At 34.1% G+C, this 72,089-nt stretch overlaps 2 protein-coding genes and 3 non-coding genes across 5 annotated transcripts; 1 reads left to right on the top strand and 4 right to left on the bottom strand.

Moving 5' to 3' along the window:
• Positions 1-2,450: 2,450 nt before the first annotated feature.
• LOC127898992 (small nucleolar RNA R71) lies at positions 2,451-2,554 on the bottom strand. The gene has a single exon (XR_008050760.1). It is a non-coding gene; the product is annotated as a small nucleolar RNA R71 (small nucleolar RNA).
• Positions 2,555-24,270: 21,716 nt separating this feature from the next.
• Positions 24,271-28,247, top strand: LOC102615591 (probable serine/threonine-protein kinase WNK4). Its single transcript, XM_006494314.4, has 7 exons — positions 24,271-25,055; positions 25,826-26,091; positions 26,204-26,427; positions 26,524-26,681; positions 26,761-27,067; positions 27,183-27,497; positions 27,618-28,247. The coding sequence occupies exons 1-7, from the start codon at positions 24,963-24,965 to the stop codon at positions 28,058-28,060; spliced, it is 1,806 nt and encodes a 601-aa protein (XP_006494377.1). The 5' UTR covers positions 24,271-24,962; the 3' UTR covers positions 28,061-28,247.
• Positions 28,248-40,764: 12,517 nt separating this feature from the next.
• Positions 40,765-40,868, bottom strand: LOC112496565 (small nucleolar RNA R71). The gene has a single exon (XR_003063111.1). It is a non-coding gene; the product is annotated as a small nucleolar RNA R71 (small nucleolar RNA).
• A 10,904-nt stretch (positions 40,869-51,772) lies between these two features.
• LOC102615891 (transcription repressor OFP4-like) lies at positions 51,773-53,052 on the bottom strand. Its single transcript, XM_006494315.3, has one exon. The coding sequence runs from the start codon at positions 52,938-52,940 to the stop codon at positions 51,930-51,932; it is 1,011 nt and encodes a 336-aa protein (XP_006494378.1). The 5' UTR covers positions 52,941-53,052; the 3' UTR covers positions 51,773-51,929.
• Positions 53,053-61,406: 8,354 nt separating this feature from the next.
• Positions 61,407-61,510, bottom strand: LOC127899002 (small nucleolar RNA R71). Its single transcript, XR_008050770.1, has one exon. It is a non-coding gene; the product is annotated as a small nucleolar RNA R71 (small nucleolar RNA).
• Between the last annotated feature and the right edge of the window lie 10,579 nt (positions 61,511-72,089).

The following is a 72,089-nucleotide window of genomic DNA, read 5'->3' as shown; positions in this document are numbered from 1 at the left end:
CTGCATAATCAGATGCATCACACATGAGCTCAAATGGTAAGCTCCAGTTTGGGGGCTGAATGATGGGTGATGATGTCAATAACTGCTTTAATTTTTCAAATGCCACAAAATGTGAAACATTAAAGATAAAAGGTATATCCTTAGAAAGCAGATTGCATAAGGGTCTAGAAACTTTGCTAAAATCTTTAATGAAACGTCTATAAAAACCAGCATGTCCAAGGAAAAATCTTACTTCTCTGACTGTTTTTGGTGGAGGAAGATTAGAAATGAGATCCACCTTGGCTTTGTCAACTGTTGAGTGTTAGAAAATGTATATTTATAAAGGAGAAAATCGTCATTTTACAGTACAAGTTTTACTAACACCTTTACTTTTATGAATTTAATATTCTTTTAATTTATTTCCGTGTGTTTTATTTTAATTAAGTATTTTACGTATTTTAGGGGCATCATAGTCATTTCACAATAAACGAGAGATCAGATGGCAAAACGGCCATCACATTTGAACTCAGGACGGTCGAAAATCTTAGGAGGAGCATAAAATGAAAAATGGTATTGTTCACATGTACGGTACTATTCACGTGTACGGTACTGTATACGATACTGTTCACGACATTGTTCACATAGACAGACGATGACGGGGCATTGACCGATGATGTGGCATTGACTGATGAGGTGTCACGATCCTATTGGACTAAAATTCTTATGTACTGTTGATGGTGATGTGGCAGTATATCAGTGGACCAAAAATCTCGCGTACAGTACATGCATCACACAGGATTATTTTCAACCAAACCGCGTTACTGTTCAACCCGGGTCAAACCGTGTTACTGTTCATCCACGTGGTCAAACCGCGTACTGTTGACTGATGATGTGGCGCAATCCTGAGCGTCCAAACTGTTTTTAATCCGATGGCCGCGATTTACTCCATGTATCTATAAAAAGGGGGCCTCTCCCCCCTAATTTGATATCTCTGAATCCGTTTTTGGGATTCATTTTCTGTAATTCTTTCTCCATTTTGTATTTTCTACGTATTTTAATAAATTCCCATTTTGCCCTTAGTTCAATTATGAGTGGCTAATTTTCTTTCAAGCTTGGGTTGCAGGTGAAGTCTCAATATGTATCATGGACTTTATTTGGTAAATTTACTTTTTCTTCCCCTCTAATTTTTGTGGATGTTTTGACTTCTCGTCGACAAATAATACTAATCTTGTCTAGTACCGCCTTTGTTTTATCGGCCCCCTAGTACAAGGTTATTATTATTTGGCACGATAAGCCCTTAGCACCATATTGATTAGAGTGTGGTTCATGAGGTGTAGATTCCCCCCTCATGATTTAATTGGCATTAATAAGGATTATTTAGCCCATGATGCATGTTGATACGGATCCAGATACCCAAGTACGTCATTTCAATAGATTTCTCTTCAATTTATTTTCGTCATTTTAATTCCAATTTTAGAATTTATTCTTACCATTTGAATTCCAATTTGAGGATAATCTTAGTCACCTTCACCATAAAATCCAACCACCCATTTACGAAATTAATTCTATACACAATTAAAATCTACCTCCTCGTGGGATCGACACTCATCACTATTAGTCTATACTACAATAGATTCGTGCGCTTGCGAGTTCAACAAAATTTGCACAACAAGTTTGTGGCGCCGTTGCCGGGGAGGTAAGTAATTTTAATTCATAGAATTAATTTTTGTGAATAATTTTTTTTTCTTGTATTTTTTTATAAAAAAAAAGTGAATCCGCATTTAGAGGTTAGTATTTCTTTTCTTTTTCTTTTCAATTTATTTTTCTTTGTAATTTTTTTTATCTTATTAATTTATTCTTAGTTAATTTATTTCACGTATTTTTTTTGTGTATTTTTATAGTAAGGTTTTAACAGCGTGATAAGGTTAGTATTGTAATTTCTCCTTCTTCTTTATTTTTATTTGTTTTGTTCCCATTTATTTTTTGTTCCTTGCATGCATGGTCGTAGGTCATTATTTCCTAATCTTGAACCTATAGACCTTGAATTATAAAAAACACTTCGCACACACAAACACGTTAAAAATAAAATGGATTTACAAGCACCACAGGAGAGGAAATTTAAAGACTATTTTAGTCCCTTAACTAATTTGAGTACATCCTGCATAAGATACCTAAATGTAGCTGCTAGGAGTTTTGAACTAAAACCTAGTGTGCTAAATTGTCTCCCCACATTTTATGGCCTAGAAAATGAGGACCCATATAATCATCTGAATGATTTTCATGCCATTTGTCAAACTTTTAAATATGAAAATTTTTCAGACGATGATGTTAAACTCATATTATTCTCATTTTTTTAAAAGGATAGAGTTCGTTCATGGTTAAATACTTTACTTGCTAATAGCATTGCATCATGAGAACAAATGGTAACTAAATTTTTGAATAAATATTTCCCAGTGCATAAAACCAATGCTATTCGCAGGGAAATTTCAGAGTTTACGCAGAGAGAAGACGAGTAATTTTTCGAAACATGGGAGCGATTCAATGGGCTACTCTTGAAGTATCCACATCATGGGTACGAGAAATGGTACCAATGCCAATACTTTTTGTAAGGATTACTACTAAATGTGCAAGAATAGCTAATGGCAACAAGTGGAGGAGAGCTAATGTCAAAAAGTGTATCAGAGATTTGGGAATTCTTCCAGCGACAAGCAGATAATTCCCAACAACGGAGTCGATCACTCAGGAACACTAGAAGAATTAAAGGAGTAAATGAGGTTCACATTGGCGAGTCAAGTTTAGAAATTAAAGAAGTCAAAGCAATAATTGAAGGCATCTCTCGACAAATAGCATCGTTATCGACTGCTAAATCAACAGAGCAACATGACCCTGACTCATATCCAGATCAAGCCAATGTCATAGGTGTAATGAGAAAGCCATCAAATTACAACCCATACTCCAACACATATAATCCTGGATGGAGAGATCACCCTAATTTTTCATAGTCTCAAGGATTCCAACAGAATGGACCAGTAGCTCCAGCTCCACCAATGCAACAAATTTCTCAAATTCCTCAAGCCTCTCAGCCACCATTTAGACCATTCAATCAGAACCAAAACTACTCTCAACCCAGACCATGTGAGGATGCATTCCAGAATTTCAAGAATGTTACTCACTCCACGATTGAGCAACAGAACCGCACCATTGATGGACTACGAAATGAGTTGAGAGTAGGCTTCAATTCACAAGCCCAATCAGTTTCAAGCCTTGAGAAGATGGTGGGACAACTTGCTTCTTCAGTTCAGACCTTGGCAATGACTGTTGAGAAAGGCAAGTTTCCAAGTCAACCAGTGCCTAATCCTAAAGGAGTACATGAAGCAAGTACTAGTTCACCACAGCAGCATGGAGAGGTCAAAGCAGTCATGACCTTGCGAAAAGGAAAAGAAGTCGACAACAAAGTGGAGATGCCGGTGACAAAAGAAAATCAAATTGTACCTGTGAATGTTGAAGACTCATCACCCGAAGAGAAAAAAGAAACCAACCCATGAGAATACGTTCCTAAAGCTCCATTTCCTTAGAGGTTAGCTAAAGGAAAGAAGGCAAAATCCACAGGTGAGATTCTCAAAATCTTCAAACAAGTAAGTGTTAACATCCCTTTACTTGATGCTATAAGGTAAGTTCCATCTTATGCCAAGTTTCTTAAAGACCTTTGCACTAAAAAGAGAAACATTCACGTTCAAAAGAAGGTATTTTTAACAGAAAACGTTAGTTCTATCCTCCAATACAAAATTCCTCTAAAATACAAAGACCCAGGCTCCCCCACTATCTCATGTAGCATAAGGAACCACACAATTGAGAATGCTTTGTTGGATGTAGGTGCTAGTGTAAATTTGTTACCTTACTCAATATTTTTGAAACTTGGACTTGGAGAATTACACCCAACTCCCCATGTTATTTACTATGCTAGTATGACATTGAATGATGCACAGTTGAACTATTCAACTACTGAAAAAGAAATCCTAGCAGTAGTGTTTACTTTAGAGAAATTTCGATTTTATCTCATTGGTTGTAAAATAATTATATTCACAGATCATGCTGCTTTTAAATATCTTCTCACAAAGAAAGATGCAAAAGCTAGACTAATTCGTTGGGTGTTACTTTTGCAGGAATTTGACTTGGAATTCAAGGATAAGAAAGGCATAGAAAATGTTGTGGCGGACCATCTCTCTCGTCTCCATTTTGACACAATTACAGAGCCATTAATATTGAATGAGTCATTTCCAGATGAACAATTAATGAGTGCGGAAGTATTACCTTGGTATGCTGATATAGTTAATTATCTTGTTACAGGTCAATTTTCAAAGCATTGGACCAAGCAAGGCAAGGCTAAATTCTTTGCGAAAATAAAGAATTTCTTTTGGGATGACCCATATTTGTTCAAGTATTGTGCAGACCAAATTGTTAGATGATGTGTCCCAGAAAGTGAAATTCAGAATATCCTTTCATTCTGCCATGAACAAGCTTGTGGAGGCCATTTCAGTGCTAAGAAAACAGCAACTAAAGTTTTACAATGTGGTTTTTATTGGCCAACTATATTTCGAGATGCTTACACTTTCTGTTCTTCATGTGATAGGTGTCAACGAATGGGGAGCATTACACGAAGGAACATGATGCCACTAAATCCAATTTTAGTGGTTGAGATTTTTTACGTATGGGGTATCGACTTTATGGGACCCTTTCCCCCTTCTTTTGGCCATCAATACATATTGGTTGCTGTTGACTACGTCTCAAAATGGGTAGAAGCAATTCCATGCAGAACCAATTATCACAAGGTGGTGATAGGATTTTTGAAAAGCAACATTGTTTCACGCTTTGGATTCCCTCGAGCAATAATCAGTAATGGTGGTGCCCACTTTTGTAACAAAACCTTCAAGGCTCTTTTGACAAAGTATTCAATCACACACAAAGTGGCGACCCCGTATCATCCGCAAACCAATGGCCAAGTTGAGATCTCCAATCGAGAAATAAAGCACATATTAGAAAAGATTGTGAGGCCAGACAGAAAAGATTGGTCATTAAGACTTGATGATGCATTATGGGCATATAGAACGGCTTTCAAGACCCCGATTGGGATGTCACCCTACAGGCTAGTGTATGGAAAAGCTTGCCACCTACCTGTGGAACTTGAGCAGAACTTGAAGAAATTCGCAATGACGCATACGAAAATGCCAAGATTTACAAGCAACGGATGAAAGTCTTCCATGACAAGCAAATTATGAGAAAATCGTTCACTCCAGGTCAGAAAGTGCTTTTATTCAATTTTCGCTTGCACCTATTCCTAGGTAAGTTACGCTCTCGATGGTCTGGTCCATTTATTGTTCATACTGTTTTTCCACATGGGGCAATTGAAATTAAGGACCCAAAGAACGATGTCATGTTTAAAGTTAATGGTCAAAGATTAAAGCCATATCTAGAGTACCAACCACATGGAGAAGACACCGAAATAAATTTGAGTAACCCACCAAATTTGAATTGATTTTTTTTTCTTGGTGATTTTATTTTTTTTTCTTTCTTTATATTATTCTTTTGCTAATTGAAATTATTTTTGCATAAGTGTGTTTGTTTAACTATTAAGTTTTCTCTTATCATTTTTAATCATGAGTACCTTACTTAGACCGTTCCTCCTAAACATTCTTAAACCACTTCAACGTGTCAAAACTCATCTCATAAGGCAGATTCAATTTTGTAAAACACATCGTATTTGGGCTCTATAACCACCAGAGTTAGTAGCCTATTATGAGGGTTTAGAAAGCCAACTCAGAGACATTGAGAGAAGTGTTTACGACATCCAGTTGGAGCTTGAGGTAAATTCAATAAGAGGACGATTTTAATTTTCTTTGTGTGTTTTAATTTATTTTTCTGTTTGTGTGCTTTAGTTTGTTACCCCGGTGAAGTGGCGGATAACGGTACTCCGTGACAATCAAGTCGCTTACTTCAGTTTCCCATAACAACTGACATTCTGAGGCGAAAGTATGGACAGAAATGAGATTCTAGCGAAGCTTCACAAGCGATTCCCTTCACTTCCTCAGAATGCCCTCCTTACAATCTATAAAGCTCGGTCCGAACGCATGCGATTCCTTATGAAGAATAACATACCTACTGACATCCGTTGGTTAATGGAGGCGAAAGTACGATTGGCAGGTGAGTTACCTCCAAAATTTATTACGTACATGCCTGGTTGTGGTAAAGGAAATTATGCACGAAAACGACGAGCTCAAAGAAATTATGTTGCTTGTCATAAGTGTGCCAAAATGAGATGCGATAAAAACCCATGTTCTTTAGGAATGGTGTCTGATAACAGGGAAGATAAGATTTAATTCATTAGGGATGGCTTGAATAAGGAGTCATTGGATGATATTCTTTTGTCTCTTGAAACGCATCCCAGTGGATATGTGCAATGAGCGATTCTCCAATTGTGGTCATTATTCCAGAAAGAACATGCACGATATAGTCTTGGGAATCTAACTATAAACGACCCTGTTTGCCAGTTTATAAGAAAACTGGATGGGAAGCCCATCCTCGACCTATAGAGGGCGTTCAAGCCGTTTCTGGACGTAAAACCAGAGGAAGATGTGAGCCACATTCGCAACTACCTGTAAATATCCTTTTACTTCACTGTTATTTTATTTCACTGTTGTTTTATTGTTTGCATTATTGTCTTTAATAATTTTATTACTGTTTGCTTTTTCCTTTTTATTGTTTTCTTTTTTACTCGCGAGCCATGTGCTTCACGCGTTATTTGACACTGACATGTTACCTCATTCACAGCTGTGATCCACTGTCACCAAGATTCTTAAATGTGATTTTTTTTTTGTCAAGCACTCACAAATTGTTTTTGAGAAGTATCACAATGGCAGCTACTCCCAATAGACAATTCAAGAACATTTGTGTGCTTTCAGGATTTAACTATGGCAAACATAAAGAGTTTGTGGAGGCGGCCATAGATCTTGGTCGAAGCATAGCAGCGCGAAAATTACACTTGGTGTATGGAGGAGGTAACCGAGGGTTATCAAAAATAGTCTCAGAAACAGCTTTTATCAAAGGAAGTCAAGTGTTAGGCATCATCCCCAGAGTCCTAAAATCATTGGGCAGTTCGTCTGACTCACCAACTGGAGAAGAGTTAGTTGTCTCAGGTATGCAAGAAAGAATAACTGAAATGCTTAATCATGCTGATGCTTTTATTTTCCTTCCAGGAGATCTTGCAACACTAGAGGCACTTATCACACTAGCATCTTGGGCCCATCTACACATCCACCAGAAACTCATCGGTTTCTTAAATGTCAATAACTTTTATGATAGCTTTATCGCATTTCTTAATCATGCAATAAAAAACTATTTCATTCCCTCTAATGCGAAAAAACTCTTTATTTGTGCTCATACTGCTAATGAGCTACTTGGTCTGCTACAAGCTTATAGACCGGAGCCAGACCCCTGGACCTTTGTATTGGAGCATCCAAATAATGATGGTAACAGTAGCTGCAGTAAGAAGTACAAATTAGATTTAACTCTTCGCCTGTAAATATTTTCTTTTGTGTTGCACCACCCAAGTGATGTCTTCTAAACTCTACTTCTTTCCTTTCAAACATTGAGGACAATATTTCGTTCTGGTTGGGGGGAGGGAATAATCGACAATTGTGAAATTTTGGTTAAGTTTTTACTAATTTTTTGTTGTAGAAACTAACTGTTGCTAACTTTTTGTGTTGAAGATGGCTGAATATGGAGTGTAGTGACTCTAGAAACGCATCTTCATCGTTTAAAAAAAATTAAAAAACTAAAAAACTAAAAAAAATTCAGACATTTTCTTTTTCTTTATTATGTTTTGATGTTCATTTTGTCTTCTTTTTAATTTTTCCTTATAAATATATATTTTCAAATTTTTGAGTCGAAGATGACTGAATATGGTGAGTAGTGCCTCTAGAAACATATCTTCTAAGTTAAAAAAAAAAACCATTTTCGTTTTCTACCATTTTAAGTGTAACTTTTTTTTAATTAGTTTTTATGCATCATTTTCACATTTATGCATGCATATTTTCCTTTCATGTTTAGAATAGGTTGGGGGGTAGAATGTTGTTTAAAAAAAAAATTGTGTGATTTGTTTTAATATTGGATGACATGATTAATTTCAAATTTTCGTATTTGTATTATCTTTGGTCTTAAGTGATGTTACATTATGTTTGCTACTCTACATGTTGATGTTGGAGACAAATATGAGTTGCTTGAAGGAATAAACATGTCATAAATAAGTGCCAAGTGAGTTTTTGAGCCTATCATTTTTCTTGGAGAGTAACCCTTTTGCCCATTCTCTATACAGCTTAGCAATTTATTATTGGGAAATTTGTAACCTACCCCCAAATAAATTGATATTTTGCACCGCGTCCCCAACAAATTTGACTTGTTGCACTGCGCACCCAAAAAAATTGACATTTTTGCACCACGCCCCCAATTCCGTTATTTTCTCAGTTAAGTTTAACGGTGGAGGGGTAAAATTGGAAGTTTATTCCTTAAATTAATTTTAATAGGAATTCTCTTTATTGTAATTAAAATAAAAATCTTTAAAAAATTAAAGGAAAAATAATAGTGGTGACAATGTACATGTAACAAGAAATTTTTTTATTACAATTAAAATAAAAATCTTTAAAAAATTAAAGGAAAATAATAGTGGTGATAAATGTACATGTAACAAGAATTTTTTTTATTAAAATTGAAATAAAAATCTTTAAAAAATTAAAGAAAAAATAATAGTGGTGACAATGTACGTGTAACAAGAAATTTTTTTTATTGCAATTGAAATAAAGATCTTTAAAAAAATTAAAGGAAAATAATAGTGGTGACAAATGTACATGTAACAAGAATTTTTTTTATTAAAATTGAAAAAAAATCTTTAAAAAATTAAAGAAAAAATAATAGTGGTGACAATGAACATGTAAGAAGAATTGTTTTTTTTTATTGCAATTGAAACAAAAAACCTTAAAAAATTAAATGAGCTAAAAATTTTGTTTTTTTACATAGAGGGGCATTTTTGTCATTCAATCAAAAGTTAAACGGAGCCGTTAAACTTAACTGAGAAAATAACGGAATTGGGGGCGTGGTGCAAAAATGTCAATTTTTTTGGGTGCGCAGTGCAACAAGTCAAATTTGTTGGGGACGTGGTGCAAAATGTCAATTTATTTGGGGGTAGGTTACAAATTTCCCTTTATTATTTTATACACGATCTCTAGATTTCTTTTGAGTTAACCCTTAAAAAAATGGTAAAATTAAAAAAAAAGAAAAAAGAAGAAGAAAAAAAATGTTTTGCTACATTGGGAGGCCCGTCTAACTAGTAGATATGGATGATTATTTAGAGCCCTAAAAGACGATGGAAATGCCATCTTTGATCCGTTTGAGCCTTTCTAGCCATCCCTTTTATTAAATATTCATTGTTAACCCTTTTGAGGCTTTAAAAAAAAAAAAGCCTTTTCTTTGTCAACTTATCATCTTGACCCACTCCGATTTGGAGTATTACCCGATGTCTTATAAGTTTCATCACCTATTTATGTTTGAGAAAATGTAAATAATTATGTTGTTCAGTGAAGTTATGCCAAATAAAAGCAAAAAAAAAACAAAAAAAAAAGTTATTGTTTCAAAAGAATAAAAATAACAATAATAGGTGAAATTCACCTTGCAACTTCCACAAAAAAAAAATTCTCTGCATTTTTCTCAAATGTTCACTTTATTTTCCTTATTTCCTTTCTTTGTTAGCCATGTCCCTAACCTACGTTACGTCCTAATAAAAGTCCTTCTTGATTTTAGGGAACTATAGTCTAAAGTAGAAGCTAGTTATATGGGTTAAAAAGATGTAGTGATGCATGAAAAAAATAAATAAATAAATTGGGTTGACTAGCATTTTTTATTTGACTTGAGATCATATTATTTCTAAGTTGAGGGCATATTTCTTTCATTTTGGTGAGAGCATGTGATATCACTTCTTGATTATTTTCTCTCAATTACCATTCATTGGAGTGACTATTTTTATTGGGTTTAATTTCTTTGTGAGAGTGTCACTACTTCCAGTGAGATTTTGGGGTTTGACATGTCATTCTTGAAAGTAGCTATAACAAAGTCTACTGGGCCGATTCATGTGGATGGTTGATGTGGGTGTGATGTTGCTTTAGACTGGAGATAATGCTTATACTTTTATTTGATTGCTATCATTAATCTGATTGAATAAACACGAGTGTTTCTAAATAAAATAAAATAAAATAAAATCATTTTGGTTTTGAATTTTGTTTTCGCTTTATTTGCTAGGGACTAGCAATAAGCTGGTTGGGGGGTGTGTTGAGTGTTAGAAAATGTATATTTATAAAGGAGAAAATCATCATTTTACACTACAAGTTTTACTAACACCTTTACTTTTATGAATTTAACCTTCTTTTGATTTAATTCCGTGTGTTTTATTTTAATTAAGTATTTTATGTATTTTAGGGGCATCATAGTCATTTCACAATAAACGAGAGATCAGATGGCAAAACGGACATCACATTTGAACTCAGGACGGTCGAAAATCTTAAGAGGAGCATAAAAGGAAAAATGACATTGTTCACATGTACAGTACTATTCACGTGTACGGTACTGTATACGTTACTGTTCACGACACTGTTCACATAGACGGACGATGACGTGGCATTGACCGATGATGTGGCATTGACTGATGAGATGTCACGATCCTATTAGACTAAAATTGTTATGTACTGTTGATGGTGACGTGGCAGCATATCAGTGGACCAAAAATCTCGCGTATGGTACATGCATCACACAGGATTATTTTCAACCAAACCTCGTTACTATTCAACCCGGGTCAAACCGTGTTACTGTTCATCCACGTGGTCAAACCGCGTACTGTTGACTGATGATGTGGCGCAATCCTGAGCGTCCAAACTGTTTTTAATCCGATGGCCGTGATTTACTCCATGTATCTATAAAAAGGAGGCCTCTCCCCCCTAATTTGATATCTCTGAATCCATTTTTGGGATCCATTTTCTGTAATTCTTTCTCCATTTTGTATTTTCTACGTATTTTAATAAATTCTCATTTTGCCCTTAGTTCAATTATGAGTGGCTAATTTTCTTTCAAGCTTGGGTTGAAGGTGAAGTCTCAACATGTGTCATGGGCTTTATTTGGTAAATTTACTTTCTCTTCCCCTCTAATTTTTGTGGATGTTTTGACTTCTCGTCGACAAATAATACTAATCTTGTCTAGTACCGCCTTGGTTTTACCGGCCCCCTAGTACAAGGTTATTATTATTTGGCACGATAAGCCCTTAGCACCATATTGATTAGAGCGTGGTTCATGAGGTGTGGATTCCCCCCTCATGATTTAATTGGCATTAATAAGGATTATTTAGCCCATGATGCATGTTGATACGGATCCAGATACCCAAATACGTCATTTCAATAGATTTCTCTTCAATTTATTCTCGTCATTTTAATTCCAATTTTAGAATTTATTCTTGTCATTTCAATTCCAATTTTAGGATAATCTTAGTCACCTTCACCATAAAATACAACCACCCATTTACAAAATTAATTCTATACACAATTAAAATCTACCTCCTCGTAGGATCGACACTCGTCACCATTAGTCTATACTACAATAGATTCGTGCGCTTGCGAGTTCAACAAAATTTGCACAACATCAACCTCAATACCTTTGCTTGAAATGATGTGACCGAAAACAATACCTTGTTTTACCATAAAATGACGCTTCTCTCAATTTAAGACTAAGTTCTTCTCGATACATCTCTGCAGAACTAGTGTTAGACAATATAAACATTGATCAAATAAGTCACAAAAAATAGAAAAGTCATCCATAAAGACTTCAAGGAATCATTCAACCATATCAGAAAAAATGTTTAACATGCATCGTTGAAATGTGGTAGGTGCATTACATAATCCAAATGGCATCCTCAAATATGCAAATGTGCCAAAAGGGCAAGTGAAAGTAGTTTTCTCATGATCTTTTGGTGCTATGGGGATCTGATTGTATCCTGACTAGCCATCTAGAAAGCAATAAAATTCATGATCTGCTAATCTATCAAGCATTTGATCGATAAATGGTAAAGGAAAATGGTCTTTACGTGTGACAGAATTCAACTTTCTATAATCAATGCATACACGCCATCCTGTAGTTACTCTAGTGGATATCAATTCATTATTAGCATTGGTAACTACTGTGACTCCTGACTTTTTAGGGACAACTTGTACAGGACTGACTTATGAACTATCAGAAATTGAGTAAATGATACATGCATCTAATAGCTTAAGGATTTCAGTTCTAACAACTTCTTTCATGTTAGGTTTTAACCGACGTTGCATTTCCCTAGTAGGTTTAGCATTTTCATAAAGGTGAATGTAATGCATGCAGTCTACTGGGTTTATACCTTTTATGTCTGCTATGGTCCATCCTAATGCTCTTTTGTGCTCTTTTAAAACATCCAACAACTTACCTTTTTGTTCGTCATTAAGGGATGATGAGATGATTACCGGTAGAGTACTTTCTTCTCCCAAAAATACATATTCCAATGTGTTGGGTAATGGTTTGAGCTCGAATTTCGGTGGTGATTCTGATGATGGGATGAGTTTCTTCTCTAATGGTGCTAGTTGTTCAACTCTTGACTTCCATTTATTAGTGTCCATGGATGGTGCTGAGTCAAGTAGGGCGTTGACCTCATTGGCTGATCTGTCAATATCAAAATCCAAACCAACGTGAATTAAATATGTTTGTAAAGGATCATTACTAAGGTTTGAAAGAAAAGTATTATCAACTATTGTTTCTATTAAATCCATATCAACAATTCCATCATCTGCATTATGAGGTTGTTTGGCAATGTTGAAGATGTTTAACTCCATAGTCATGTTGCCGAAGGACAACTGCATATTTCCGGTCCTGCATTGAATGTGAGCATCCACAGTTGCCAAGAAAGGTCGGCCTAGAATAATGGGGATGTGCTTTCTTGTATCATGTATTGGTTGAGTGTCAATTACAATGAAATCAACAGAAAAATAAAACTTGTCTACCTGGATAAGCACGTCCTTCACAATACCACGAGGTATTTTCCTGGACCGATCTACAAGTTGTAACACCACTGGAGTTTGGTGCAATTGTCCCAGTCCAAGTTTCACGAAAACTGAGTAAGGTAACAGATTTACACTAGCTCCTAAATCCAACAAAGCATTCTCAATTGTGTGGTTCCCTATACTACATGAGATAGTGGGGGAGCCTGGGTCTTTGTATTTTAAAGGAATTTTATGTTGGAGTATAGAACTAACATTTTCTGTTAAAAATGCCTTCTTCTAAACGTGAATGTTTCTCTTTTTAGTCCAAAGGTCTTTAAGAAACTTGGCATAAGATGGAACTTGTTTTATAGCATCAAGTAAAAGGATGTTAACACTTACCTGTTTGAAGATTTCAAGAATCTCACCTGTGGATTTTTCCTTCTTTCCTTTAGCTAACCTCTGAGGAAATGGAGCTTTAGGAACATATTCTCGTGGGTTGGTTTCTTCTTTCTCTTTCGATGGTGAGTCCTTAACATTCACAGGTACAATTTGATTTTCTTTTGTCACCGGCATCTCCATTTTGTTGTCGACTTCTTTTCCTTTTCGTAAGGTCATGACTGCTTTGACTTCTCCATGCTGCTGTGGTGAACTGGTACTTACTTCATGCACTCCTTTAGGATTAGGAACTGGTTGACTTGGAAACTTGCCTTTCTCAACAGTCATTACCAAGGTCTGAATTGAAGAAGCAAGTTGTCCCACCATCTTCTCGAGGCTTGAAACTGATTGGGCTTGTGAGTTGAAGCCTGCTCTCATCTCATTTCGTAGTCCATCAATGATGTAGTTTTGTTGCTCAATCGTAGAGTGAGTAACATTCTTGAAATTCTGGAATGCATCCTCCCATGGTCTGGGTTGAGAGTAATTCTAGTTCTGATTGTATGGTCTAAATGGTAGCTGAGAGGCTTGAGGAATTTGAGGAATTGGTTGCATTGGTGGAGCTGGAGCTGCTGGTCCATTCTGTTGGAATCCTTGAGACCATGAAAAATTGGGGTGGTCTCTCCATCCAGGGTTACATGTGTTGGAGTATGGGTTGTAATTTGATGGTTTTCTCATTACACCTATAGCATTGGCTTGATCTGAGTATGAGTCATGGTCATGTGGTTCTGTTGATTTAGCAGTCGTTAACGATGCTATTTGTCGAGAGAGACCTTCAACTATTTCCTTGACTTCTTTGATTCCCGAAGTTGACTCGCCAATGTGAACCTCATTTACTCCTTTAATTATTTTAGTATTCCTGAGTGACCGACTCCGTTGTTGGGAATTATCCGCTTGTCGCTGGAAGAATTCCCAAATCTCTGATGCACTTTTTGACATTAGCTCTCCTCCACTTGTTGCCATTAGCCATTCTTGCGCATTCGGCAATAATCCCTCCAAAAAGTATTGGCATTGGTGCCATTTCTCGTACCCATGATGTGGACACTTCAAGAGTAGCCCATTGAATCGCTCTCGTGTTTCGAAAAATTGCTCGTCTTCTCTCTGAGAAAACTCTGAAATTTCCCTGCGAATAGCATTGGTTTTATGCACTGGGAAATATTTATTCAAAAATTTTGTTACCATTTGTTCCCATGATGTAATGCAATTAGCAGGCAAACTATTTAACCATGAACGAGCTCTATCCTTTAAAGAAAATGGGAATAATCTAAGTTTAACATCATCGTCTGAAAAATTCTCATATTTAAAAGTTTGACAAACAGTATAAAAATCATTCAGATGATTATATGGGTCCTCATTATCTAGGCTAAAGAATGTTGGGAGACAATTTAGCACACTAGGTTTTAGTTCAAAACTCCTAGCAGCTACATTTGGGTATCTTATGCATGATATGCTCAAATTAGCTGAGGGACTAAAGTAGTCCTTAAATGGCCTCTCATGTGGTGGTGCTTATTGTTACAAATCCATTTTATTTTTAACGTGTTTGTGTGTGCGCAATATTTTTTTCTAATTCAAGGTCTATAGGCTCAAGATTAGGTAATAATGACATTCGACCATGTATGCAAAGAACATAAATAAATGGGAACAAAACAAATAAAAATAAAGAATAAGGAGAAATTACGGTACTAACCTTATCACACTGTTAAAACATTTCTATAAAAACACTAAAATAAATACGTGAAATAAATTAACTAAAAATAAATTAATAAGATAAAACAAAATTACAAAGAAAAATAACTTGAAAATTAAATTACAAAACTTTAAAGAGAAAAAGAAAAGAAATTATTACCTCTAAATGCATATTCACTTTTTTTTCTTTTTTTAATAAAAAAATACAAGAAAACAAATAAAAGAAATTATTCACAAAAATTAATTCTACGAATTAAAATAACTTACCTCCCCGACAACGGCGCCAAAAACTTATTGTGCAGATTTTATTGAACTCTTAAGTGCACGAATCTATTATAGTATAGATCAATGGTGACGAGTGTCGATCCCACGAGGAAGTAGATTTTAATTGTGTGTATAATTAATTTTCTAAATGGGTGGTTGGATTTGTAGTGAAAATGATTTGGATTATCCTAAAATTCAAATTAAAATGGCAAGAATAAATTGAACTGAAAATCTATTAAAATGACATACTTTGGTATCTGGATTCGCATCAACATGCACCATGGGCTAAATATTCCTTAGTAATGCTAATTAAATCATGAGGGGGGAATCAACACCTCATGAACCACACTCTGATCAATATGGTGCTAAGGGCTTATCGTGCTAAATAATAATAACCTTGTACTAGGGAGCCGGTGAAATCAGGGCGGTATCTAGACAATATTATTAGTATTTGTCGATGAGAAGTCAAAACATCCACAAAAACTAGAGGGGAAGAGAAAATAAATTTACCAAATAAAGCCCATGACACATGTTGACACTTCACCTTCAACCCAAGCTTGAAAGAAAATTAGCTACTTATAATTGAACTAAGGGTAAAATGAAAATTTATTAAAATACGTAGAAAATACAAGATTAAGAAGGAATTGGTCCCCTTTTTATAGATACATTGAGTAAATCATGGCCATCGGATTAAAAACAGTTTGGATGCTGAGGATTGCGTCACGTCATCAGTCAACAGTACACGGTTTGACCACGCGGTTTGAACAGTGACACAGTTTGACCACGCAGTTTGAACAGTCAACCGATTTGAACAGTGATGCAGTTTGGTTGAAAATAATCCTATGTATATACATGTACCGTACACGCGATTTTTGGTCCACTGATATGCTACCACGTCACCAATCAACAGTGCATAAGAATTTTCTCCAATGGAATCGTGACACCTCATCAGTCAATGCCACATCATCGGTCAATGCCACGTCATCGATCCATCTATGTGAACAGTGTCGTGAACAGTAATGTAAACAATACTGTACATGTGAATAGTACCGTGTATGTGAACAGTAATATTTTTCCTTTTATGCTCCTCTTAAGGTTTTCGATTGTCCTGAGTTCAAAAGTGATGTCTGTTTTGCTGTCTGATTTCTCGTTCATTGTGAAATGACTATAATGCCCCTAAAATACATAAAATACTTATTTAAAATAAAACACATATAATTAAATCACAAGAAACTTAAATACATAAAAGTAAGGGTGTTAGTAAGATTTGAAATGTAAAATGATGCTTTTCTCGTTTATAAATATACATTTTCTAACACTCAACAACTAGTATCTAATGATTATATTCTAAGTTAACTGGAATAAAAATCTACATACAGTAGAAAATGAAATTATCATCTTTATTATGTTTAAAATCCTTCAATTTAATAAGAACTATATTGAATGGCGTAGTGATACACACCATATCAATGTCCATGAATGGTTACAATTTCATGTCTTGTCACCCATCAATGTACCTATTAAGTTTAGTATAGTCTAATGAATTAAGATCACAATTATCATTATTCCACTGAGCCCTCAAGAATACCTAGTCAATCATTACCTGTAAATCAATGTTATGTTTTATTATAAGATAGTAAATCGATAATTATAAGTTTTGTAAGTTCATTACCCAAAAAAAGTCATCCGTATGCATGCAATATTGATACAAAGCATTAGGATACTACATTTGCTTCTCATTTATTGGGTGAAAGTACTCATGGATATGTTGTAGGGACAAAAAAAAGTATTAAATAACGATTACCTTAATCCTTTAGCCATTCTATTGACGCTCTCCCTAAAAGTATTCAAAAAAATTCTTCAATTGCTAGATGTCACAATCCACTGTGATTCTAGTAGCAAACCATTGCCCAAACTCATTAAATAACGTTGGATCCTCTATTCTTCTAAGTGAATTTAGCTTGAAGGAGGAATCAAGTAGGTAATTTTAAGGACATATGATATCTTATATAGACGTGCAAACTTGCTTAGGCTAGGACGTGCTTCCTTGAAGAGTGCATTGTCATTGATAAGATCCCATATAAACTATACAATGATAGTAAGGTGTGATCATGATGATCTCCAACATCATCAGGGGCTTGTCAACAATAGTATTTATTATCATTAGACACTATATTTAAAGTGTAATGAACATAAAGTGTTAGATGTTTAGCTTGCTTATTGTAACGAGTGTTCTATCGGGGAATCACTATAGGAATGCTATAATGAATTGTTATTATATGAATAAATAAACTTTATGACAAATTTCTAAACTATTTCTATTCTTTCTACTCTGTCTCAGTATCCAACATAATCTTATCAATTGTTTCTTTGATGATAGCAATATAACGATCAATCATCTCCATTCAACAGATAACATAATCATAGTGAAACTTTGCTTTCAATTGTGATGGGCCTACTCAATCCAATAGCAAAGATTTAAAGTCAAAATTAGGTCACTTTCTTAAATCAAAAGTTTAAGCAAATTGAACCATTCTTTTGACAATAATACCCTTGCAACAGTCTTAGGGATGTAAATGAAAAAAGATGGTTAATTTTACTAAATTAACTAATCAATCTAATATTTTAATTTTTTGATTTGGCGGGAATTATTGAAAATTTTGTTAAAATATCTTTAGCAAAAAAATGAATTTTTTAAAATATATTTTAGCGGGAATTGAAATTTGTTTAAATTATTTTGGCACCAAATAAATAATTATTATTTAATTAAATTGGAATTAAATAAAATATAATATTATTTTTTTCATAGGATTTGAATATATTAATACTAGAATATTATTTTTATTTACATAATATATATAAAAGCTAAGATAACTATTTATAATTGTGCAACAAATATAACATAGCATAAATAAATTACACTTAAAATAAATAAAATTTTATACTAAATAAATTGCACCATTTAACAATGGAGCGATGTGGCTTATGTCAGATAATTGTCATGTTGTTTAAATGACATCAAATCACATAGATAAGGACGATGTTTTACTATGGAATTTTTGTAATTAATGTTACCTTAGACTGTTTAAAATTAGATAAATCAATGATACAAAATGTCTGTCATGCTTGAACCATTTCATTTCAATCTATGATAGATCGATGTCTGTCATGCTCTATGAATGATGTCAAATCAATTGTAAAACAACGTGCTGCTTGATAAGATTTTAGAACTAAAAATGCAAGCATGACAAGTATCTATTATTTGTTAATATCAATAGATTATGAGTCACGAATATGACATGAAACCTTGACATATAATTATATATCATGAATATCTCATGCTTGCTTGATAGACTTGTGACTCAATAATATCTATCATAAAATTTCTGTCATTGATTTGTGGTTTTTAATAGTGGTAATAGAAAATTGTTTATGTAAAAACAAAATTCATTGAATATTATGCTTAATATTAATTCAAAATTTTAAAAATTTACTAATAAACTTCAATTATTTATGAAATTAGGGGCATGAATTGATATGTTTGCTTAAACTTTTATGTTATATACTTCTTCTTTAATTTGTGATTTCTTGAAACACTAACATTTTTAGTGTTAATTACATCCTTGAGTTAGCTCACTAAGTTGACTATCTTTTTTTATCGCGTCAATTGCTTAAAAATGATCAAAAACATATATTTACTCATTGTAGGTGTTAATTTTGTTGAAAATACACTATTTCATCATAAATATAAGAGTTAGAATGATATTAAATATTTAAACATGATTTGAGGTAAATAACAATATATATTAGCATTTCTAAGTGCATAGAGTTGTAGATTGGCTCATAACTATATTTACTTAATGTGATTGTGAAGCAAGTCTATGGCAAACTCTAATGAATTTTTATGACATCTGGTGATTGACTTTGCTACCTTTCTTTTTCTTTTTCTTTTTTTAAATAATTGTATCCTATTAATTTAAGAAAATAAACTTATTTAAAATTAATTTTATTTAGAGGACAATATTAGAATTTATGCATTACAATAGATGAGAAATTTGAATCCTTATCCATTGATAAGGAATTCAAATTCTTCAACTTGATGAAAGTTGAACTTAGATGGAAATTAAATTCCATTTAATTTTGTTGCCACCAAACAGTAAAAAATGGAAAAGAAATAAAATTCTTTTTCTCTCCCCACTCCTCGACCCCAACCAAACATGGCCTAAGGACAAAGCTATGGTGGTTTGGTTTAGATGTGTTTGTTTCTCAACTGAATATCGGAAAGTTTATATTCATATCATTTAAATTCAATATTCAAGCAATTTGTTTTTTGATCGGCTGCTCAGGTTTGAATATTGAGAGAAGTAAAAGATCAAATCTTTATGAGAAAAAGAGAGATAATTGTAAATATACACATCTACTTTTTTTTTTTTTTTTGGGAATAAACACACTCCATGCAAATATAAACTATAGAATTTCTACTCAAAGGCAATCCTTTGACGACTTTTGATATATTGTTAGTAAAAATTACATGATAATTTATATAAAAAAAAAACTTACCTCAAACATAATACAAACATTTTTTTAATTCAAAATTTTATATGATAACAAGACATTATGGTAATTGTACCAAAAAAATTAAAAGAAAAAAATGTCAATCTCTCGTAATAATTGAGAGACAGGTCAACGTCGCTTTTTAATTGGTAGAGGAGTCCGAACCACAAAAATTATGAAAGAAATAAAAAGAGGATAAGAATAAAATTAGTGGAGAGAGTGTTCAAAATGTATATGACAATTCATTGAGAACAAAGTTGAAAGGCATATATGGTGTGATTTTCAATTTTTGTCAAAACATCACTTGATCAATTAGTCATTCAAATAATTGGTGTCATTTGCTTCGTTGCCCTCTTCATTTTTGTCTTGTGCACCTCTGCCCTTTTCTCTACTTCCACCAAGTGAACTCCCAAAATATTATTAATCGTTGTATTTATTTATTATTTATTTTTACAAGAAGATTAATATTTTAATGCAATTAATTTGGTTCTTGATGCATACAGGGGTTATGACTATAGAAGTCCACAGATACCGTACCCCTCAATTGGGAATCATAAAATAATTAATTTTTATTAATGTTTTAATCACATGACGATGCCCAAATTATGAGACCATAATTAGACTCATATATAAATTCATACCTCCATGTTTATACAAGTTGTTTATATACTCAATTTCATTATCACCACAAAAACCAAAAAAAATCTATCAACTAACAACTTTTTAAATAATCTATTATATTTCTAATTGTTAATACTAATTATCGAGTTGAGATTGAACCATTTTTCTTATTTCAAATAGGGTGAAAGTACTCTCAAATTCACTTTTAAATGATTTTTTTTTTCCCAAGATACCAATGAATAAGAAGGCCACGACTATGGTGCGTCGTGGATGACGTATATCCCCAATTTTGTTTCGCAGTCAAATGGACGTTCGATACAAATTAATTGAAATCCAACGATTTAAGAAGCCACGCAACAATAGGCGTTTACTTGTTTACTCGGTAAATTGACTGGTAACACTAAACTGCAGACAGACAACTCAGCGACCAAGCTTAGAAGTGACGGGTTGAGCCTGGCGAACAAATAATAGTTTATCAAATGCAACAGTTTGGCTGACAATATTAAATTGCATAACAATTGCAACAACTGGTCAGAAATTAATTAAATTGTGGGAAATTAAGAACATGGTTGCAAATGATTTTATCTTTAAGAAAATCGAAATCGGTAATTTATTTTAAGCTAAAAGGAATAAATTTCATTAACTTGAGAATTGGTTACAGTGATTAATTTCAGTAAAGTTATATCACAATTTTTTTAATGGAGTTTCTTCCATCCAAATTGATCTTCAAAATTAATCAAATTCGGGGAAAAAAAAAATTAAGTGTAGGCTAGAAAAAATGTGGAACAAGTGGTACAAAATTGAGATGCCAACGATGTAGAAGCCGATATTCGTCAAAAACGACAACTCAGTAATGTCAATACATTTCTATGTATTCAATAATGTCAATATTGTATATTTAAGTGAAAAAAATTAATAATTTAAATGCTTTGTGTAAATAAACAAGATAGGACTATTATCAAATACCTATTAAAAGTTTCTTAACATATCAATTTACCATCAAGATTTTATAATAATTACATTTTGTTACTTAATGTTTCGGTTGTTTCATTTTACAAACAAAGACTTAACAATGTTAAAAAATTACTGAGGTCATAAAAGATTTAAAGAATTTCAAACTAAAGTTATTTTCCTATTTCCTTAGTTGTTATCCTAATTTTTCTCTTTTTATCCAAACATCAGATTTACAAGACATTTTTATTTCTTATTTTAATTATTAGAAATTTATTATATTAAATTATTTCTATAATAATATTCTAAGTTTTTTGCCAGAATGAAAATAATTGAAAATTTTTCTTACATCCATAAACAAACTAATTCATGATATTATTTTTCTTTGTACAAATAAATTTGGTTTAATATTAAGCTCAATTATTAAACCGTTTGTTACCAAATTATCTACTTGAAGGAAAATATTTTGAACCCAAGATGATTTGTTTTTCTCCATTTTGTATAACAAGCACCTAGCTAGTATTAAAAGAACGATGTTTGGGAATTTTAGGGAATATGGAGTCAAAAAATGATTTCCGAAACTTGGTTTGAAGGAAGTTTTCACTGACATGAGATATTAAGGCAGTCAAATTCGAGAAGTAGTTGATGGTAATTGGGAACCAAACGCAGAACTTTTAAGCTCAACATGAACAAATACCAATTTTTTTTTTTTGGATGTAGCTTGCTTGCGACTGCACAGCTACCTAAGCCGAATGGAAGGAATTTGCACCAGATACATGACTCAATAATATCTAAATGCCAAGTATATGACTCAACACTTCAAATGCCAAGAGTGTGTCAGAATTTGAAGTGACGTTAACAAAATATCCTTTTATTTAATACAATTTAATATTTTCAAATTGTGTTATAGACTTTTGGACTTATATTCCTTTAGACTTGTCTAGTAGTCAAGAAGTATGGCATTTTCACATAATTAGATTTTATTTAATTTTTTTACTGTAGTATCACTTAATGACAAAAGAGATTGGATATGAAAATCTATATTTTTTAAATTCAAGACTTCTAGGTTTATATTTACTAAAATTTCAGACTTTTTGACTTGTGAATTGCCTAGAGATCCATAAGTTGAGAAGTGCATATTACAATCTGGGAAAAAAAAACTTTAACACTGAACTTATTTATCAATAATGAACATAATAAATTCTATAAAAAAGATATGTTGGCTGTATGTTTAAATATATTTCATCATATACTACAAGAAAAAAATAACTTAATAAAAAACAGCCATTTCTTACAAGTTCAACACTTTTATCTATATAGTAGTAAAGTAAACAAAAATTTTAACTCAAAAACCTAATTTTATGATAAATATTGAAGAAAAATGCAGCATGTTAAAAGGGAATGTGATTTTTAAACTGTTTTAGGATATGTTTGTTGAAGAAATATAGAATTTTGTGTAAAGTTTAATAGAGAAATGTTGAAACTTTTGTAAAGAGATATTGTTCTTGATAAAGATGAAAATAGATAGAATGTCACTAAAATATCATGTATATTATTTTGAAAACGTTGTCATATTTATGGAAAGTTAAAAGTATTTTGTTATGTATATAGAGGCTATTGGATCATAGAAAAAAAGTATTGACACCGAAAAGCCAGTAACCTTTAAGCTATTCTATCTGATCTATTATATTATAGCCGCTGGATTACAAGAGTAAATAGCGGGGTTACTTACCCGGGACAAAGTAGCTGCACCTAAATTACTGTTGTAGACAAAATGTTAATAAATGTTGATCTCATGTTTTTGACATATCTCTTTTATAATTAAATGAGTTAATTATATACAACGCTCTTTGGGGTCTGAGGTGGAGCGAGACTATTGAACCAAAGGAGGTCAACTTGATTTACTTAAAACAATTTGGCTTCTTCTGTTGTATCACTTTTTAATTTGTTTTTGGTTTACAGAAAAATAACCATAAAATAATTTGGATTAAGCCAGGACAATTACATACACTCGTCACCCAATGGTTCCACTATTGCTTAACGAAATATTTTAAGTGTTTTTGGAGCGTTTACCCTCTTTGTATTCACTCTTTATTATGTATATTTATCAACTAATCACGAAAATATTTATGCACATATGTCAAAGAATGAATGGGTGGGAAATGTAATAATGCCAAAACTTTCTCTTGTTTAACAAAAATTATATGCGTTGAGTGGTTCAATAATTGATAAAAAAATTTAATCAAAATATGATACCGTCAAATGATGTGATATTTATCTAATAAAAAAAGAATACTTATTGTATAATCTTAAAATTTTTTATTAATTATAAGTTTTATTTTCCCATTCAGAATATGTTCTCTTCACATACGTCGTATCTTCATATTATCCCAATTATCTCATTTATAAATACAATTTTAATTGTTGAAGAGTTCGAAATGAATTTGTATTTTGCGTCAAAAGCTTATATCACAACATGATGATTATTGTCATGCTTTGACATACTAAAGTGGAATCTTCCTCCTCTCTTCCAGAAAAATAAAATAAAGTAAAATCCGAAAATAAATGTCATTAGATAACACCTTATGGCCTTAGATGCCTACCAAATAATCAACGGCCCCACTTCATCTCATCATCCTCACTCTTATATTTACATTTACTTGCACCGTCTCCATCGTTTTCCTCCTTCAAACAACAAACACAACACAACACAACCTACCATCTTTTTCATGTTGATGGATAAAATTTTTGCTTTCCATTAATAAGGGCTTTATCTTCTAAATACCCAACTTTTCTTTCTAAACTTCCTTTAAAATCTTTGTATCAATCTTCCAAAAAAAAAAGGTGGCAACACATACTATCAAGTCTCCAAAACTATCCTTGCCCTTGCCTTTGTCCTTGCCTATGCCCATATGCCCCACAAATTGATATCATTATTATCATTATCTCTTGCTAGCCTTGTAGTTGTTTTATTGTTATCTCAAAACTTTGTACCAAACTTATATATTTGGAATTAACACTTCAAATATGTATGTGCTCGTGTGTTAAATGTTAGCAACAAATAAGTAGTGCGAGTTCACACGTGCGGTTGTGATTATGGTGGAGATGATGGCATGATTATATCATTTAAGGATTGACTACTCCTCAAGGCTCTTTTGGCTTCTCTTTGGTGTCTTCTCTTATATGAAAATCATGAGGGCAAGCCTAGGATTTATGTGTTAGATGAATCATACATATAGAGTACTCTTTAATTATTTCATCTAATCTATATATATATATATATAGCTTTTTGAGTTTGAATTTTCAAGTTTTCATTATTTATTTCCCCTTGCAAGTCTTAAGATTTTGGCAACTGGGAAACAAAGTTTGTACTTGAAGATAAACAATATGTACAGCAATAAACAACTTGCAGGGGCTGGTGATGAAGCTAAGGCCCATATTGGATACATTGAAACAGATCCTAATGGTCGCTATGGTCTTGTAAGTTTTCATTTTTTGTATACATGTATTCTTATTTTATTATATGATGATTGATGCATGCATAATCTGTAGTGTCTTTGAAATAATTAACATGTACACAGACTAAGACAGAATCTTACAATTCAGGGTTAACTCTTCAAAGGTGCCTAATACGATTGCATTTTTATGTTAATTTATTAATTAGTAGTTTATATGAAATTAGATACTAGCATATCAATGATAGTTTATTGCCTTTATTGCCTTTTTAATTTAGCACACATTAGTTTTTAATTTCAAGTGTTGATCAACATCAATACATCGTCCTAGAAAGTCCTGGATTTTATTGTATTTTGATTCTGGGGAAGCAACTGTCCAACTAATTTATTTATTTTTTCTACTTATTTTTTCGGTTGATGGTATCCTTGATTTATAGTGTCAATGGCCACTGATTGGGTGACACTTGAATGGATTTGGTGTTGGGAAAGTTGACGACAATTATCTAAATGTCTTTCTATGAGGTTTCTTTAAATATTTTCTTGATGATCTTGATTGAGATTGGTTGTTGCATATAAGAATCAGTGAATTAGGATCGACGATACCATGTTATGTGTTAATGACTTGGTGAATTACTGGTTAAAACAATATGATTTGTTGCAATTCTCTGAACAATATTGAGAATTTTTACGAACTTGCGGAGATAGAACAATATGAACATGGTGGGCAATTCTGTTGTTCGTTGCTTGAAGGAACAATACATGACAGCTAATCACATTTACTTAAATGATGAGCAGTTTGAAGAGGTTCTTGGCAAAGGAGCAATGAAAACAGTGTACAAGGCAATTGATGAAGTTCTTGGAGTGGAGGTGGCATGGAACCAAGTAAGGCTTAATGAGTTGATGCGTTCACCAGATGATTTGCAGCGGCTGTACTCAGAAGTTCACCTCCTCAGCACTCTCAAACACGATTCCATCATTCGATTCTACACCTCTTGGATTGATGTAGATCAAAAGACATTCAACTTCATCACTGAAATGTTTACTTCAGGCACTCTCAGAGAGTAATTCTCTTCTACGGTTCCACTTCTCATTGCATCTGTATAATGAATTCAACTTCTTATTTGATCTGATAGATAATAATGCACTGCTGAAAAGGCTTACGGTTTTATGCAGATACAGGAAAAAATATAGGAGGGTAGACATTCGGGCCATTAAGAGTTGGGCGCGGCAAATCTTGCAAGGCCTTGTATATCTGCATAGCCGTGACCCTCCAGTAATTCATAGAGACCTCAAGTGTGATAACATCTTTGTCAATGGCCATCTTGGGCAAGTCAAGATTGGTGACCTAGGTCTTGCAGCGATTCTCCGAGGCTCCAAATCAGCCCACAGTGTCATAGGTACTCACTGCTCTATCATGCATGTGTGCATAAACTTTAATGATACTGCTACATCATCTGATATTAATTTGATACTGGTTTCATAATTATTGCTAGGCACCCCGGAGTTTATGGCGCCAGAGCTGTATGAAGAGGATTATAATGAACTAGTTGATGTCTACTCATTTGGGATGTGTGTTTTAGAGATGTTTACATGTGAATATCCATATAGTGAATGTGCAAATCCAGCACAAATTTACAAGAAAGTCACATCGGTAAAGTGTAGTTCTGATGCTGTAAGAACTATTATCGATGAACTAGCATATGAGCCAATGGCGTTTTTCTCTGTTTCAGGGGAAGCTACCAGGAGCATTTTACAGTATTCAGGACTTGGAAGCACAAAGATTTATTGGAAGATGCTTAGTTAATGCTTCAAAGAGACTATCTGCAAAAGAACTTTTGCTTGATCCATTTTTGGCATCTGATGAAGTTAAATTGTTATCTAAGACCAAGCTAAATCAAAAGCCTTTTTTGAATGAGACAGAATTGGGGAAACTGCAATTGAGTGATGATCCACCAAGGACTGATATGACAATCACTGGGAAACTGAATCCTGAAGATGACACCATCTTTCTGAAAGTTCAAATTGCTGATAAAGATGGCATGAACCCAAATCTTTCTTAAGTTTATGTTTTTGGCACACACTCAGCAAAATTCTTTTAACTTATTAATGGTCTCCAAGTGGTGAAGAAATAATATGCTGTATTTTCTTGCAGGTCCTGGTAGGAATATATATTTTCCCTTCGATATTTTAAATGATACGCCATTGGATGTGGCAAGGGAGATGGTGAAGGAGCTGGAGATAACCGATTGGGAGCCATTTGAGATTGCGAAAATGATTGATGAAGAGATTTCTGTACTAGTACCACACTGGAAGAAACGGGAATGGCCTCACCCTGAAGCTTACCATACATTTAACTACGAAGAAGACGAAGATGGGTATCATCATCCTTTATACTCATTTCCCTCTTGTTCATCATCCCAAGCGTCACTCCCAGGCTTGGTCACATATGACCATGATTGGCTCAAAGGTCAGGGCTCCAACAATTCTTTTCGTTTTCTAAGGTCATCACCTGTATTTTGCTACCGGATACTTCACTCATACATGGCAATGTAGATAGTTATTTACTTGTGGGCCTGCATCTTTGCAGATGATTTTTTTGATGATGCCAGCTCTCAAAGCTCTTCGCACTCAGGAGCATATTCCAGCTTGAATTACTTTTCTGGCGACGAGCACAAGTCAGAGACAAGCCCTGTAAGAAGAGATAAACATCCCATCAGCACAAGGGCTCACAACTCAACAAGATTTTGTCCTGAAGAAAATTCCTACAGACAATGCAAGGTTATGCTTGAGTCACAACGAGATTCTAGTTCTAAAACTAAAAGGGTGATGGATTGCCGCAGATTAACAAGAAACCGATCGTTAGTAGATGTTCGTAGCCAGTTACTACACAGACAACTGGTTGAAGAGGTGCACAAGAGACGGTTGTTCAACACAGTTGGAGCAGTGGAGAATATTGGATTCCAGGCACCTTGTGAGGTTTCGAAAAAGGAATCAAGAAAGAGTTCAAAGCAGAAGAACTTAAAATCGTAGCTCTTATGATACATCAGCACTCAACAAGAGGAAATGTATCATTGTTTCAAGCTGGGATGAAACAAAATTATATCACAAGAACAATTCAAAGTTACAAATAAGCATGCTCACATCAGAGGCATTAAAATCAATTCCAGCCGGTTTAAGAATCTGGCAAGTTTAGCCAATACAGATAGTTTTGATGCAATTGAAATGTGTGTGTATGTCTATATATATATATAAAGGTTCTGTGTGGTGCATAAATAACACCTGTAATGGAATAGGATTATCAACAGTGCGATGTGTTAATTAGAAAGAAGTCACAATGCACAAGCAGCTAGCTCAACCAGAAAGCACATTTTTTTCCAAAATAAATGGAGTTAGAATCTTTGTACAACCCAGGAATCAAATACTCTAAGTCAGTTTGCAAAATTCTAATCAGTAGATAACATTAGCATATATCTACTTAAATTATGATGTGAAATTGAATCCCATTTTCTTTTATTAGTCATATACACCATTATGCATTATTCTCTTTGCTGTCAGCACCAACTCAGCAATGTGAAAGACAGTCATTGCCTTACTGGCTCAAATTACAAGCAAGCAAGGAAACCATCAAGCGTATATGCAGATTGCTCAAAAACATAAATAGTGAGACATTTCTCGGTATCTTCCAATTATTGATGAGAAACTGGGCAAGATATCACAATTTCAGGAGAATTCCTTGTGAATGTGTTCTTCTAATTAATCTTATGAATGCAAACTTGCAAAGGTTGTTATCAAAGGAGACCAATTCAAAATGCACCGACTGTGTTATAGGTTGAATTAACAGACAAGGCCAATTTCATCAGGGAAATTGATTAATCAAATCATGGATTTGGCATTCGACTGCTTTCTAATTAATTTAATTAACAAAACCCTATATATGCCTCCTGGTGCTTTACTGGATGGTTTCTAATCAATTTTCTTTGGCTGGCCACCGAGTTGAATCGTGAGGAAGGTAAAGAGGGCTCAAAACACCAATGCAAATGAAGGTATCAATTATCAAAATCTGAACAGTCCACAGCTACGAAAGTTTAGAGATATGATCTGGTCTACGCATTAACATTATTGTATTTTATAATTTGTGGTCATGGATTATAATCTGGCATTTCATATGTTGTCATGATATCAGAAGAAGTGGAAACAAAATCACTAAAACAAAATGATGCAACAAGCAAGCTGTAGTATTCCAATGCCATAATAGCGAAGAATTGAATTGTGGGGATATTGTGTACTGCATGAAGTGGCCCTATTGCACGTGTGGCATAAAGTTGCGTTATACACATCCTGCTAGAATTATTATGCTTTCTCTCTCTTTTCCAAAATATGTCTTTGTTTTCAATTTATTTTTATATTTCAATTTCACAAGAAATTATTTTTTCTTCCATGGGTCTACATTTTTTTAACAAGTTGAGGGGACAATCAACCTTCCTAATGTTGCTTCGAACTTTAATGTTTATCCCACGAGGAACACAAACAGAGATGGATTTTCTAGATTTTAATTTGAAAGTAACAAGTCATGAAGGCCATATAAGCTTGAAAGGAAACTAATCATTAAGCTTACAAAATCATGAGGTAAGATCCCAGAAAAACTCAGGTTACGTTTGGGATTGCTTTAAATAATCAGATTTTATGTAAATTCTCAAAGAATCGGTTTTGTAAATAAATTTGCATATATATTTGGTAAATTTAAATTAAATAGAATCAATTATCAAATAATTTGTATATATATTATTCGATCTGCAACTGTGATGCTATACCATTTTTTTTGTCTTTATTATGAGAAGCTGTTGCATGAAAAATTAGTGAATCTAATAATTGAAATTAGTTAGTGAATAAGTGAAGTAAACACTGACATCTGTTGAAGGTGGTAAAATTTCATCCGTTAAACAACAGCTTTGTTTTATATTTGGGAAAAAAATTAGGGTTTAACTGATTTCATTTGACAATTGTTGGGGAGATACCGAAATTGAAAGAAGACGATCACAGTTTCTTGGGGAGAAAAGATTTCGATGAACACGAGCTCTCAAATCTCAGCAACTGCAATCCTTATTAAGCAGTGGTAAAAGTTTGGGAATTAGGCATATCTTAAGTATGAGTTCAACAAATTCGCCATCAGTTTCGCAAGGCTGAGACCTCGTATTCAACACCACCATTTCCCTCTTCCCAACCAAACCATCTTTAACAACAAACCATGTTGAATGATTTTTATTTTTATTGCATAATAATTAACATGGATAACACTATTATTTTAAAGCAACAATTAAAAATAAATGAAAAAGAACTAAAAAAACAATAACGATTTTCATCCCAATACCGATGGAAGAGCCAGCAAGGGCGCTAGAAATAAAAATTTGATCCTTTGGTATCATATTACGAACCAGTGGATTCATAATCCTCTGATCTACGAAATGAAGATGACAAAATCAGCAAAGGAGATTTGCTGGTGGCGTAATCTCAACCAAAGTGTGGCAGTGGTCATATGCTTTCGTCTAAGTACGTGACTTATGCCAGACCACCACTTTATCGTAATCGTCGGTCGCCGATGTCACTAATGGAGGTCGCGGTGCACATCATCAACCATTTAACCATCTGTAGCTTTGAGGCCGCTGCCACAGTTTGGGTAGCGAGTGTGCCTCCATCAATTATAAGCAGCCGACTAGGTCAATACCTTTAGATAGGTAGAAGAAAGATAAATCTAATGGCACGGTGGTGTCGCCATATGCATATAGAGCCACTGGCAATGTCGTCGGCACCGTCACCTGTGACGGAATAGTAATCGGTGGCGGTAAAGTTTCATGCTTTTTATCAATTTATGGGGTCCAGCCATGGTAAAGTTTCATGCTTTTTATCAATTTATGGGATTCATACCACAGTTACACAGTAATTTTATCTTAATTTATGACTTTTAATATTTCTCATTTATTTGATTTTATTATGAGGGTACTTTTAAAATTATATAATTTCATTCAAGACACTTTTGGTATTTAACAATATAAAATCATATTATCAAATAATTAAATTTTGAAAAGCTATCAAAACTACTTTTAAGAATCAATACAAACACCAATTTTTTTAATATTTAAAAAATCACTTTTGAAATTAATTTATCGAACATATTTTAGTTGTTAGATTATCAAATAACTACTTATTTGACAATCTAAAGCAATCTCAAATATGCTTTTAATTGTAAGCTGTCTATTTTTTACCCAATCTTCATGTTGTCTTTTTTTTCATCTGGCATAAACTATATTATTATTTGGAAAAATATCCACTGTCCACCTGTTTTTTTTAATTTTTTTAAAAATAGACAATTCTTTTTTTTTTTTTGCTTGAAATCCACCTAAAGTTACATTTTATTTCACTTTTTCACTTCCGTTTGGAATTCGTTAAAAAAACTAACAGAAACTTTAAAAAATGACCATTTTACCCCCCAAAACGAAAATAACAATTTCACCCTAAAAATTACCAAAAATAATCAAATTAAATCTAAATATTTTCCCCATTGGTTAATAAAGAAAGTAAAATTATCATTAAATCTGATTATTTTTAGTATTTTTTAAGGTGAAATTGTAATTTTCGTTTTGGGGGTAAAATGATTATTTTTTAAAGTTTCCGTTAGTTTTCTTAACAAATTCCAAACGGAAGTGGAAAAGTGAAACAAAATATAACTTTAGGTGGATTCCAACAAAAAAAAAAAAATAGAATTGTGTATTTTTAAAAAAGTTGGAAAAAACGGGTGGACGGTGGATATTTCCCCTTATTATTTTTATTTTTTCATTTGGACTTTCTAATTATTCTTTTGAGTAGTACATAAATGTGAGTCAAGTACTTTTTTTTTTTATGTAAAAGTAAAATTCAAACCTAAAAGATCTAGTACTACCCAAAGCGACATAACTAGTTGAGCTGTTGTTATCTATAAATGATTTGGTTAGTGATGGCAATGGGGCAAATTCGAGGTAGGGATTATGATCCCCGTACCCGAACCTGATTTAGAAGCAATCCCCAAACCCGCCCCATACCCAAAAAAAATTTAATTGGGGATAGTTTGGGCATGTCCCCAAAAATCTCCAAATTGAGTGGGGATTAAAACGGGGACCTAATTCTCATTAAATTTTTTTTTACAAAAAATAATACTTTAAAAAAAATATTTTTTGAATATTCGGATTTCTTCTTTAAAAAAGCATATAACTTTGAACATAAAAATTTAGAAATAAAATTACAAATAACTAAATTTGAACAACCTCCAAATAAATTAAAACATAATAATTCTAAATCTTCAACATAATTACAAATGATCAAATTTTTTAAGACAAATCAAAATAATGTTAAGCCTTAAACATAAACTTGTAGTATCTTCTCAATAACCACCACATGGATGCACATTCTAAGATTCTTCATAAACCTATAACGTTTTCAACTAAATACTTGACAAAATAATATAAATTAGAACTATATACCTCTACAGCCTGCACATTTGTTTCAATCTCTGATTCCTCATCAAGAATTTTGGCATAGCTAATTAAAAAAACATAAATAAAAACCAAAATCAAGTTAGTTATTAGTTAAGTCAAATAAATAAAAATATAAAATTAAAATGTAAACCATATACCTCCACAAAGAGTACATATCCAGCTTTGACTACACATCAAAGCCTCCAACATGCTTGGATGAAGTCTATTCCGATATGGGCTTACAAATTGACCACCAGTGCTAAAAGCAGATCCAAAAGAAACAGTGGTAACTAGAATCACCAAAATATCTCTTGCAATTGGAGACAATATATCATAGTTACCACCATTTACCTTCCACCAAGTTAAAACATCAAAATATTCTTCAACGATAAATGGTACGAGGGTTAATTTTAAATACCTCCCTTGAGGTTTGATATAATCACAGTTAGATGGCGAGATTGCATGTATTCTCACTTACCTCTCCTGTCGTTAGTATACATAAGCGTTGACTATTAGTTGACCTATAAAATGACTAAAATACCCTAATGAGAAGTGCAGTTTGGTACCCAAATTTTGGCAACAATAAAGTTAAGGGTAAATTTACAAAAATGGCCTAATTACAAAATTTATGGACCAAAATAGCCTTGTCATTCCAAAACGCTAAAACCGAACCTTCTTTTCTCTCCCAATCTAGTAGCTAGGTCTTAAGTTTTCTGCCAACAATCAACAGTGGTTGGACGAGCATTTGATAGCAAGTTCATCTCCGACAGTACGTAGCTCTACTTTTGGCATTTTGACGATGGTTGTTCTTGTTAATTTCCGCCAATTTTGGCGATCTTGACATTTTAAGTTCTTTTTTGTTTTTCTTGTTCCTAAGATTGATTGATGATAGATCAGTGTATAAGATTGATTGATTATAGATGAGCATTAAGAGTGATTGTCTATAAATATTAAAAATTGTTTAACGAAATTGGGATTTAGTAAATGGTACGTGAGGTGCTCAATAAAATGCCTCTTAGGCTTTTTTTTGTCTCGTTTTAGGTAGATTAAGGTGTTGAAGGTGCATCCATGCGAAGCCATGTTTGGTAAGTGTTGAGTGCCAGAAAGTGTATATTTATAAAGGAGAAAATTGTCATTTTACACTCCAAGTCTCACTAACATCCCTACTTTTATGTATTTAAGTCTCTTGTGATTTAATTATGTGTGTTGTATTATAATAAAGTATTTTATGTATTTTAGGGGTATAATGGTCATTTCACAATGAACGAGAGATCAGACAGCAAAACAGACATCACTTTGAACTCAGGACAGTCAAAAATCCTAGGAGGAGCATAAAAGGAAAAATGATACTGTTCACATATACGGTACTATTCAGATGTACGGTATTGTTCACGACACTGTTCACATATACGGAACAATAACGTGGCATTGACAGATGACATGATATTGACTGATGAGGTGTCACTATTCTATTGGACTAAAATTCTTATGTACTGTTGATCGGTGACGTGACAATATCTTAGTGGATCGAAAATCATGTGTACGGTACATACACATACACAAAATTATTTATAACCAAACTGCGTCACTATTCAAGCCGCCTCACTGCTCATACCGCGTTACTATTCAAACCGCGTATTGTTGACACATGGCGCCATCTTGAGCGTTCAAATTATTTTTAATTCGATGGCCATGATTTACTCAGTACATCTGTAAAAAGGGGGCTTCCCCCCTAATTTGACACCCCTGAATTCATTTTTGAACTCTATTTTTTGTAATTCTTTTTCCATCTTGTATTTTCTACGTATTTTAATAAATTTCTATTTTACCCCTAGTTCAATTGTGAGTAACTAATTTTCTTTCAAACTTGGGTTGAAGGTGAAGTCTCAACATGTTTCATGAGCTTTATTTGGTAAATTTACTTTCTCTTCCCCTCTGTTTTGTGGATGTTTTGACTCTTCGTTGACAGATAGTAATAATCTTGTCTAGATACCGCACTGGTATAACTGGCTCCCTAGTTCAAGGTTATTACTATTTGGCACGATAAGCCCTTAGCACTATATTGATTGGAGTTGGTTCATGAGGAGTGGAAACCCCCCTCATGATTTAATTGACACTAATAAGGAATATTAAGCCCATGGTGCATATTGATGCAGATCCAGATACTCAAGTGTTTCAATTTTAATAGATCTCACTTCAATTTATTCTCGTCATTTTAATTTAAATTTTAAGATAATCTAAATCACTTCCACCACAAACCCAATCACCCACTTAGAAAATTAACTCTACACACAATTCAAATCCATCTCCTCGTGGGATCGACACTCGTCACCATTAATTTATTTTACAATAGATTCGTGCACTTGCGAGTTCAATAAAATTTGCACAACAAGTTTTTGGCGCCGTTCCCGGGGAGATAAGTTATTTTAATTCGTAGAATTAATTTTTGTAAATAATTTCTTTTACTTTTTTCTTGTAATTTTTCTTATAAAATAAAAGTGAATCTGTATTTTGAGGTAAGAATTTCTTTTCTTTTTCTCTTTAAAATTCTGTAATTTAATTTTGAAGTCATTTCTCATTCTTCTTTATTTTTATTAGTTTTGTTCCCATTTTTGTGCTTTTTACAAGCATGGTCGAAGGTCACAATTACCTAATCTTGAGCCTATAGATTGTGAACTCGAAAAAACACTTCACACACGCAAACACGTTGCAATCAAAAATAAAATTGAAATGGATTTGCAACAAGGACAACAAGCACCACTGGAGAGGCCATTTAAGGATTACTTCAGTCCCTTAGCTAATTTGAGCACATCATGCATAAGATACCCAAATGTAGTTGTAAGCAGTTTTGAGTTAAAACTTAGTGTGGTAAATTGTCTCCCAACATTATATGGCCTAGAAAATGAGGACCCATATAATCATCTGAATGATTTTCATGTTGTTTGTCAAATTTTTAGATATGAGAATTTTTTAGATTATGATGTTAAACATAGATTATTCCCATTTTCTTTAAAGGATAGAGCTCGTTTATGATTCAATACATTGTCTGCTAATAGCATTACTTCATGGGAACAATTGGTAACAAAATTTTAGAATAAATACTTCCCAGTGTATAAAACCAATACTATTTGTAGGGAAATTTCAGAGTTTACCCAGAGAAAAGACGAGTAGTTTTTCGAAGCATGGGAGCGATTCAATGGGCTACTGTTGAAGTATCCACATCATGGGTACGAGAAATGGCACCAATGCCAATACTTTTTTAAGGGATTATTGCCGCATGTGCAAGAATGACTAATGGCAACAAGTGCATGAGAGCTAATGTCAAAAAGTGCATCAAAGATTTAGGATTTCTTCCAGTGACAAGCGGATAATTCCCAACAACATAGTCGATCACTCAGAAATACTAAAAGAGTTAAGGGAGTGAATGAGGTTCACATTGGCAGTCAAATTCAGAAATTAAAGAAGTCAAAGCGATAATTGAAGGTTTTTACTGAAAAATAACATCGTTAACGACTACTAAATCAACAGAGCCACACGAAACTACAACCCTTACGCCAACACATATAATCCTGGATGGAGAGACTACCCCAATTTTTCATGGTCTCAAGGATTCCAACATAATAGACCAGCAGCTGCAGCTCCACCAATGCAACCAATTCCTCAAATTCCTCAAGCCTCTCAGCCACCATTTAGACAATACAATCACAACTAAAACTACTCTCAACCCAGACCATGGGAAGATGCATTCCAAAACTTCAAGAATCTTACTTACTCCACGATTGAGCAACAGAACCGCATCATTGATGAACTACGAAATGAGATGAGAGCATGTTTTAACTCACAAGCCCAATTAGTTTCAAATCTCGAGAAGATGGTGGGATAACTTGCCTCTTTAGTTCAAACCTTGGCAATGACTGTTGAGAAAGGCAAATTCCCAAGTCAACAAATGCCTAATCCCAAAGGAGTGCATGAATTAAGTACCAGTTCATCTCAGCAGTATAGAGAGGTCAAAATCGTCATAACCTTGCGAAAAGAGAAAGAAGTCGACAACAAAGTGGAGATGCCGGTGACAAAAACAAATTAAATTGTACCTATAAATGCTGAAGACTCATCATTGGAGGAGAAAGAAGGAACAAACCCACAAAAATACATTCCTAAAGCTCCATTTCCTCAGAGGTTAGCTAAAGGAAAGAAGGAAAAATCCACAGGTGAGATTTTTGAGATCTTCAAATAGGTAAGTGTTAACATCCCTTTACTTGATACTATAAAACAAGTGTCATCTTATGCCAAGTTTCTTAAAGACCTTTGTACTAAAAAGAGAAACATTTCTGTTCAAAAGAATGCCTTTTTAACAGAAAATGTTAGCTCTATATTCCAACAAAAAATTCCTCTAAAATACAAAGACCCAGACTCCCCTACTATCTCATGTATTATATGGAACTACACAATTGAGAATGCTTTGTTGAATTTAGGAGCTAGTGTAAATCTGTTACCCTACTCGGTATTTATGAAACTTGGACTAGGAGAATTACACCCAACTTCAGTGATGTTACAACTTGCAGATCGGTCCACGAAAATACCTTGTGGTATAGTGGAGAACGTGTTTATCAAGGTAGACAAGTTTTATTTTCTTGTTGATTTCCTTGTAATTGACACTCAACCAATCCAAGATTCAAGGAAGCACATCCTCATTATCCTAGAGCGACCTTTCTTGGCAACTGCCGATGCTCACATTCAATGCAAGATTAGAAATATGTAGTTGTTCTTTAGAAACATGACTATGGAGCTAAACATCTTCAACATTGCCAAACAACCTCACAATGCAGATGATAGAATTGTTGATGTGGATTTAATAAAAGAAATAGTTGATAATACTTTTCTTTCAAACCTTAGTGATGACCCTTTACAAACATGTTTAACTCACTTTGGTTTTGATTTTGATATTAACAAATCAGTCGATGAGGTCAACGCCCTACTTGATTCAGCACCATCCATGGACACTAATAAATGAAAGTCAAAAGTTGAACAAGTAGCACCATCAGAGAAGAAACTCAATCCATCATCAGAATCATCAGCGAAACTCGAGCTCAAACCATTAACCAACACTTTGGAATATGCGTTTTTGGGAGAAGAAAGCACTCTGCTAGTAATTATCTCATCATCTCTAAATGACGAACAAAAAGGTAAGTTGTTGGAAGTTTTAAAAGAGCATAAAGGAGCATTAGGATGGACCATAGCAAACATAAAAAGTATAAATCCAATAGACTGCATGCATTACATTCACCTTGATGAAAATACTAAATCTACTAGGGAAATGCACCATCGATTGGACCCTAACATTAAAGAAGTTATTAGAATTGAAGTTCTTAAGCTATTAGATACAGGTATCATTTACCCCATTTCTGATACTTCATGGGTCAGTCTTATGCAAGTTGTCCCCGAAAAGTTAATAATGTTGATAATGAATTGATACCCACTAGAGTAACTACAGGATGGCGTGTATGCATTGATTATAGAAAGTTATATTCTGTCACACGTAAAGACCATTGTCCTTTACCATTTATCGATGAAATGCTTGATAGATTAGCAGGCCATGAATTTTATTGCTTTCTATATGGTTGCTCAGGACATAATTAGATTCCCATAGCACCAAAAGATCAAGAGAATACCACTTTCACTTGAACTTTTGACACTTTTACATATAGGAGGATGCCATTTGGATTATGTAATGCACCTGCTACATTTCAACGATGCATATTAAGCATTTTTTTTTATATGACTGAATGATTTCTTGAAGTCTTTATGGATGACTTTTCTGGCTTTGGTGATTCATTCGATCAATGTTTACATCATCTAACACTAGTTCTGTAGGGATGTATCGAGAAAAATTGGGTCTTGAATTGGGAAAAGTGTCATTTTATGGTAAAACAAGGTATTGTTCTCGGTCATATCATTTCTAGCAAAGGTATTGAGGTTGATAAAGCCAAAGTGAATCTCATTTCCAATCTTCCTCCACCTAAAACAGTCAAAGAAGTTGTTGAGTGTTAGAAAATGTATATTTATAAAGGAAAAAATCATCATTTTACATTTCAAATCTTACTAACACCCTTTCTTTTATGTATTTAAGTCATGTGTGATTTAATTATGTGTGTTTTATTTTAATTAAATATTTTAGGGGTATCATGGTCATTTCACAATAAACAAAAGATCAGACAACAAAACGAACATCACTTTTGAACTCAGGACAGTCGAAAATCTTAGGAGCAGCATAAAAGAAAAATGACATTGTTCACATGTACGGTACTATTCACATGTACGGTACTATTCACATATATGGTACTGTCTATGTTACTATTCACGACATTGTTCACATATATGGAACGATGATGTGGCATTGACTGATAAGGTGTCACGATTCTATTGGACAAAATTCTAATGTACTGTTGATCGGTGACGTGGCAGCATGTTAGTGGACCAAAAATCGTGTGTACGGTACATACATATACACAGGATTATTTACAACCAAACCGCGTCACTATTCAAGCCGCCTGACTATTCAAACCGCATGATTAAACCGTGTCACTATTCAAATCGCATGGTCAAACCGCGTATTGTTGACTGATGACGTGGTGCAATCCTGAGTATCCAAAATATTTTTAATCCAATGGCCATGATTTACTCAATGTATCTATAAAAAGGGGCTCTCCCCCCTTAATTTTGCATCCCTGAATTCATTTTTGAGTTTAATTTTCTGTAATTCCTTCTCCATATTGTATTTTATACGTATTTTAATAAATTTTCATTTTGCCCCTAGTTCAATTATAAGTATCCAATTTTCTTTCAAGCTTGGGTTGAAGGTGAAGTCTCAACATGTGCCATGGGGCTTTATTTGGTAAATTTACTTTCTCTTCCCCTCTAACTATTGTGGATGTTTTGACTTTTCGTCGACAAATAGTAATAATCTTGTCTAGATACCGCCCTGGTTTCACCAGCTCCTTAGTACAAGGTTATTATTATTTGGCACGATAAGCCCATAGCACCATATTGATTAGAGTGTGGTTCATGAGGAGTGGAAACCCCCTTCATGATTTAATTGGCATTAATAAGGAATATTTTGCCCATGGTGCTTGTTGATATAGATCTAGATACCCAAGTACGTCATTTTAATAGATATTCACTTCAATTTATTCCCGTCATTTTAATTTGACTTTTAGGAGAATTTAAATCACTTCCACCATAGATCCAATCACCCACTCATAGAAAATTAATTCTACACATAATTAAAATTCACCTCCTCGTGGGATTGACACTCATCACCATTAATCTATTCTACAATAGATTCGTGCACTTGCGAGTTTAATAAAATTTGCACAACAAGTTTTTATGCCGTTGTTATTTTACTTCGTAGAATTAATTTTTGTAAATAATTTCTTTTAATTTTTTCTCTTATTTAAAAAAAGAAAAAAAGAAAAAAAGTGAATTTACATTTTGAGGTAAGAATTTCTTTTCTTTTTCTCTCCTTTAAAGTTTTGTATTGTAATTTTCAAGTTATTTTTCTTTGTAATTTTTTATCTTATTAATTTATTTTTTAGTTAATTTATTTCACGTATTTTTTTAGTATGTTTTTATAGAAAGGTTATAACAGCGTGATAAGGTTAGTATCGTAATTTCTCATTATTCTTTATTTTTATTTATTTTTTTCCTTTTTTTTGGTGTGTTATTTGCATGCATGGTCGAACGTCATTATTACCTAATCTTGAACATATAGACCTTGAACTCGAAAAAATACTGTGCACACACAAACACGTTGCAATTAAAAATAAAATTGAAATGAATTTGCAACAACAACAACACGCAACACCACATGAGAGGCCATTTAAGGACTACTTTAGTCCCTTAACTAATTTGAGCACATCATTCATAATATACCCAAATGTAGCTGCTAGGAGTTTTGAGTTAAAACCTAGTATGCTAAATTGTCTCCCAACATTCTATAGCCTAGAAAATGAGGACCCATATGATCATCTGAATGATTTTCATGCTGTTTGTCAAACTTTTAAATATGAGAATTTTTCAGACGATGATGTTAAACTCATATTTTTTCCATTTTCTTTAAAAGATAGAGCTCGTTCATGGCTCAATACATTGCCTGCTAATGGCATTACATCATGGGAACAAATGGTAACAAATTTTTTGAATAAATATTTCTCAGTGCATAAAACTAATGTTATTCGCAGGAAAATCTCAAAGTTTACCCAGAGAGAAGATGAACAATTTTTCGAAACATGGGAGCGATTCAATGGGCTACTTTTGAAGTGTCCACATCATGGATATGAGAAATGGCATCAATGCCAATGCTTTTTAGAGGGATTATTGCCACATGTGAAAGAATGACTGATGGCAACAAGTGGAGGAGAGCTAATGTCAAAAAGTGTATAAGAGATTTAGGATTTCTTCCAGCGACAAGCGAATAATTCCCAACAATGGAGTCGATCGCTCAGGAATACTAAAAGAATTAAGAGAGTAAATGAGGTTCACATTGGCGAGTCAAGTTCGGGAATTAAAGAAGTTAAAGAGAGAATTGAAGGTCTTTCTCGACAAATAGCATCGTTAACGGCTGCTAAATCAACATAACCACATGACCATGACTCATACTCAAATCAAGCCAATGCCATAGGTGTAATGAGAAAACCATCTAATTACAACCCATACTCCAACACATATAACCCTGGATGGAGAGACCACCCCAATATTTCATAGTCTTAAGGATTCCAACAGAATGGACCAGCAACTCCAGCTCCCAATGCAACCAATTCCTCAAGTTCCTCAAGCCTCTCAACCACCATTTAGACCATACAATCAGAACCAGAACTACTCTCAACTCAGACCATGAAAGGATGCATTCCAGAATTTTAGGAATGTTACTCACTCCACGATTGAGCAACAGAACCGCACCATTGATGAACTACAAAATGAGATGAGAGCATGCTTCAACTCATAAGCCCAATCAGTTTCAAACCTCGAGAAGATGGTGGGACAACTTGCTTCATCAGTTCAAACTTTGGCAATGACTGTTAAGAAAGGCAAATTCTGAAGTCAACTTGTGCCTAATCCTAAAGGAGTGCATGAAGAAAGTACAAGTTCACCACAGCAGCATGGAGAGGTCACAACCGTCATGACCTTGCGAAAATGAAAAGAAGTCGACAACAAAGTGGAGATACCAGTGACAAAAGAAAATCAAATTGTACCTGTAAATGTTGAGAACTCACCGTCGGAGGAGAAAGAAGAAAGCAACCCACAAGAATATGTTCCCAAAGCTCATTTTCTTCAGAGGTTAGCGAAAGGAAAGAAGAGAAAATCCACAGGTGAGATTTTTGAAATCTTCAAACGGGTAAGTGTTAACATCCCTTTACTTGATGGTATAAAATAAGTGCCCTCTTATGTCAAGTTTCTTAAAGATCATTGTACTAAAAAGAGAAATATTTACTTTTAAAATAAGGTCTTTTTAACAGAAAACATTAGTTCTATACTCCAACACAAAATTCCTCTAAAATGCAAAGATCCAAGCTCCCTCATTATCTCATGTAATATAGGGAACCACACAATTGAGAATATTTTGTTGGATTTAGGAGCTAGTGTAAATCTGTTACCATACTCAGTATTCGTGAAATTTGGACTGAGAGAATTACACCTAACTCTAGTAGTGTTACAGCTTGCAGATCGGTCCATGAAAATACCTCGTGGTATTGTGGACGACGTGCTTATCTAGGTAGACAAGTTTTATTTTCCTATCGATTTCATTGTAATTGACACTCAACCAATTCAGGATTCAAGGAAGCACATCCCCATTATCCTAAGCCGACCTTTCTTGGCAACTGCCGATGCTCACATTCAATGCAGGACTGGAAATATGCAGTTGTCCTTTGGTAACATGACTATGGAGCTAAACATCTTCAACTTTGCCAAACAACCTCACAATACAGATGATGGAATTGTTGATATGGATTTAATAGAAGCATTAGTTGATAATACTTTTCTTTCAAACCTTAGTGATGACTCTTTACAAACATGTTTAACTCACTTTGGTTTTGATTTTGATATTGACAGATTAGTCGATGAGGTTAACGCTCTACTTGACTCAGCACCATCCATGGACACTAATAAATGGAAGTCAAGAGTTGAACAACTAGCACCATCAGAGAAGAAACCCATCCCATCATCAGAATCACCACTGAAATTCGAGCTCAAACCATTACCCAACACTTTGGAATATGCATATTTGAAAGAAAAAAGCCCTCTGCCAGTAATCATCTCATCATCTCTAAATGACGAACAAAAAGGTAAGTTGTTAGATGTTTTAAAAGAGCACAAAGGAGCATTAGGATGGACCATAGTCGATATAAAATGTATAAACCCAGTAGACTGTATGCATTACATTCACCTTGATAAAAATGCTAAACCTATTATGGAAATACAACGTCGGTTAAATCTTAACATGAAAGAAGTTGTTAGAACTGAAGTCCTTAAGCTATTGATGCATTTATTATTTACCCCATTTCTGATAGTTCATGGGTCAGTCATGTGCAAGTTGTTCCCAAAAAGTCAGGAGTCACAGTAGTTACCAATGTTGATAATAAATTGATACCCACTAGAGTGACTACATGATGGCGTGTATGCATTGATTATAGAAAGTTGAATTCTGTCACACGTAAAGACCATTTTCCTTTACCATTTATCGATCAAATACTTGATAGATTAACAGGCCATGAATTTTATTGCTTTCTAGATGGCTACTCAGGATACAATCAGATTCCTATAACACCAAAAGATCAAGAGAAAACTACTTTCACTTGCCCTTTTGGCACATTTGCACGTAGGAGGATACCATTTGGATTATGTAATGCACCTGCTACATTTCAATAGTGCATACTGAGCATTTTTTTTGATATGGTTGAACGATTCCTTGAAGTCTTTATGGATGACTTTTCTGTTTTTGGTGACTCATTTGATCAATGTTTATATCATCTAACACTAGCTCTGCAGAGATGTATCGAGAGGAACTTAGTTTTAAATTCAGAGAAGTGTCATTTTATGGTAAAACAAAGTATTGTTCTCGGTCACATTATTTCAAGCAAAGGCTTTGAGGTTGATAAAGCCAAGGTGGATCTCATTTCCAATCTTCCTCCACCTAAAACAGTCAGAGAAGTAAGATATTTCCTTAGGCATGCTGATTTTTATAGACGTTTCATTAAAAATTTTAGTAAAGTTTCTAGACCCTTATGTAATCTATTTACTAAGGATGTACCTTTTATCTTTGATGATTCATGTCTTGTGGAATTTAAAAAATTAAAACAGTTGTTGACATTATCACCCATCATTCAGCCCCCAAACTGGAGCTTACCATTCGAACTCATGTGTGATACATCTGATTATGCAGTAGGAGCAGTATTAGGACAAAGAGTTGATCGAATTCCTCATGTTATTTATTATGTTAGTATGACATTGAATGATGAACAGTTGAACTATTCAACTACTGAAAAAGAAATGCTAGCAGTAGTGTTTGTATTAGAAAAATTTCGATCTTATCTTATTAGTTGTAAAATAATTGTGTTCACCGATCATGCTGCTCTTAAATATCTTCTCACAAAGAAAGTTGCAAAAGCTAGGCTAATTCGTTGGGTGTTACTTTTGTAGGAATTCGACTTGGAATTTAAAGATAAGAAAGGCACAGAAAATGTTGTGACTGACCATCTTTGTCGTCTCCATTTTGACACAATTATGGAACCATTAACGTTGAATGAGTCATTTCCAGATGAACAATTGATGAGTATGGAAGTATTACTGTGGTATGCTGATATCGTTAATTATCTTGTTACAGGTCAACTTCCAGAGCATTGGACCAAGCAAGACAAGGCCAAATTTTTTGCGAAAATAAAGAATTTCTTTTTAGATGACCTTTATCTGTTCAAATATTGTGCAGATCAAATTGTTTGACGATGTATCCCAGAAAATGAATTTTAAAATATCCTTTCCTTCTGCCATGAACAAACTTGTGGAGGCCATTTCAGCGCTAAGAAAACAGCTACTAAAATTTTATAATGTGGTTTTTATTGGCCAACTATATTTCGAGATGCTTACACTTTATGTTCTTCATGTGATAGGTGTCAACGAATGGGGAGCATTATACGAAGGAATATGATGCCACTAAACTCAATTTTAGTGGTCGAGATTTTTGATGTATAGGGTATCGACTTCATGGGACCCTTTCCCCTTCTTTTGGCCATCAATATATATTGGTTGCTGTTCACTATGTATCGAAATTGGTATAAACAATTCCATGGAGAACCAATGATCACAAGGTGGTAATAGGATTTTTGAAAAACAACATTGTTTCGCACTTTGGATTCCCTCGAGCAATAATCAGTGATGGTAGTGCCCACTTTTGTAACATAGCATTCAAAGCTCTTTTGACAAAGTATTCCATCACTCACAAAGTGGGGATCCCATATCATCCGCAAACCAGTGGCCAAGTTAGATCTCCAATCGAGAAATAAAGTACATATTAGAAAAGATAGTGAGGCTAGACAGAAAAGATCGGTCATTAAGACTCGATGAAGCATTATGGGCATATAGCACGGCTTTAAAGACCCCGATTGGGATGTCACCCTATAGGCTAGTATATGGAAAAGCTTGCCACCTACCTGTGGAACTCGAACATCGTGCGTACTGGGCCATCAAGAAATTCAACTTTAACATGCAGCAAGCTAGTTTAAAAAGAAAATTGCAGTTGGCAAAACTTGAAGAAATTCGCAATTATGTATACAAAAATGGCAAGATTTACAAGCAGCGAATAAAAGTCTTTCATGACAAGTAAATTATGAGAAAATCTTTCACTCCAGGTCAGAAAGTGCTTTTATTCAATTCTCGCTTGCTCCTATTCCCAGGTAAGTTATGCTCTCGATGGTCTGGCCTCTTTATTGTTCACATTATTTTTCCACATGGAGCAATTGAAATTAAGGATCCAAAGATTGGTGTCACTTTTAAAGTTAATAGTTAAAGATTAAAGGTATATCTAGAGAATAAACCACATAGAGAGGATACTAAAATAAATTTGAGTGACCCACCAAATTTGAATTGAGATTTTTCTTTTTTTTCAATGATTTGATTTTTTCTTTCTTTTTACTATTCTTTTGCTAATTGAAATTATTTTTGCATAAGTGTGTTTGTTTAACAATTAAGTTTTCTTTTATCTTTGTTAATCATGAGTGCCTCATCTAGACAGATCTTCTTGAACCTTCTTAGACAACTGTAACGCGTAAAATCTCATCTTAGAGGCCAGATACAATTTTGTAAAACACATCATATTTGGGATCTATAACTACCGGAATTAGTATCCCATGTTGAGGATTTAGAAAGACAACTCAGAGACATTGAGGGAGGTATCTACGAAATCCAATTGGAGCTTGAGGTAAATTAAATAAGAGGACAATTGTAATTTTTTTTTTGTGTTTTAGTTTGTTACTCAATTTGTGTGCTTAAGTTTGTTACCCCGGTTAAGTGGCGGATAATGGTACTCCATGACAATCAAGTCGGTTACTTCAGTTTCCCATAATAACTGATATTCTGAGACGATGGTATGGACAGAAACGAGATTTTAACAAATCTTCATAATCGATTCCCTTCACTTCCTCAGAATGGCCTCCTTACAATATATAAAGCTTGGTCCGAACGCATGCGATTACTTATGAGGAATAACATACCTGCTGACATTCGTTGGTTAATCGAGGCCAAAGTACGATTGGCAGGTGAGTTGCCTCCCAAATTTATTGCATACATGCTTGATTGTGGTAAAAGAAATTATGCAAGAAAACGAAGAGCTCGAAGACTTTATGTTGCTTGTCATAAGTGTGCCAGAATGAGATGTGATAAAAAACCATGTTCCTTAGGAATGATGTCTGATAACAGGAAAGATAAGATTTAATTCATTAGGGGTAGCTTGAATAAAGAGTCATTGGATGATATCCTTTTGTCTCTTGAAACGCATCCCAGTGGATATGTACGAGAAGCAATTCTCCAGTTATGACCATTATTCCAGAAAGAGCGTGCACGATATAGTTTCAGGAATCTGACTATAAATGACCCTATTTGCCAGTTTATAAGAAAACTGGATGGGAAGCCCATCCTCGATCCATAGAGAGCGATCGAGCAGTTTCTGGACGTAAAACTAGAGGAAGATGTGAGCCACAATCATAACTATCTGTAAATATCATTTTACTTCACTGTTGTTTTATTTCACTGTTGTTTTATCATTTGCATTATTGTTTTTAATAATTTTATTTTATCATTGTTTGTTTTTTTCCTTTTTATTGTTTCCTTTTTTACTCTCGAGCCATGTGTTTTACTCGTTAATTGACACAAACATGCTACCTCATACACAATTGTGACCCACTGTCACTAAGATTCTTAAATATGACTTTTTGTTAAACACTCACAAATTATTTTTGAACAGTATCCCAATAGCAGTTACTCTCAATAAACAATTCAAGAACATTTGTGTGCTTTTTGGATTTAACAATGGCAAACATAAAGAGTTCGTTGAAGTAGTCATAGATCTTGATCGAAGCATAGCAGAGAGAAAATTACACTTGGTGTATGGAGGAGGTAACCGATGGTTATCAAAATTGGTCTCAGAAGCTGCTTTTGTCAGAGGAAGCCAAGTGTTAGGCATCATCCCAAGAGCCCTAAAACCTTTGGGCAGTTTGTCTGACTCACAGACTGGAGAAGAGTTAGTCGTCTCAAGTATGCAAGAGAGAATAACTGAAATGCTAAATCATGTTGATGCTTTTATTTTCCTATCAGAAGATCTTGTAACTCTTGAGGCACTTATCACATCAGCATCTTGGGCTCATCTGAACATTCACCAAAAACCCATCGGTTTGTTAAATGTCAATAACTTTTATGATGGCTTACTAACATTTCTTAACCATGCAATAAAAAACTATTTCATTCATTCCACAGCAAAAAAAGTTTTTATTTTTGCTTATACTCTTAATAAGCTACTTGATCTGTTACAAGCTTATCGACCAGAGCCAGATCCCAAGAACTTGGTGTTGGAATGTCCAAATAATGACAGTAACAGTAGCCGCAGTAAGAAGTTCAAATTAGATTTAACTCTCTGCTAGTAAATATTTTCTTCTGTGTTGCATCACCCAGGTGATGTCTTCTAAACTCTACTTCTTTCTTTTAAAATATTGATGACAAAGTTTCATTCTGGTTGGGGGGAATGAATAGTTGACAATTGTGGAATCTTGGTTAAATTTTTAATGATTTTTTGTTGTAGAGACTAACTGTGGCTAACTTTTTGTGTTGAAGATGACAGAATATGGAGTGTAGTGACTCTAGAAACACATCTTCTTGGTTTGGAAGTTAAAAAAAACATACAAAAAATAAACAAAAAAAATACAGACATTTTCTTTTTCTTTATTAAGATTTGACAATAATTTTTTTTCCTAACTTCTTCTTTCTAATTTCTCCTTTATAAATATACACTTTCAAATTTTTGAGTCGAAGATGGCTGAATATGGAGTGTAGTGACTCTAGAAAAGCATTTTCTTAGTTAAAAAAAAAATTTCAAACATTTCCTTTTTCTATCATTTTAAGTATAACCTTTCTAATTAGTTTTTCTGCATCATTTTTACATTTCTGCATGCATATTTTCTGTTCATGTTTAGAATAGGTTGGGGGGTGGAATGTCGTTTGACAAAAAAAATTGTGTGATTTTTTTAACATTGGATTACATGATGACTTTTAAATTTTATTATTTGTATTATCTTTGGTCTTAAGTGATGTAACGTCATGTTTGTTACTCTACATGTTGATGTCGGAGACAAATATGAGTTGCTTGAAAGAATGCACATGTCATAATGAATACCAAGTGAGTTTTTTAGCTTGTCATTTTTCTTAGAGAGCCACCCTCTTTGCCCATTCTTCATATAGCTGAACAATTTATTATTTTATACATGATCTCTAGATTTCCTGCGAGTCAGTCCTCTAAAAAAAAGGTTAAATAAAATTAGAAAAAAAAAAGAAAAACATGTGTTGCTACATCTGAAGGTCTATTTAACTAGTAGATATGGAAGATTATTTAGAGCCCTAAAAGACGATGAAAAGACCATCTTTGACCCGTTTGAGCCTTTCTAGCTATCCATTTTGTGAAATATCCATAGTTAACTCTTTTGAGTCTTTCATATAAAAAAAAAAAAAATTTTCTTTGTCAACTTATCCTCTTGACCTATTTCGATTTGGAGTATTACCTAATATCTTACAAGTTTCATCACCTATTTATGTTTGAGAAAAATGTAAATAATTATTTTGTTCTGTGAAATTGTGTCATACAAAAAAAATTACTTTAAAAAAAAGAGAAAAAGAAAAAATAATAACAATAATAATAAATAAGTGAATTGCACCTTGTAATTTCTAAAAGATCTCTACTTTTTCTCAACCATATTTTTTTTTTCCTTATTTTCTCTTCTTTGTTAGCCATGTCCCTAGCCTACGTTACATCCTAATAAAAGTCCTTCTTGATTTTAGGAATTTATAGTGTGAAATAGAAGCTAGTTATATGGGCTAAAAAGATGTATTGATGCATTAAAAAAATAAATAAATTGGGTTGACTAGCATTTTATTTGACTTAAGATCGTATTATTTTTAACTGTGGGCATATTTCTTTCATCTTGGTGAGAGCGTGTGATATTACTTCTTTATTATTTTCTCTTAAATTTAGCATTCATTGGAGTGACTATTTTTAGTGGGTTTAATTTCCTTATGAGAGTATCACTACTTTCAGTAGGATTTTAGGGTTTGACATGTCATTCTTAAAAGTAGATGTGACAAAGTCTACTGGCCTGATTTATGCAAATGGTTAATGTGGGAGTGATATTTCTTTAACTTGGAGATAATACTTATACTTTTATTTGATTGCTATCATTAGTCTAATTGAGTAAACATGATTGTTTTATAAATTCAATAAAAAAAATGTAATTGAATAATGAAGATGAGAGTAAATAAGTAAATTTTTTTCTTTAATTACATAATGCTGTCTATAATGTTAATTTTCACTATGGGTATTTTAGTAATAAAAATTTTATTAAAAAATAAATTTAGTGAGTACTTTAGTGGGTTCAAATAACCCCCACGCTTTGTATTTTCCATCTTATATCACTCTATTATAATTACATTACTCTTATGGACATAAATTTCTTAATAGATTTACGATTGCTTTTTATAATTTCTATGTATAGTAAAAATTTAGACAAAATAATCTTCACATATAATATTTGTATCCATAATTGATGAAAACTGTAAGCTAGTTAAATTCGCTCTATTGATTTTCATTAGCATAACTACTCATTTTTATAGTGGATAAATAAATTAAACTGAAAACGATACAATTGATATGATATTTGAAAATTTAATTGATTTATGAAGATTTAGTCCATCAATCTTTTTATGATTGATGATAAATTATTATATTGATTACAAAAGATATTGACAATCAATCATTTTAATTTATTGTTTTGTTTCCATCCTTACTTTGTTCTTCTCAATAATGATTTTAAACTTTTGATCTTTAGTCTAAATGACAAAAATATTGGCCATTTACATAATTCTCTAATTTCATTATATGTGATTTTATAATTTTCATCTCATTTCTCGCTTTATTATTTTATATCATATCATCCATTATATACTATGTCCAACATTTTACCAAACTACCGATATATTCATGTGCTGCATTAATAATTTAATAATCAACTCACGAACCATTAATTATAAGTTTTGTCTATGAAATGTATTTATTCATACAAAATTTACTTGTAATATTTTACATTTTCAAGACTATTGGTAAATAACAAAATGAAATGGTGATCTAATTTAAAGTCTTATGACATAATATTATAATGATTTATGTTTACCACAAACTAATTAAATAAATATATAATTAATATTTCCAAATGTATTTTTATTCTCTTTTTAATCTTTTAGAGAGCTAGAAAATATTTATTTATTATTTATATAAGAAAAGGGATAGGATCATGGGATATACTTTTAAATATAATTTTAAACAAAAAATTTTTGACTGTTAGATTAAAATTCATCCAATAATTAATATTGAAACAGAGTGCAACTTATAATTTTAAAAATTAATTAATTAGACGTAGGTCCCACATAAAATTTAATCTTCATTTTTAACTCCTAGATTAAAGTTCATCCAATAGTTAATATTGTTCGCATGTGCCTCTCTCTCCTCTCTCTTATGATCTTCATTTTTCGATCTCTTGTTTTTAGTTCAAATCATGATATTAGTTTCTAATTTCATCTATTGAAAGCTTTAGAATTGATTTGTTAAGTAATTAATTGAGTTTTCTAATTTCATCTATTGAAGGCCCAAAACAAGCTAATTAATTGAGTTTTACCAACAGCTAACTTAATCAAGTAAAAGAGATACTGAAAGATTATGAATGTGGATCTCAAAAATCATTTACACCACTAAGTGCTACTCACTTTATAATCAGATTGGTTTACAGTGAAATTGGTTTGAATAAAGGTTGACATCAAATCAATCTAGACAGGTAATGCAGGTAATTATTGATATCACATAACTAAATTGGCAGATCTTAATTAATTCATTCCCTTCTTTCCGAAGTCAAAACTGTGTCCAATACTCAACAGAGTCTTGCAATTGAGCAATCATATCTGTTTTCAATCTTGCTTCATCTTTCATCATATCTAGTAGTCACATACATATTAATTTTTACTTTCCATAAAAGCTACCTTTCACAGAATTACAAGAATTTATAGGTAGTTTGAATTTTTTGTGCTCACTTTAAAATTGATTTGTTAAGTAAATCATTTGATGAGACCGCCGGGATAAATGTAGGTCTAAACCAAAACAAGGGATTGATCAGAAGATTAATTTGAAATTGAATGACTGAAAATTGAACTTTTGGGTCGAGGGGGTTCATTAACAATCTGTATAGTATACATACAATTTTATAAGAAAAATTATCTTAGAACATATGTTACAATTTTTATAAATTTTTTGTTACTACTCACAATAGAGTCATTCTCAGGTATAGATATCCATACGTTATTATTCATAAGAGAGTCATTCTCAAGCGCTGATGTTTGCACTCTATAACAGCACTCTAATAGCACAAGTCCTCACTTTATAAAGTACAAATTAAGCCACAAAAGGCATATGTTAAATAAATATCTGTCTATCAACATCTATCAAATTTAAGTGTCTTGCTTGTAATAAATTATTCAACAAAGAAAAAAAGAAAAGATTAGTAAAAAATTCCTAAACTTGTATGATGTAGAGATGATTTTTATTACAAGCATAGGTTAGTGATATCAAGCCATACTTGCTCAAAGGCCTTGACAATGACCTCATGATATTCATTAGAATTCAAGGAAAAATAACAAGCAAGAAGATCTTCCAAATCCTGGGAACCTCGTAGATTATTCTCTACAATCATCTCCACCATTGATTCCCTGAAGTCTCTTTGCGGATCAAATGAACTCTTGACCACCACGAAGCTCTCCGAAATGCTCTTGTTCGAGGATTTTGAGCGTGTGTTTGATGAAATGCTCTTTCTTGCGTGTGCCTGAAGTTTCTTGCTTGCAATTCTTGGAGAATTTGCCCTCATCCTTATGCCTATTGAATGTGATGGTGACGATTTTCGGATTCCAGGACTTGTTCTGTGTTCTTTTTGACTCCTAGTTGCGGTTTCTTCTTTCAATGAACTTCTTGTTCTGGATTTAGTAGCCTCAGTGGATTTTTCGTGGAGCTTTGTTGGCTTTGTCAGGATTGGAGGAAGCTCCAATTCTGAAATTGTATCAAACCCATTAGCTTTTCGACCACTAAAGCAGCCATCGATATCCAAGTCGATAATGATATCGGTGGAGGAACAATTGACTTCACAGTTGCAAGAATTAGCCTCAGCAACAACAAATTTATCCTCAGAATGGGATTCAGGAAAGTCCAGATCAACAGAACTCTCACTTGAAGAAGGAAAATGTCTTGAAGAAGGCTTGTAAATTGTTTTTCTTTTGGGATTTTTCTTCTTGGAAGATTTTCTTGATGGGTGATGGTCAGGAAAATGAGTGTCTGAGGCTTTGGGGTTTACAGGAGAATTGTAGTAGAATTTATTGTCAGGTTTGATGGACTCTGTTGTGAAATTGTAGGAGTATCTTGGCAGAGAAATTTGAGGTGGTTGTTTTTTCTTGTAATGTTGCAGCTGCTGCTGCTGCTGCTGAGTTCTGGTTTTGCTCATGTCTTTGAGCTTGTAAAACCAGGCATTTGGTAACATATCTGAGAATCTAAATCTATTCTTACCCATCAAATTCCTTCTATTTGATAACTGAAAGTTATCAGATTTTGGCAGTGGTTTGGAGATTGGAGTTAACAGGATATATACTTACAAAGAGAGAACAGAGTTTTAGGCTAGTGAAATGAGAAGGTAAAGATGGAGTAGGTCATGAGTGGTCCAGTAAAAGCTAAAAGCATGAAAACAAGGAGTGCCAAGTATGTGTCTCTGTCTATCAAATAACTTTTCCAAATCATTACATAAACATAAACAAGATTTAACTATCTTAAGCGGCAATGCTAAGTTGATGCTTTTAATAATTTTTAGGGTACCGATTTATATGTGTGTGTGTGTGTGAATTTGCTGTAGATCCAATATTATAATATATCTATAAATTATAAACATTAAAAATATCATGAATTTATTAGTACTTTGGTGAATGCCAGATATATAGGTTAAAGAATTGGTTTGATGATTTTATGTAACAATTAAGACCCATATGTCTACTAAGTGCTGGATTTTTTTTTTTTAATTTTTTTTTCCATACTTCCATGCTCCATGAATGATGATATTCCTTTACCTTTTCCATTGCTTAAAGTCCATTGTGCTTGGCCCACTTGGTCGCTGCTGGGACATTCTGTTGCTTATGAAGAAGAAAGCAAAAGAACAAATTATTGCATCCCATGACAAAGGGATAGCAGATTTACTCATCGTATTATTCTTTTGCCAAAGGTAGTTGAAAAAAAGATTGGGGTTAGCTTTAGGGCTGAATTGGACCATAAAATGAAAACATAAAGTATCCTTCTGAAATAGAATAATATTGGTAAATTGTTTTGATTTCCTAGACCCCTATCAAATTAAGCAACCCTTGACTCTTGCTTATTTATTTATAGTTCTTATAGCTTATCCATATGATAATCAACAACTTTCTAAGATTAATTAGCAAGTTGAAATTTGGGCTATGTAGGACATTGTCCGAGTGATAAATTCATGAATTTTGAAGGCTGTTCTAACACATGCATTTTTATTATGTATGGTCAAAATTTATTTATTTATTATTTTCTTATTTATTATTACTAATTATGTAAGTACACTTGCTTAGATAAAATATCACATTAAGAGAGAATCTTAATCCAATTCTATGATGGATGAGTTTGAAGGGATTCATTTTATTTCATAAATATTTATTTATAAGTGTTGATAGAAAATTGACAGAATTCAGATTTTAATAATCATAGATTGTAACTAAAGACACAAAAATTCACCAAAAAAAAAGAAGAAGACTTACCCTTTTTTCCCAAATACATTTGATTTTGTGTAAAAGAATAACTTTTCAAGTAATGAATAACTAAAAAAATCAATATGGCTCATTAAATTTTTCAATCAAAGCATCAGAATCAACATTTTTTTTTCAGAAAGTCGTTCAAATAGAAAATTTTCAATAAATTTGGTAAATCTTCATTTATTTGCATAACGGAATTTTCATCACTAGGCTATACTTAAATGGAAAATTCATTCATTTCATATGTGTGTCTTCCAAATAAGATTTTTTTTTTTTGGAGAAATTTATAAAATATTCAAAATACGAAGTCCTTTATAAATTTAGCCAACTTTATATTTCCCTTGTTTTTCATAGCTAAAAACTCCTGTTGCGGACAAAAATGCCCATAAAAGAAGTTTGTTCTAAATCAGGCCTCAAACATCATTAGAATGATTTTTGTAATGAATATGAACCAAAAGAACAATAATGAGCACAAAGAACGCTTGACATTTCTTATTGAGCTTCCAATGATGCCGCAAGGCAATAACTTGCATTGGTGTTCGACCGTACTATATGGCCTGTTGCATGCCCTAGATTGCTGTCTAATGCGCTAGACGACACTGTTGAGTGTATTGGACAATGCCAACTTGATAGTGTGCTCGACAAACCATCCAGCGTGCTTGACAGGGGTCCGGGGATCTGATGCCCTTAGCTATAAAATTTTGAACGATACTAATTGGGGGGTATTTTTGTCCAGAACAGATAATTTTTTGCTATAGTAGTAAGAGAACTGGAAAGTCGTCTAAAAGTAGAAATGGCTCCAAAATTTCGACCATTTTCATAAATTTCCCTTGTTTTGTTTGTTTTTACATACATATATAATGGACCTATGGAAGACACAATACTGTATATTTGACTTAGGTGATGTGGATGCAAATAGAAGAAGCAAAGAGATGCATCAAATAACCACTTAAAGGTGGTGAGATGTTGGGTTGGAGAATGAAATAAGGTGACATCTATTGACTTCGCTTTTATGGAACCAAGACATTTTTTAATTTTTGAACAAACAGATTGAGACATTACCATCAAGTAGCATGAGTGTAACATCTAATTGAAACATTTAAACACATTATGATCACCATCCTTTGTACTGTAGCGGGAGAGAAGAGAGGAGAAACGAAGATTAAGTTAGACCTATAGAAGAAACAGTATTTAACAAAATTAAAAGACTTTCTCAATTCATCTAATAAAATCTCGTGTGGTTTAAGAAATTTTAATTTTTGAATTTTTTCCCCACCTCACCACCCCGACTCCAGCTTGCATGGAAGGGTTTGGTTATGGGTGGGGTTGGAGTTAATTATCTTCGGCCAAAATGTACAAAAGTCAATAAATCAAGTAGCAAAGAGTAAGAGTCAAATTATAAATATCAGGTGAGGTAATTTAAACCCACCAAAATATTCATTTAACTCATTTACTAAATAAATTCGCTCCCAAAATTTATAAATTCAATTTTAATTCTACAACTCTATAGGCCATCTAAATTAAACTAAAATCTTTATATAGTTATAATGTTGCGACCAAACTAACTTATTATTAGGAGGAGATTATAACTTAATAGATGTGTAGTTGCAAAAATTGTTATTTTGACTTAATTGTTCTTAGCGCAAGGATACAGAGATAAAGTTTGCACTATATTAATATTTTATTAACAGAGTATGTCAAATCCAATATATCAAAAAGCTAGAACATGTTTTTATATATTATTGTTAGGAATAAGCAAAGGCATCATAGAAATCTCTAAATGTTTGCATTTTCTTTAATAATTCCATCATTGTCTAATTGTACTATCACTACTAGAAAAATTGGCTTTATTGACACCATTTTAGTGTCAATAATTACTTTTGCTGACACTTGTTAATTATGCCAATAATGCTCAAGTGAGAATACACTGACACTAATTTTTAGTGTCAATAACTAGTGTCACTATAATATCACCAAAATAATGATACGATGATGTTAGTATAAGATGATACTATTTCCATGTTAGTAATTTGTGTTACTATAGTATCACAAAGATAATGACTCAATCGTGTTAGCATTTAATGATACTATTTACATGTCACTGATTTATGTGACTACAGTATCAGGAACCCACTGACTTAATAACATAAAAAATTCTTAGCGTCATTTTAAGTACTTAGTGTCAGTATTTAGTGATGCTATACTAGTTGTGGTTTTTTTAATTACATTTTCCTATTTGTTTTACAATTAAAATAAACTCAAAATATATTAAACATACCAAATCTTGTAATGCAATTTACATAATAAACATTCCAAATACATCACTTAAATTAATGTAGTTCAACTACATCATTGTTTGGGTTAAAAAAAGCATAAGTACTAAATTAAGTTGTATCAGAGCCCAAATCAGTGAATCTTCCATGCCCCTCATTAGCCCATATAAGCTGTATCAACGACCAAATTCCTTCACCAGAAGTATTAGAACCCTAATCTCCACCAAAAGGCCTACTCCAAAAGAATATATCCAGTCATCTCGATTAGATCAGTGTGCTCTTCAAGCATTACAAGCAGAACAATATGTTACTCTTGAAATCCCACCACAGCTTGTTGCTCAGTGGAAAAGGGAAGGTTATACGCACCTCCATCTTGGAGGAGTTCGTTTGATTCTCACCCTTCATGAGAGAAAAGGGTTACCTGTCACAGCCAGACTGGCTTTACTGGATACCCATTTTAAGGAGTACCAGCATGCAGTCATAGGAACAGTCTTGACCACTTTACATGCAGGAAGTGTTCTTTTGACCTTTTACCCAAATTTCAACCTCTCACTGGATGATCCAAACCTACCCAGTACTCTGAAAGTACAGATCCAGATCCAAGGAGCTGAACAAACAGTTTCTTAAAAAATGGCAACCTTACACCATCAATTAGTATACCGCCTCCAAAATCATGCCCTTGATCTTCCTACACCTCAAACCACATCAGATGCACTAATGATCCTTGCGGATTCCTTAGAAAACATCCCTTCCATTGTACAAATTCCAAGGCAAATTCAAAAGCAAGAGCTGCTTAAGCTCATGCCCCTGGAATGGTTTTCCAACTATGAAAGATTCCATCAAAACTCACAGCCGGTCCTAACATCTGATGTTCATTTTGAAAAAAGAGCAGATGGTACAGTAAAACTGACTTTTCAATCACCATCTACTTCCTAGACACCATCCATAGTCTCTCATCCACCTGCTGAATAATCAACACCTAAAAACTCATTTTCTTACTCTTCCATGATCACGGCCGTATTTACGGCACAAGAAAATCTTCCCATACACGGATTTGCCTCAGATGGCTATCCAATCTACCCAGACAAAATCAATGGTCATTTTTTATGGGATGTTCCAGGGTCCCATATGTGTGATCCAGATTGTCCTTGCCTTGAAGATGATGATGATGATGACGATTTCAACAGACGCCCCAGACGGCGTAAAAAGAAAAGCCAAAAAATGGATTCTTGCCATCAGCAACCTCCTTTACCACCTAATGATCCAGATAGTCTAACACCTCTACCTATTTATAGGAAAGGTCTAAGACTTATTCAAAAGGAGCACAAACAAAAACCATGCAGACAAGAAGCAAATAAACCTATGCTTTATCCATTACTTATTCAGTCTTGCATGATGTTTTCATTAAGTTCTTACCAAGAACAGTTCCCTCCCTTAGAAAAATAAATTGATCCACAGACAAAGGTCATCACCAAACCTTTTGTCCACTCTTCTATTACACCAAATGGTTAACTGGAAGAACCAAAACCTTTTGAAGCTGTTCTAAACTGGCAAACTCAAAATGCCAGGGCACAGAACTCAGCCTTTAGATCTCTTGATTAAAAAATAGAGAAAGTTGCTTCTCAAGTCAAGCAAACCGACACAAAGGTTGACAAAATAACAACCCATCTTGAACATATGTATTTCGATATGCAAAATCGGGTCTCCCAACTCGATTCAAATCTTCGATCCATGATCCAAAACAGATATTGGGGTCCTGAATTTAACCAAAAAAAAGCAGAGATAAGGCAGTTAAAAGCTGAACTTGCCAGGATTGATGCTGACAAACAACAACCTTCGCTGTTTGCAAAATCTCCTGCTCTACCTTTACACACACTAACTTTCAGCACATACCAGCCTTTCTATACACCATCCACCTCACGACAACCTGTAGACTATGCCAAATTTTTTGGCCTGTCCGATCTCAAACATACTCTAACTCATGCTCCTCCAAAACCACGGTTCAAGCCTCCTAAACCTGAACAACTATTGTGCAAATTTTAATATACTCGCAAGCGCACGAATCTATTGTAGTATAGATCAATGGTGAGGAGTGTCGATCCCATGAGGAGGTGGATTTTAATTATATGTAGAATTAATTTTGTAAATGGGTGGTTGAAATTGTGGTGGAAGTGATTTAAATTATCCTAAAATTGGAATTGAGATGGCGATAATAAATTCTAAAATTGGAATTGCAATGGCGAGAATAAATTGAAGCGAAATCTATTGAAATGACGTACTTGGGTATTTGGATTCGTATCAACATGCATCATGGGCTAAATAATCCTTATTAATGCCAATTAAATCATGAGGGGGGAATCCACACCTCATAAACCACACTCTAATCAATATGGTGCTAAGGGCTTACCGTGCCAAATAATAATAACCTTATACTAAGAGCCGGTGAAACCAAGGCGGTACTAGACAAGATTAGTATTATTTGTCGACGAGAAGTCAAAACATCCACAAAAATTAGAGGGGAAGAGAAAATAAATTTACCAAATTAAGCCCATGACACATGTTGAGACTTCACCTTCAACCCAAGCTTGAAAGAAAATTAGCCACTCATAATTAAACTAGGGGCAAAATGGGAATTTATTAAAATACGAAGAAAATACAAGATGAAGAAGGAATTACAGAAAATGGATCCCAAAAATGGATTCAGAGATCTCCAATTAAGGGGGATGTTGAGTGTTAGAAAATGCATATTTATAAAGGAGAAAACCGTCATTTTACATTTCAAGTCTTACTAACAACCCTTACTTTTATGTATTTAACCTTCTTGTGATTTAATTACATGTGTTTTATTTTAATTAAGTATTTTATGTATTTTAGGGGCATTATAGTCATTTCACAATAAAGGAGAGATCAGACGGCAAAACGGACATCACTTTTGAACTCAGGACAGTCGAAAACCTTAAGAGGAGCATAAAAGGAAAAATGGCACTATTCACATGTACGGTACTATTCACGTGTACGGTACTGTATACGTTACTGTTCACGACACTGTTCACATAGACGGATGATGACGTGGCATTGACCGATGATGTGGCATTGACTGATGAGGTGTCACGATCCTGTTGGACTAAAATTCTTATGTACTGTTGATGGTGACGTGGCAGCATATCAGTGGACGAAAAATCTCGCGTACGGTGCATGCATCACACAGGATTATTTTCAACCAAACCGCGTTACTGTTCATCCGGGTCAAACCGTGTTACTGTTCATCCGCGTGGTCAAACCGTGGACTGTTGACTGATGACGTGGCGCAATCCTGAGCGTCCAAACTGTTTTTAATCCGATGGCCATGATTTACTCCATGTATCTATAAAAAGGGGGCCTCTCCCCCCTAATTTGATATCTCTGAATCCATTTTTGGGATCCATTTTCTGTAATTCCCTCTCCATCTTGTATTTTCTTCATATTTTAATAAATTCCTATTTTGCCCCTAGTTCAATTATGAGTGGCTAATTTTCTTTCAAGCTTGGGTTGAAGGTGAAGTCTCAACATGTGTCATGGGCTTAATTTGGTAAATTTATTTTCTCTTCCCCTCTAGTTTTTGTGGATGTTTTGACTTCTCGTCGACAAATAATAATAATCTTGTCTAGATACCGCCTTGGTTACACCGGCTCTCTAGTATAAGGTTATTATTATTTGGCACGATAAGCCCTTAGCACCATATTGATTAGAGCTTGGTTCATGAGGTGTGGATTCCCCCCTCATGATTTAATTGGCATTAATACGGATTATTTAGCCCATGATGCATGTTGATACGGATCCAGATACCCAAGTACGTCAATTTAATAGATTTTCTCTTCAATTTATTCTCGCCATTTCGATTCCAATTTTAGAATTTATTCTTGCCATTTTAATTTAAGTCTTAACATATTCCAAATCATTTCCACCACAAATCCAATCACCCATTTACAAAATTAATTCTACACAATTAAAATCCACCTCCTCGTGGGATCGACACTCGTCACCATTGATCTATACTATAATAGATTCGTGCGCTTGCGAGTACATTAAAATTTGCACAACAAGTTTTTGGCGCCGTTGCCGGGGAGGTAAGTAATTTTAATTCATAGAATTAATTTTTGTGAACAATTTCTTTTAATTATTTTCTTGTAATTTTTTTTATTAAAAAAAAAAGAAAAAAAAGTGAATCTGCATTTAAAGGTTAGTATTTCTTTTCTTTTTCTCTTCTGTAAAATTCTGTAATTTAATTTTCAATTTATTTTTCTTTGTAATTTTTTTTTGTTTATCTTATTAATTTATTTTTAGTTAATTTATTTCACATATTTGTTTTTGTGTATTTTTATAGTAAGGTTGTAATAGCGCAATAAGGTTAGTATCGTAATTTCTCCCTCTTCTTTATTTTTATTTGTTTTGTTCCCATCTTTATTTTCATTTTATTTGTTTTGCATGCATGGTCGTAGGTCATTATTACCTAATCTTGAACCTATAGACCTTGAATTAGAAAAAACACTTCGCACACAAAAGCACATTAAAAATAAATTTGAAATGGATTTGCAACCACAAGAGTGGCCATTTAAGGACTACTTCAGTCCCTTAGCTAATTTGAGCACATCATGCATAAGATACCCAAATGTAGCTGCTAGGAGTTTCGAATTAAAACCTAGTGTGCTAAATTGTCTCCCCACATTTTATGGCCTAGAAAATGAGGATCCATATAATTATCTGAATGATTTTCATGCCATTTGTCAAACTTTTAAATATGAAAATTTTTCAGACGATGATGTTAAACTTAGACTATTCCCATTTTCTTTAAAGGATAGGGCTCGTTCATGGCTTAATACATTGCCTGCTAATAGCATTGCATCATGGGAACAAATGGTTACAAAGTTTTTGAATAAATATTTCCCAGTACATAAAACCAATGCTATTCGCAGGGAAATCTCGGAGTTTACCCAGAGAGAGGACGAGCAATTTTTCGAAACATGGGAGCGATTCAATGGGCTACTCTTGAAGTGTCCACATCATGGGTACGAGAAATGGCACCAATGCCAATACTTTTTGGAGGGATTATTACCAAATGTGCAAGAATGGCTAATGGCAACAAGTGGAGGAGAGCTAATGTCAAAAAGTGCATCAGAAGTTTGGGAATTCTTCCAGCGACAAGCGGATAATTCCCAACAACGGAGTCGATCACTCAGGACTACTAGAAAAATTAAAGGAGTGAATGAGGTTCAAATTGTCGAATCAACTTCAGGAATCAAAGAAGTCAAGGAGATGGTTGAAGGTCTTGCTCGACAAATAGCATCGTTATCGACTGCTAAATCAACAGAACCACATGACCATGACTCATACTCAGATCAAGCCAATGCCATAGGTGTAATGAGAAAGCCATCAAATTACAACCCATATTCCAACACATATAACCCTGGATGGAGAGACCACCCAAATTTTTCATGGTCTCAAGGATTCCAACAGAATGGACCAGCAGCTCTAGCTCCACCAATTCCTCAAAATCCTCAAGCCTCTCAGCCCCCATTCAGACAATACAATCAGAACCAAAACTACTCTCAACCTAGACCATGGGAGGATTCATTCCAGAATTTTAAAAATCTTACTCACTCCACGATTGAGCAACAGAATCGCACCATTGATGGACTACGAAATGAGTTGAGAGCAGGCTTCAACTCACAAGCTCAATCAGTTTCAAGCCTCGAGAAGATGGTGGGACAACTTGCTTCTTCAGTTCAGACCTTGGCAATGACTGTTGAGAAAGGCAAGTTTCCAAGTCAACCAGTACCTAATCCTAAAGGAGTGCATGAAGCAAGTACCAGTTCACCACAGCAGCATGGAGAGGTCAAAGCAGTAATGACCTTGCGAAAAGGAAAAGAAGTCGACAACAAAGTGGAGATGCCGTTGACAAAAGAAAATGAAATTGTTCCTGTGAGTGTTGAGGACTCACCACCGGAGGAGAAAGAAGAAACCAACCCACAAGAATATGTTCCGAAAGCTCCATTTCCCCAGAGGTTAGCTAAAGGAAAGAAGGGAAAATCCACAGGTGAGATTCTTAATCTTCAAACAGGTAAGTGTTAACATCCCTTTGCTTGATGCTATTAAACAAGTTCCATCTTATGCCAAGTTTCTTAAAGACCTTTGTACTAAAAAGAGAAATATGCATGTTCAAAAGAAGGCCTTTTTAACAGAAAACGTTAGTTCTATACTCCAACATAAAATTCCTTTAAAATGCAAAGACCCAGGCTCCCCCACTATCTCATGTAGCATAGGGAACCACACAATTGAGAATGCTTTGTTGGATTTAGGAGCTAGTGTAAATTTGTTGCCTTATTCAATATTTGTGAAACTTGGACTTGGAGAATTACACCCAACTCCAGTGGTGTTACAGCTTGCAGATTGGTCCACAAAAATACCTCATGGTATTGTGGAGGACGTGCTTATCCAGGTAGACAAGTTTTATTTTCCTGTTGATTTCATTGTAATTGACACTCAACCAATACAGGATTCAAGGAAGCACATCCCCATTATCCTAGGCCGACCTTTCTTGGCAACTGCGGATGCTCACATTCAATGCAGGACTGGAAATATGCAGTTGTCCTTCGGCAACATGACTATGGAGCTGAACATCTTCAACATTGCCAAACAACCTCACAGTGCAGATGATGGAATTGTTGATGTGGATTTAATTGAAGCATTAGTTGATGATACTTTTGTTTCAAACCTTAGTGATGATCCTTTACAAACATGTTTAACTCACTTTGGTTTGGATTTTGATATTGACAGATCGGTCGATGAGGTCAACGCCCTGCTTGACTCAGCACCATCTATAGACACTAATAAATGGAAGTCAAGAGTTGAGCAACTAGCACCATCAGAGAAGCAACTCATTCCATCATCAGAATCACCACCGAAACCCGAGCTCAAACCATTACCCAACACTTTGGAATATGCGTTTTTGAGAGAAGAAAGCACTTTGCCGGTAATCATCTCATCATCCCTCAATGACAAACAAAAAGGTAAGTTGTTGGATGTTTTAAAAGAGCACAAAGGAGCATTAGGATGAACCATAGCAGACATAAAAGGTATAAACCCAGTAGACTGCATGCATTACATTCACCTTGATGAAAATGCTAAATCTACTAGGGAAATGCAACGTCGGTTAAATCCTAACATGAAAGAAGTTGTTAGAACTGAAGTCCTTAAGTTATTAGACGCAGGTATCATTTACCCCATTTCTGATAGTTTATGGGTCAGTCCTGTGCAAGTTGTCCCCAAAAAGTCAGGAGTCACAGTAGTTACGAATGCTGATAATGAATTGATACCCACTAGAGTAACTACATGATGGCGTGTATGTATTGATTGTAGGAAGTTGAATTCTGTCACACGTAAAGACCATTTTCCTTTACCATTTATTGATCAAATGCTTGATAGATTAGCAGGCCATGAATTTTATTGCTTTCTAGATGGCTACTCAGGATATAATCAGATTCCCATAGCACCAAAAGATCAAGAGAAAACTACTTTCACTTGCCCTTTTGGCACATTTGCATATAGGAGAATGCCATTTGGATTATGTAATGCACCTGCTACATTTCAACGATGCATGCTAAGCATTTTTTCTGATATGGTTGAACGATTTCTTGAAGTCTTTATGGATGATTTTTCTGTCTTTGGTGATTCATTTGATCAATGTTTACATCATCTAACACTAGTTTTGCAGAGATGTGTCAAGAAGAACTTGGTCTTAAATTGGGAGAAGTGTCATTTTATGGTAAAACAAGGTATTGTTCTCGGTCACATCATTTCGAGCAAAGGTATTGAGGTTGACAAAGCCAAGGTGGATCTCATTTCTAATCTTCCTCCACCCAAAACAGTCAGAGAAGTAAGATCTTTCCTTGGGCATGCTGGTTTCTATAGACGTTTCATTAAAGATTTTAGCAAAGTTTCTAGACCCTTATGCAATTTACTTGCTAAGGATGCACCTTTTGTCTTTAATGATTCATGTCTTGTGGCGTTTGAAAAATTAAAACAGTTGTTGACATCATCACCCATCATCCAGGCCCCGAACTGGAGCTTACCATTTGAACTCATGTGTGATGCATCTGATTATGCAGTAAGAGCAGTATTAGGACAAAGAGTTGATCGAATTCCCCATGTTATTTATTATGCTAGTATGACATTGAATGATGCACAGTTGAACTATTCAACTACTGAAAAAGAAATGCTAGCAGTAGTGTTTGCATTGGAAAAATTTCGATCATATCTCATTGGTTGTAAAATAATTATATTCACGGATCATGCTGCTCTTAAATATCTTCTCACAAAGAAAGATGCAAAAGCCAAACTAATTCGTTGGGTGTTACTTTTTCAGGAATTTGACTTGGAATTCAAAGATAAAAAAGGGACAGAAAATATTGTGGCGGACCACCTCTCTCGTCTCTATTTTGACACAATTACAGAATCATTACCATTGAATGAGTCATTTCCAGATGAACAATTAATGAATGTGGAAGTATTACCTTGGTATGCTGATATAGTTAATTATCTTGTTACAGGTAAACTTCCAGAGCATTGGACCAAGCAAGACAAGGCTAAATTCTTTGCAGAGATAAAGAATTTCTTTTGGGATGACCCGTATTTGTTCAAGTATTGTGCAGACCAAATTGTTAGACGATGTGTCCCAGAAAGTGAAATTTAGAATATCCTTTCATTCTGCCATGAACAAGCTTGTGGAGGCCATTTCAGTGCTAAGAAAACAGCGACTAAAGTTTTACAATGTGGTTTCTATTGGCCAACTATATTTCGAGATGCTTACACTTTCTGTTCTTCATGTGATAGGTGTCAACGAATGGGGAGCATTACACGAAGGAACATGATGCCACTAAATCCAATTTTAGTGGTTGAGATTTTTGACGTATGGGGTATCGACTTCATGGGACCCGTTCCCCCGTCTTTTGGCCATCAATACATATTAGTTGCTGTTGACTACGTATCAAAATGGGTAGAAGCAATTTCATGTAGGACCAATGATCACAAGGTGGTGATAGCATTTTTTAAAAGCAACATTGTTTCACGCTTTGGATTCCCTCGAGCAATAATCAGTGATGGTGGTGCCCACTTTTGTAACAAAGCATTCAAAGCTCTTTTGACAAAGTATTCAATCACACACAAAGTGGCGACTCCGTATCATCCGCAAACCAGTGGCCAAGTTGAGATCTCCAATCGAGAAATAAAGCACATATTAGAAAAGACGGTGAGGCCAGACAGAAAAGATTGGTCATTAAGACTTGATGATGCCTTATGGGCATATAGAACGGCTTTCAAGACCCCGATTGGGATGTCACCCTACAGGCTAGTGTATGGAAAAGCTTGCCACCTACCTGTGGAACTCGAGCATCGTGCGTATTGGGCCATTAAGAAATTCAATTTTGACATGCAGCAAGCCAGCTCAGAAAGAAGATTACAGCTGGCAGAACTTGAAGAAATTCGCAATGATGCATACGAAAATGCCAAGATTTACAAGCAACGAATGAAAGTCTTCCATGATAAGCAAATTATGAGAAAATCGTTCACTCCAGGTCAGAAAGTGCTTTTATTCAATTCTCGCCTGCACATATTCCCAGGTAAGTTACGCTCTCGTTGGTCTGGCCCATTTATTGTTCATACTGTTTTTCCACATGGGGCAATTGAAATTAAAGACCCAAAGAACGGTGTCACGTTTAAAGTTAATGGTCAAAGATTAAAGCCATATCTAGAGTACCAACCACATGAAGAAGACACCGAAATAAATTTGAGTGACCCACCAAATTTGAATTGATTTTTTTTCTTTTCGTTGATTTGATTTTTCTTTCTTTCTTTTTATTATTATTCTTTTGCTAATTGAAATTGTTTTTGCATAAGTGTGTTTATTTTACCATTAAGTTTTCTCTTATCATTTTTAATCATGAGTCTCATACTTAGACCGTTCCTCCTGAACATTCTTAAACCACTTCAACGTGTCAAAACTCATCTCAAAAGGCAGATTTAATTTTGTAAAACACAACGCATTTGGGCTCTACAACCACCAGAGTTAGTAGCCTATGTTGAGGGTTTAGAACGCCAACTCAGAGACATTGAGAGAAGTGTTTACGACATCCAGTTGGAGCTTGAGGTAAATTCAATAAGAGGACGATTTTAATTTTCTTTGTGTGTTTTAATTTGTTTTTCTGTTTGTGTGCTTTAGTTTGTTACCCCGGTGAAGTGGCGGATAACGGTACTCCGTGACAATCAAGTCGGTTACTTCAGTTTCCCATAATAACTGATATTCTGAGGCGAAGGTATGGACAGAAACGAGATTCTAGCGAAGCTTCACAAGCGATTCCCTTCACTTCCTCAGAATGCCCTCCTTACGATCTATAAAGCTCGGTCCGAACGCATGCAATTACTCATGAGGAATAACATACCTGCTGACATCCGTTGGTTAATCGAGGCTAAAGTACGATCGGCAGGTGAGTTACCTCCAAAATTTATTGCATACATGCCTGGTTGTGGTAAAGGAAATGGGTTTTCTTGTCATAAGTGTGCCAGAATGAGTTGCAATAAAAACCCATGTTCTTTAGGAATGGTGTCTGATAACAGGGAAGATAAGATTCAATTCATTAGGGATGGCTTGAATAAGGAGTCATTGGATGATATCCTTTTGTCTCTTGAAACGCATCCCAGTGGATATGTGCAAGGAGCGATTCTCCAGTTATGGCCATTATTCCAGAAAGAGCATGCACGATATAGTCTCGGGAATCTGACTATAAACGACCCTGTTTGCCAGTTTATAAGAAAACTGGATAGGAAGCCTATCCTCGACCCATAGAGGGCATTCAAGCCGTTTCTAGACGTAAAATCAGAGGAAGATGTGAGCCACAGTCGCAACTACCTGTAAATATCCTTTTACTTTATTGTTATTTTATTTCACTATTGTCTTATTGTTTGCATTATTGTCTTTAATAATTTTATTACTGTTTGCTTTTTCCTTTTTATTATTTTCTTTTTGACTTGCGAGCCACGTGCTTTACGCGTTATTTGACACTGACATATTACCTCATACACAACCATGACCCACTATCACCAAGACTCTTAAATGTGATTTCTTTTTTGTCAAGCACTCATAAATTGTTTTTGAGAAGTATCACAATGTCAGCTACTCTCAATAGACAATTCAAGAACATTTGTGTGCTTTCTGGATTTACATATGGCAAACATAAAGAGTTCGTTGAGGCAGCCATAGATCTTGGTCGAAGCATAGCAGCGAGAAAATTACACTTGGTGTATGGAGGAGGTAATCGAGGGTTATCAAAAATGGTCTCAGAAGCAGCTTTTATCAGAGGAAGTCAAGTGTTAGGCATCATCCCAAGAGTCTTAAAACCATTGGGCAGTTCGTCTGACTCATCAACTGGAGAAGAGTTAGTCGTCTCAGGTATGCAAGAAAGAATAACTGAAATGCTTAATCATGCTGATGCTTTTATTTTCCTTCCAGGAGATCTTGCAACACTAGAGGCACTTATCACGCTAGCATCTTGGGCCCATCTGCACATCCACCAAAAACCCATCGGTTTGTTAAATGTCAATAACTTTTATGATGGCTTTATCGCATTTCTTAACCATGCAATAAAAAACTATTTCATTCCCGCTAATGTGAAAAAACTCTTTATTTGTGCTCACACTGCTAATGAGCTACTTGATCTGTTACAAGCTTATAAACCGGAGCCAGACCCCTGGACCTTTGTGTTGGAGCGCCCAAATAATGATGGTAACAGTAGCCGCAGTAAGAAGTACAAATTAGATTTAACTCTCCGCTTGTAAATATTGTTTTCTGTGTTGCACCACCCAGGTGATGTCTTCTAAACTCTACTTCTTTCCTTTCAAACATTGAGGACAATGTTTCGTTCTGGTTGGGGGGAGGGAATAGTCGACAATTGTGGAATTTTGGTTAAGTTTTTACTATTTTTTGTTGTAGAAACTAACTGTTGCTAACTTTTTGTGTCGAAGATGGCTGAATATGGAGTGTAGTGACTCTAGAAACGCATCTTCATCGTAAAAAAAAAAATTAAAAAACTAAAAAAAAATTCAGACATTTTCTTTTTCTTTATTATATGTTTATGTTTATTTTTCTTCTTTTTAATTTCTCCTCTATCAATATACATTTTCCAACTTTTGAGTCGAAGATGGCTGAATATGGAGTGTAGTTCCTCTAGAAACGCATCTTCTTTAAAAAAAAATAAAAAATTATTTTCGTTTTCTATCATTTTACGTGTAACTTTTCTAATTAGTTTTTATGCATCATTTTCACATTTCTGCATGCATATTTTCCTTTCATGTTTAGAATAGGTTGGGGGGTAGAATGTTGTTTAAAAAAAAAAATAATAATTTGTGTGATTTGTTTTAACATTGGGTGACATTATTAATTTTAAATTTTAGTATTTGTATTATCTTTGGTCTTAAGTGATATTACATTATGTTTGCTACTCTACATGTTGATGTCGGAGACATATATGAGTTGCTTGAAGGAATGAACATGTCATAATAAGTACCAAGTGAGTTTTTGAGCCTATCATTTTTCTTGGAGAGTAACCCTTTTGCCCATTCTCTATATAGCTTAGCAGTTTATTATTTTATACACGATCTCTAAATTTCTTTTGAGTTAACCCTAAAAAAAAAAAAAAAAAAAAATTGTAAAATAAAAAAAAAGAGAAAAAAAAATGTGTTGCTACATTAGGAGGCCCATCTAACTAGTAGACATGGATAATTATTTAGAGCCCTAAAAGACGATGGAAAGGCCATCTTTGATCCGTTTGAGCCTTTCTAGCCATCCCTTTTATTAAATATCCATAGTTACCCCTTTTGAGCCTTTAAAAAAAAAAACAAAACCTTTTCTTTATCAACTTATCATCTTGACCCACTCCGATTTGGAGTATTACTCGATATTTTATAAGTTCCATCACCTATTTATGTTTGAGAAAAATATAAATAATTATTTTGTTCAGTGAAGTTATGCAAAAAAAAACAAAAAAAAAAAACAAAAAAAAACAAAAACAAAAACAAAAACAAAAGTTGTTGTTTCAAAAGAATAAAAATAAAAATAATAGGTGAAATCCACCTTGCAACTTCAAAAAAAAAAAATGTCTGCATTTTTCTCAAACATACACTTTGTTTTCCTTATTTTCTTTCTTTGTTAACCATGTCCCTAGCCTACGTTACATCCTAATAAAAGTCCTTCCTGATTTTAGGGAACTATAATCTGAAGTAGAAACTAGTTATATGGGCTAAAAAGATGTAGTGATGCATAATTAAAAAAAAAAGATGAATAAATTGGGTTGACTAACAGTTTTTATTTGACTTGAGATCGTATTATTTTTAAGCTGAGGGCATATTTATTTCATTTTGGTGAGAGCATGTGATATCACTTCTTCATTATTTTCTCTCAATTACCATTCATTGGAGTGACTATTTTTATTGGGTTTAATTTCTTTGTGAGAGTGTCACTACTTCCAGTGAGATTTTGAGGTTTGACATGTCATTCTTGAAAGTAGCTATAACAAAGTCTACTGGGCTGATTCATGTGGATGGTTGATGTGGGTGTGATGTTACTTTAGACTAGAGATAATGCTTATACTTTTATTTAATTGCTATCATTAATCTGATTGAATAAACACGAGTGTTTCTAAATTTTAAAAAAAAAAATCATTTTGAATTTGAATTTTATTTTCGCTTCATTTGCTAGGGACTAGCAATAAGCTGGTTGGGGGGTGTGTTGAGTGTTAGAAAATGCATATTTATAAAGGAGAAAACCGTCATTTTACATTTCAAGTCTTACTAACAACCCTTACTTTTATGTATTTAACCTTCTTGTGATTTAATTACATGTGTTTTATTTTAATTAAGTATTTTATGTATTTTAGGGGCATTATAGTCATTTCACAATAAAGGAGAGATCAGACGGCAAAACGGACATCACTTTTGAACTCAGGACAGTCGAAAACCTTAAGAGGAGCATAAAAGGAAAAATGGCACTATTCACATGTACGGTACTATTCACGTGTACGGTACTGTATACGTTACTGTTCACGACACTGTTCACATAGACGGATGATGACGTGGCATTGACCGATGATGTGGCATTGACTGATGAGGTGTCACGATCCTGTTGGACTAAAATTCTTATGTACTGTTGATGGTGACGTGGCAGCATATCAGTGGACGAAAAATCTCGCGTACGGTGCATGCATCACACAGGATTATTTTCAACCAAACCGCGTTACTGTTCATCCGGGTCAAACCGTGTTACTGTTCATCCGCGTGGTCAAACCGTGGACTGTTGACTGATGACGTGGCGCAATCCTGAGCGTCCAAACTGTTTTTAATCCGATGGCCATGATTTACTCCATGTATCTATAAAAAGGGGGCCTCTCCCCCCTAATTTGATATCTCTGAATCCATTTTTGGGATCCATTTTCTGTAATTCCCTCTCCATCTTGTATTTTCTTCGTATTTTAATAAATTCCTATTTTGCCCCTAGTTCAATTATGAGTGGCTAATTTTCTTTCAAGCTTGGGTTGAAGGTGAAGTCTCAACATGTGTCATGGGCTTAATTTGGTAAATTTATTTTCTCTTCCCCTCTAGTTTTTGTGGATGTTTTGACTTCTCGTCGACAAATAATAATAATCTTGTCTAGATACCGCCTTGGTTACACCGGCTCTCTAGTATAAGGTTATTATTATTTGGCACGATAAGCCCTTAGCACCATATTGATTAGAGCGTGGTTCATGAGGTGTGGATTCCCCCCTCATGATTTAATTGGCATTAATACGGATTATTTAGCCCATGATGCATGTTGATACGGATCCAGATACCCAAGTACGTCAATTTAATAGATTTTCTCTTCAATTTATTCTCGCCATTTCTATTCCAATTTTAGAATTTATTCTTGCCATTTTAATTCAAGTCTTAACATATTCCAAATCATTTCCACCACAAATCCAATCACCCATTTACAAAATTAATTCTACACAATTAAAATCCACCTCCTCGTGGGATCGACACTCGTCACCATTGATTTATACTATAATAGATTCGTGCGCTTGCGAGTACATTAAAATTTGCACAACAGGGGAGAGGTCCCATTTTTATAGATACATGGAGTAAATCATAGCCATCGGATTAAAAACAGTTTGGACGCTCAAGATTGCGCCACGTCATCAGTCAACAGTACGTGGTTTGACCACGCGGATGAACAGTAACACAGTTTGACCTGGATGAATAGTAACGCGGTTTGACCCGGATGAACAGTAACTCGGTTTGGTTGAAAATAATCTTGTGTAATGCATGTACCATACGCGAGATTTTTCGTCCACTAATATGTTGCCACGTCACCATCAACAGTACATAAGAATTTTAGCTCAACAGGATCGTGACACCTCATCAGTCAATGCCACATCATCGGTCAATGCCACGTCATCTTCCGTCTATGTGAACAGTGTCGTGAACAGTAACGTATACAGTACCGTACACGTGAATAGTACCGTACATGTGAACAGTGTTATTCTTCCTTTTATGCTCCTCCTAAGG

The sequence above is a fragment of the Citrus sinensis genome, chromosome 7 (assembly GCF_022201045.2).
Source record: "Citrus sinensis cultivar Valencia sweet orange chromosome 7, DVS_A1.0, whole genome shotgun sequence".
Lineage (NCBI taxonomy): Eukaryota > Viridiplantae > Streptophyta > Magnoliopsida > Sapindales > Rutaceae > Citrus > Citrus sinensis.
This window is presented reverse-complemented; position numbering and strand designations above follow the sequence as displayed.

Coding starts and splice junctions, on each gene's coding strand:
- LOC102615591 (XM_006494314.4), top strand. CDS start 24,963: ATGTACAGCAATAAACAACTTGCAGGGGCTGGTGATGAAGCTAAGGCC. Junction 26,428..26,523: donor ATCAGCCCACAGTGTCATAG/GTACTCACTGCT, acceptor AATTATTGCTAG/GCACCCCGGAGTTTATGGCG. Junction 27,498..27,617: donor TGACCATGATTGGCTCAAAG/GTCAGGGCTCCA, acceptor GCATCTTTGCAG/ATGATTTTTTTGATGATGCC.
- LOC102615891 (XM_006494315.3), bottom strand. CDS start 52,940: ATGGGTAAGAATAGATTTAGATTCTCAGATATGTTACCAAATGCCTGG.